At 40.5% G+C, this 72,089-nt stretch overlaps 2 protein-coding genes across 2 annotated transcripts; both read left to right on the top strand.

Moving 5' to 3' along the window:
- The first annotated feature begins 21,570 nt into the window (after positions 1-21,570).
- On the top strand, positions 21,571-56,056 carry LOC139469027 (UPF0764 protein C16orf89 homolog). The gene is made up of 7 exons (XM_071251162.1): positions 21,571-22,010; positions 37,449-37,601; positions 43,316-43,466; positions 48,269-48,386; positions 51,932-52,091; positions 53,149-53,274; positions 55,813-56,056. The coding sequence occupies exons 1-7, from the start codon at positions 21,809-21,811 to the stop codon at positions 55,980-55,982; spliced, it is 1,080 nt and encodes a 359-aa protein (XP_071107263.1). The 5' UTR covers positions 21,571-21,808; the 3' UTR covers positions 55,983-56,056.
- A 14,033-nt stretch (positions 56,057-70,089) lies between these two features.
- On the top strand, positions 70,090-71,889 carry LOC139469154 (neuronal acetylcholine receptor subunit alpha-7-like). Its single transcript, XM_071251288.1, has 2 exons — positions 70,090-70,172; positions 70,572-71,889. The coding sequence occupies exon 2, from the start codon at positions 70,591-70,593 to the stop codon at positions 71,887-71,889; it is 1,299 nt and encodes a 432-aa protein (XP_071107389.1). The 5' UTR covers positions 70,090-70,172; positions 70,572-70,590.
- The last annotated feature ends 200 nt before the right edge of the window (positions 71,890-72,089 follow it).

Below are 72,089 nucleotides of genomic sequence, written 5' to 3'. Positions count from 1 at the left end.
TCGCGAAACACTGTAAAGTAACAGACTGAGTGATGACACCAAGTCTTCGCGAAACACTGTAAAGTAACAGTGATAACACAAAGTCTTCGCGAAACACTGTAAAGTAACAGACTGAGTGATGACACCAAGTCTTCGCGAAACACTGTAAAGTAACAGTGATGACACCAAGTCTTCCCGAAACACTGTAAAGTAACAGACTGAGTGATGACACCAAGTCTTTGCGAAACACTGTAAAGTAACAGTGATGACACTAAGTCTTCGCGAAACACTGTAAAGTAACAGTGATGACACCAAGTCTTCGCGAAACACTGTAAAGTAACAGTGATGACACCAAGTCTTCCCGAAACACTGTAAAGTAACAGTGATGACACCAAGTCTTCGCGAAACACTGTAAAGTAACAGTGATAACACCAAGTCTTCCCGAAACACTGTAAAGTAACAGTGATGACACCAAGTCTTCGGGAAACACTGTAAAGTAACAGACTGAGTGATGACACCAAGTCTTCGCGAAACACTGTAAAGTAACAGACTGAGTGATGACACCAAGTCTTCGCGAAACACTGTAAAGTAACAGTGATGACACCAAGTCTTCCCGAAACACTGTAAAGTAACAGACTTAGTGATGACACCAAGTCTTTGCGAAACACTATAAAGTAACAGTGATGACACTAAGTCTTCGCGAAACACTGTAAAGTAACAGTGATGACACCAAGTCTTCGCGAAACACTGTAAAGTAACAGTGATGACACCAAGTCTTCGCGAAACACTGTAAAGTAACGTTGATGACACCAAGTCTTCGCGAAACACTGTAAAGTAACAGTGATAACACCAAGTCTTCCCGAAACACTGTAAAGTAACAGTGATGACACCAAGTCTTCGCGAAACACTGTAAAGTAACAGACTGAGTGATGACACCAAGTCTTCGCGAAACACTGTAAAGTAACAGACTGAGTGATGACACCAAGTCTTCGCGAAACACTGTAAAGTAACAGTGATAACACCAAGTCTTCCCGAAACACTGTAAAGTAACACCATGTGTTTGCTGAAAACTAAATTACCTGCGTCCATTGTACAATGCCGACTATATCATGAGCATGTCTTTATGAATCACTTCCAAACAGACCTAGAGTGTGAGTGAGTGAGTTGGGTTTAACACCGCTTTTAACAGTATTAAAGTTATATCACGGCGTGTCAGCTTTAATGTGGGAGGAAACCCCGAAGCGATGCAGGTCTCAGACGTTTACCACTAAGTTGAAACCCACGGGTATGGTGCTGACAAACCTTAATCGAGGCGAACAGGGATTCGAACCCACAATCATAGGTTTCTGGCGTGCCCAAGGGACACAACTCTGCACAGCGAATCGCGGCGCCTTAGACGACTGGGCCACCCGTGCCCCCAAAAGATCTAGAGATGATACCATATCGACAAAATGAACATATCCTGCCCCACGTGTGCAACGCGTCAGAAAGTATTTTTTCTTGCCACATTTGTGAGGTGTATATTTGTTAGCTGCTTTGAGTGCGTCAAGAGTGGCATACTTGATTTACATACCATGCAACTTAGTACATATACTTTCCTAATTCTTTTAGATGTTACACGATCAACGAATGATAAAAATATTCTTCACGTTATGTTTGGTATTTGCACAAGTCGCGACGAAATCCTTATTTTGATCACGCACAAACAATCCGACCTTCAATCACGATAATCCAAACACTGAGATATAACCGTATCCTCCCCGTCACGTCCTCCTGTAAATAGCCAACGGATGACGTCGCTTCCTGACAGTGATGAGGAATCTTGCAACACATAATGTCCTTACAGGTGCTATAGACAATGAATAAATAATATTCACGCGACGGCCGGCGAGGGGAGACGTTATTCTTTTTGTCATGGGGCTAGCCAGACATGTCTGCGTGCTGAAAAATTGGTCGCAGATCATCCCAGCACCTAGCGCGTCTCATTACGTTCTGTGCCATATATGACCGTGCACTCGGGACAGGAAAGTCTACAGTAAAACCAAAGGTCACTAACTTTGTCTAACAATGACACAACGTTCAGTGGTTCATATGGACCCACGTACATGTATTTTAAGACTATCACAATGTCTATCACATTGGCCGTGGCGTGTTTACAAAATAGCTATATGTATCTTCATCAACCCCATGCTCCACATTCACACACGCCACGTTGAGTAAACGTCTAGCCATATTGTGAGTGAGTGAGTGAGTATGGTTTTACGCCGCTTTTAGCAATATTCCAGCAATATCACGGCGGGGGACATCAGAAATGGGCTTCACACATTGTACCCATGTCGGCAATCGAACCCGGATCTTCCGCGTGACGAGCGAACGCTTTAACCACTAGGCTACCCGACCGCCCAAGCCATATTGTGAAGGATTGTACCAAGGATAACGATATTAAACAAGTTTCCGTATTCAATCTTGTGAAATACCTTGTCATTTAACCCGTTTCCTTTTACGTCTGTGATTTAGAAAAAAATAAAAATCTAGACATGGAAAGTCCGTCTGGTATTATCACATGGAAGAGAAATTCCTATTGTTAAATTTCGTAGATATCAACTGCCCTTTTCCGATGCTCTTGGACCAGAAAGGATCAATTTTATGACATGGTGTCGTTGTCGATTATGATATTGATATGAAACATGGGTGTAGACTTTCCTTTGCCCGGCAGTGTAGATACTATAACACGTGATAAAGGCATAAATACTAAATACTTCTAACACATGGTTATATGGTGTCAATAACGCCGACTTGATTAAACGTTATAACTCCCTCGCGTCTGTCATATACAGAGAAATGAGGGAGTGAATCTGAAGAATCACTCTAAATTATTGTATTTGGTATGAAATTCTACGAAAATCAAAGAAATGCATTTTCTCAACGTCAATTAAGGATATATTACTAATTTCTAAAGTGTAGCATCAATTAATAGGTGTTACATGGATTATAGGGAGAGTATATTTTTAGAAAGATATGCATGTGACACATTCCAAACAGAAACGGTTACGGGGGTTGAGGTGAGGGGGTAGACTGTGCGTCGATTCCAAATTTTAAGCTGTTCAGTCTTCAGGTTACCTAGCCCTGCACTGAACGTACAGTATGCTGATCTCCTAATTAATAGTATCCACCTACTTGAACACATGAACCACATTTGTATTGAGCGTTCATATTTAATAAACATAATGACCTATATATCTGGGTTTGCTTACTTGCATTTTTAGCATATTGATATAAACATGCACATCTACGTATTTCTATCAATTTCAACATGACGTCATACACTACCATAGATACCATGTAAATAATATTGAGGCGCTGACGCCGTTCACTTTTGCCTTAAACTTGGCGTATAATGGAAAAAAATACATTCACTTCATGTTTGGTGTTAAACGTGGTGCTTTTATATTTTACTTTTAGCGTATGACTCTCAACAGCACGTTTCAAACTTGCGATACAAAGGCTTCCAATACACAGAAGTTCGAGTTGTGAAGTTGACACATCACCATCATGAGACATTCTGAAATTGGGGGTGGGAGGGTGTTAGCCTTGTGGTTAAAACAATCGCGCGTCTCACTGATGGCACGAGTTCGATTCCCCTCATGGGTTCTGCGTGATGCGCATATCTGGTGTCTACCGCTGTCAAATTGCTGGACTAGTGCTTAACGCGGCGTAAAACCATACTCACTCACTTTTCCCTGGTTTGAAAGGGAAAGATCCTGCCGAGAAAACACCAACAGAACAAATGGATTCGAACACGAACATGACCGCCATGTTAGTAATAGAAATCGTTGGGATGCTTAAGAATAATTACCATGCTTCATTGTCATTTGCGTTAACACGAACATACTTATTACGCTTAGTGTCCAATGACATAAGAGTGAGTGAGTGAGAATAGTTTTACGCCGCTTATAGCAATATTCCAGAAATGGGCTTCACACATTGTACCCATGTCGGGAATCGAACCCGGGTCTTTAACCACTAGGCTACCCGACCGCCCCCAATGACATTAGAACAGAAGAATTGTTATTAATTATGTTGGAACCGGCACAGACCAACCACTGTGGCCATAATCTACCTGTGGCCATAATCTGATGAACAAGCTTGTGGGATAAATTACCTAATTTCGTTAACACAGACAACCGACATTAGGGCAGATCATAGGACCAAGCAAACATAATTTACGACTCAGTATCATCCATCATATACAACACGATGCACTTACCTACAGTCTGCAGTTAGTCTGGAATCATCTAAAGGTCCTACCCTATTCCCGATGAAACATCATAATAAATTTTCGTATATAACTAGCTGAAAGAAATGTACACCTGCCGGTTGTTGTCACGGCGCATTAAATATACGAAATATACAAGATTTATTACATTGTTATGGTTGTGTATATTTCATTTCATAATATATGATATCTCTATTAAGGAAGATTATTGAGATTGATGATGATAACTATTTGATTTCGGTGATTGAGTATTCATCATAATATATTTATGAATTGACTGTAAGACAAAAGGGATGACTTAAACTTTCCAATAGTCAACTTGCGCTTTACGTCAAGCAATATTCCTGCAGCTCCAGCCCTCAGTGTCTACATTTCGCAACTCTACAAAGATTTCAAAGAGAGTCGATCGACTCTAGTGCAAAAGCTGTTTGATCAAGGTTACACCATTCAAGGCCACAGTAAAACGTACAAAAAGTTTTATGGTAGACATGTGGAGGACATTTGACGCATTAGTGACGAATATTTTGCCAGATACAATTCCCTATGTTGGCTTGTACCATATTTACCATTGTTTAATTATTTCTCGTGAACAATTGACTTTCCTTTGCACGTGCTTGCGACGGATGCCACCGATTGGGCAGGATACGCTCGACTTTTCGCAAACACCAGGTGTTATCACTATGTCATGGTGATATGGAAAGGGTTTTGTCGCTTGTATTAATAGCTTAAACAGACAATCACACAACCTCATTCCCATACATGTACATACACGTATTCCTTGATCAGGCAATTACACAACCTTACTCCCATGCATGTACATACAAGTATTCCTTGATCAGGCAATCACACAACCTTACTCCCATGCATGTACATACAAGTATTCCTTGATCAGGCAATCGCACAAACTTATTCCCATACATGTACATACAAGTATTCCTTGACCAGGCAAGCACACAACCTTACTCCCATACATGTACATACAAGTATTCCTTGATCAGGCAAGCACACAACCTTACTCCCACACATGTACATACACGTATTCCTTGATCAGGCAATTACACAACCTTACTCCCATGCATGTACATACAAGTATTCCTTGATCAATCAATCGCACAAACTTATTCCCATACATGTACATACAAGTATTCCTTGATCAGGCAAGCACACAACCTTACTCCCATACATGTACATACACGTATTCCTTGATCAGGCAAGCACACAACCTTACTCCCACACATGTACATACACGTATTCCTTGATGAGGCAAGCACACAACCTTACTCCCATGCATGTACATACAAGTATTCCTTGATCAGACAATCACACAACCACATTCCCATACTTGCACACATTAATACTCTCTCATACATGTATACAGCAGAACCACTGTTTTTTACGGGTATCACAGTTGTTGCAGAGTTGAATGTTGACTTTTGATTTGTAACGTTTAGATAACATTTGCAATTTTGTGGGTACATCCAGTTTTCAAGTGTATACTTTCTTTTGCCCGGCAGTATACTTACAGGAGAAGAGGCAAGAATCGAAGCAACAGTAATCACGCTATCCCATTTTGCTATTATTCATCCCTTGACCTTTAATTGCCAAACAGCAAGACAATAATGTAACATGTTCCCCTCCCAGAAAGCATTAAATAATGCATGATCAGGCACTCGCACCGAGTCACACGCAAGCCCTCTGATTTCGGTCCTGTCGGCAGTTGACCTCGCCTCATGTCTACGGCCAACATGTTGTACCAGATATGTTGGAAATGAAGATGTTTCTCGTTGTTACAACAGTGAATCAATCTTAACGGATCTGGTAATATGTCCTCTTAAATATGTTTCTCATATGATGCGTGTGAACACGTGTATATTGGCTAGGATTTTTTCCTTTCGACTTAATGTGATGACATAAATCTGATCACGCGAGGAAATAGATCCGATGCATACCAAGTCGACAACATTCCACTTGTCCTCTTCATCAAGTTATTCGTAACGTATACAGTCATGCTAGTGTACAAAACGTTACATTGAACGTCATTTAGTTCATAGAAAGATTATGATATTTTTTTGAATTGCCATCTATGATTAAAGTTCGCTCAAGTATGGATCACGTTATCATTTCATCATTGTTTATTTGTCTCCAAGTATTCACTGTTTGCACTTTTTTACTTTTTTTCTTCTTGAAAGTTGAGCAATGAAATATCATCTAAAACCACTCGTAAATCGCTGGATATGTCAGACAGTATCAATACTTTTTAATAGTGAAGCCATATATTTGGCTTATCTCTACGGACCAAATCACAAATAACACAAAAGTAAACGAGAGTGTGATGTGACTTTAACGCCTCAGTTATATTAGGCTATATTAGGATTTGTCCAAAGGGAAGCAGATCGAAGATGCTTCTACTTTTGTAAATCCAAGGTGCACATGCAGGATATTAAAAAGACAGGGGCCACTATTATTATTGCCATTCTTCTTCCAATGCTGCTTCATTATGTAGAAGAAGGATCACCTGCCAAACGATTCGCAAGGAACATATTTATAGTTACAACGACCTTCGCTCAGCCTGTATCCCTTGTAACATCTAAGCATTATTGTATGATCTGGACAATTTTATATTTTACAAGTCAAACAATTCTTTTTCTTTTCCAAAGTGTTTTCTATGGATGTATGAGAAAATAGACATGCCAGTTTCTTTCTTAAGAATGTACCAGTAAAAGCAAACCGTAAATATAAATATAACTTCATCGCCAGAGAAGAAACAGTTTCGATTACCCTACGAAACAGATTCCATTGTGCGCAAAAGGCAAAATAGCAAAAATATGCTTTGGAGGTATTCATATTCATATACGTAATTTAGTCAAACAAAATACTAGTATTCCAAATGGGAATATAAGCGAGCCTACACGTATGAAACAGTGTAATATTGAAGTAGAAAAGATGACCCATTTGTTTGCGAAACATTATAAAGGAATAGTGATGACACATGTTCGCTAAAAGGTTTAGCAGTTCAAACTGCACATGGGTAAGTAATTTCTCCTTTCTGACTTTTAGGATATCAAGCTATCCCATTGTCGACCAACGAATGAAAAGAAGCTTTAATTTGGTAATTCACAGAACTCTCATGTTGGTCAAGCCCAAGCAATCCATCCCTCTGTCACACGTCAAACATAAGACAATGTGTCGCCCCCGTCACGTCCTTCTGTAACTATCGCAACACGGACGACGTTGTTTCCTGACAGTGATGAGTATTCTTGCAAAACATAACGTCCTTACAGGTGCCATGGACAATGAATAAATAATACCAGCGAGTACGTTGTTCTGTTTGTCATGGAGCAAGTCGATGTCAGACATGACGGCGTGCTGAAATATGGGTCGCAGGTCATCCCAACACCTAGCGCGTCTCATTACGATCTGGTCCCTATATGCATGTGCGCTCAAGACAGGAAAGTCTACAGAAATGCCGATCGCGAAGGTCACTAACATTTCCATCAATAACTCTACTTGTAGATTCAGCGTTTGATAAGGACACACGTATTTTCACATTGTCAGCATTCTTCACACATTGACTTGTTTACAATATACCTTTATTTGAATTCATACGGTTCAAATATGTCATTAGATCATTTGATAATTGCTTGGACCTGCTTCATTTGGCTTAGTCCGTCTATACACCCACCTTCGGAATGAGCGAGAATAGTTTTACCCCGACTTTTAGCAATAGTCCGGCAATAACACGAAGGGGGACACTAGAAATAGGATTCACACATTTTACCCATTTGGGGAATCGAATCAGGGTCTCAGCGTGATGAGCGAATGTTTCAACCACTGGGCTACCCCGCCGCCATCCTCCTTCAAAACAGCTGGCGAGAACAATAAAGGGAAAATAAGATGTGCCTCTACGATTACCTTCTTTCATTGAAATTACTGGGCACTGAAGCGTATTGACATTGATGTGCTTGTACGCCGAGAGACGCAAACGCCGGACCGGTTATTGAAATTGTTGTAACACTGCTCATCCCACAGCAGTCGTTTTAGGCGACACCTTTGTTTACAGGATATTTCAGTGTTTTGACAAATTTGGATTGCAGTTAAAATCGGGTAGGCAAACATCAATCATTTCATTATCATCATATTAATATTGCTTTAACGTGCGTTGTGGGGAGGTATGCCTTGCATGTTATTCGTGTTGTGCTTCTGATTTTATCATCATTATTATCGTACATCATATGTCTGTCTATCAAACAATGGAAGTATGTCGAATCCCCTAAAGACCCTACATGATACAGAATCTGTTTCTCTGTCCGTCAGCAACGAAAAACAACGCACGTTTATTGCTCTATAATCCACGATTTAAAATCTATAATCCACGATCAATAATACCTGATCTACAATGCACGGCCTAAAAATCAACAATCCACGATCTACAATAAACGATCTACTATCTACAAACCACAACCTACCATCTACAATCAACGATCCACACTCCACGATCTGATATCTGCAAATCCCAATCTACGATCCAAATTCCACGATCTACAATACACGATCTACTATCTACAAACCACAACCTACGATCTACAATCAACTATCCACACTCCTCGATCTAATATCTACAAATCACAATTTACGACCCGGACTCCACGATTTACAATACACGATCTAATATCTACAAATCACAATCTACGATAGATACTCCACGTTCTTCCATACACGATCAATTTTCTTCATTCCACCATCTTTGATCTACAATCCACTATCCACACTCTAAGATCAACAATATACACGATCTATTTTCTTAAAACTACAACCACCGATGTACAATCTACGATTTACACTCCACGATCTACGTACACAATTCACAGTCCACTGTAAATCTTTTCTGTTCGTTCGGTAGCGGCAGTAGATTAAATTGTAGTTGAGCGAGTGAGTGAGTATAGTTTTACACCGCTTTTAGCAATATTCCAGCAATATCACGCCGGGGGACACCAGAAATGGGCTTCACACATTGTACCCATGTCGGGAATCGAGGCCAGGTCTTCGGCGTGACGAGCTAACGCTTTCACCACTAGGCTACCCAACCGCCAGATGAATGAGGATCGCATTTTCCGGAGATTTGTCAAGATCTAAAATGACAACGTGGCTGGGGATCCATTGCCAAACTATACAAAAACTCAAATTGACAAGAGCCTTTACGAATCTAGAATTATGCAATGCCTTAATCTCCCTCTTTGAGGCGCCTGAGGTAAGTAAGTTTGGCGTTACGTCAACTCATCATAATTCAAGTCATACTGCAGAGAGCTTCACCACTCCAACTACACCTTGAACTTCCCATCACTGAACACCTAGTGTCATCACTGATATTTCTTGATCCATTCACATAACTTTCGTCACTTTTTTCACCCAATGGAATCGGCAGATAATCGAGACTGATTATTCTCTGTCTTTGAATGCACACATTGTCCTCATACTAAATCTTCGACCTTGGCCCTCAGTGTCATGAGACAACATTTCACCACGAGACAACCACGCTGCTCCTATATCAGCACAATCAAAACACTTCCCACACCCGTTCTTGTAACAGCTTGACAACATGACATTAATTTGGCATAATTACATTATATCACAATTGTTTTTTATACTTTCAATCGTTTGAAATCACTACTAACATTTTACCGTTTCATTCAGGGAATACAATTACTCACCATCTCTGGACTTAACTATTTTTTAAATATTTGTGGCTCAGAAAGAAATCGAAATCCAGACAAGAAAAGTCCATCTCGTATTCCCTTATGAAGCTGAATTTCCTACGGTAATAAAATATACTGCCATGTCGCATTGCTCTATGACCATAAAGAATCAATAAAATTATTATTCTGTGTCGCCGGTTTCGATTATAGTATTAATTTGCTGGGTATGATGTTGAATTCGCTTTCAATTGGAAAAAAACCCATCAAATACTGAAGAGAGCCTAATTCAAATACCTGTTAATTAATTAATGGAAGCAACAAAGGGACATCAGCGGTTTCATCATATGTTTGGTTAGTGGTTGTAGTTTTATCATATTCTTCTTAACAATAACGGTCATTTATTCCCATTAAAGGACGATCGTTGAGATTGATGATAATAACTATTCAATTTCGGCGACTGTGTATTCATCACAAAATGTTTAGGAACATACAAGTACAAGATTAATGTTTAGAATTATTTGACGTCTTCGGAGATTTAGTGACCATCATAAAAAATGCTAATACTGATCTGTAAATACAATTACAGAACGCGCTCTTCAGGCGGTGGTTATCATCATTTCAGTTCCTGTGGAACGTCTAAGACCTGCATCAGTCTAGGATTTCGTCAATATTTAGCTGATTTATTCGAAATACCATTCGGAACGTTAAAGTCAACTCACTCACCTTAGACCTAGACTGGGTATAAGCATCAATCCCTGGGATCCTATTAGAACGGAAATGACATTACTATGGGGTTCAATTCCTTATCACGTTGCCACTGTTTCTTTCTATGCGATTAAGTCTCCACACAACTCATGGGTATTGCGAGTAAGGATATGTCCTCAGCAACCTTCATATGCCATCCTATCCCAATTGCGTGAATCGTTGCTTATGATGTTAATCGCTGGATTGTCTGCTCCAGATTCGATTATTTACCGCCGACATATATATGAAATATTGCTGAGTGCGGCGTTAACCAACAAACAAAGATGTGGCCTTGACCAGGACCTAACGCACTGACATTAAAATACGTTAAGTTTTGGATGGTAAAGGATATGGATATGAATCACAAACCTAGCTTTTGTAGCCATCTTTCGTGCTCACAAACATCTGCAATATAACCCAGCCGACTTGAATGTAAACAAACAAACCAAGATGGCTTCGCTGGTTTTCATCTGAAGTTTAAAAAAAAAAACGTGACAAATTTACGATGATTTCACAAACTGATTCAACACATCGAGTTCCTGTTCGGCAAATCAATATGGAGCTTATAATAAGGCCAGATAGTGTCATGTAGTGGGAGTATTAGTACGTGATTGTTCACAAGTCGCAGAAGAAAAGAAATAAAGTTACTAGTAATTAATTAGTTTGAACCAGGTAGAAATTTCACTGCTACTTCACATGACCCGTTAAAATGAAAACACGAATATCATACAATACAGAGAATGTTCGTCAATATGAAATATTCTGCAGTTTGCCCCCAATCCGACACCATATAAAAAAATCCCATTATTGCAACCTATGATGATAGTGGAACAGATTCTTTTATATAACTATAGTTACATGACTGTAATCTTTCATGGATGACCGATTAACTATTGTAAACTGAAAGAATTGAGTGTTATTCACTTCTTTGTAGAAGTATAATAGTCAACATGATGGCGTTACTTGCCAATAGCCCTACATGTATGACACTGGCCTCAGCTGTCACTGATCAGGTGCAAGTTTGTCTAAATCATGTTTCCCACACGTCACTCTCATGCGGAGTGTAAAAGCGAGCTTATTCTAAGTACAAAATTTCCGTTCACCCAATTTTAATCTTGGAGACACAACATGATTGTTTTTATTGGCATTACTTTTTAGTGTTTCCTCAAACATCAGAATCGTCAGATTTAATAAGATGTGCGATGCAAGCAATTCAACCTGACCAAATTCCAAGTCAAACAGCTTTTGTTTTAGCAGAGGTCGACGGTTCGGGTCTGTTTCAACTCCAATTTCAGCTCAATTTGTTATATTATTCACACTCAGGCATTTGTTGGGCCATCGCACAGGTCAAATAATCGAAACTGAATGTCTTCTCTTCATGTTCGCCTTTCCCTAACTTGAGGAATACCCCCATTAATCAAAATCAATTACACATCAACATGTGTATCTAATAAGTCACATTTTATTCATTAAGACTATTTATGATGCTTACAAAGATTGAGGTTTGGGGTTTATCTCTTACAGTTTTATTTGCAATCTTAAAAGACGAGTCCGGAGTAAGGAAACAGATAAGGTTTCTCGGCCATCATTTTCAGGCGGTCGTATCGATTCCAGTATGCAACAGTTCATTCATCCACAAGTATACATATTTCATCTTTAGAATGGCGACAAAATGTGAATTCATGCAAACTGTGATCATCGTTTGATGAATGAAATCCTCAATCAGGTATAAATTTATTGAAAATCGTTCTTTCTCAACTCTCAGTTTCAGGACTGGTCTGCTGCGTGTATTCAATCCTGGAATGTCAGGAAATCTGACCCAAAGTCAGGGTCATTTTATCTGCAAATTCATAATCTTTTCAGAGTGCCGTAATACGTTAGTGCCGTAATACTCACGATAGTTCTAATCGCAATTCTCTTCTAATCCAAGACAAAATCAATTCAGTTATCCACAAGCCGGAAACATCAAATTGAAAAAAGTTTGGTATTCAGATCAAAACAAATTAAACGATTTTTTTAAATGCTTACGAGCCACTAGTAAGAAACAGTGATTGCCCCGTGTATTCGAGGACAAAAACACTTTAAAAAGTAAGTCTGGACACACTGTAAAGCAAGTGATGACACCAGCTGCTCGCAAAACACTGTAAAGTAAGTGATGACACCAGCTGTTCGCGAAATTCTGTAAGTAAGTGATATCACCAGCTGTTCACTAAACACTGTAAAGAAAGTGATATCACCAGCTGTTCACTAAACACTGTAAGTAAGTGATATCACCAGCTGTTCACTAAACACTGTAAGTAAGTGATATCACCAGCTGTTCACTAAACACTGTAAGTAAGTGATATCACCAGCTGTTCACTAAACACTGTAAAGTAAGTGATATCACCAGCTGTTCGCGAAACACTGTAAGTAAATGATATCACCAGCTGTTCACTAAACACTGTAAAGAAAGTGATATCACCAGCTGTTCGCGAAACACAAAAAAGAGTGATGACACCAGCTGTTCGCGAAACACTGTAAAGTAAGTGATATCACCAGCTGTTCACTAAACACTGTAAAGAAAGTGATATCACCAGCTGTTCGCGAAACACTGTAAAGAAAGTGATATCACCAGCTGTTCGCGAAACACAATAAAAGGAGTGATGACACCAGCTGTTCGCGAAACACTGTAAAAGGAGTGATGACACCAGCTGTTCGCGAAACATTGTAAAAGGGGTGATGACACCAGCTGTTCGCGAAGCACTGTAAAAGCAGTGATGGCACCAGCTGTCCGCGAAACACTGTACAGTAAGTGATGACAACAGCTGTTTGCGAAAATCTGTAAAAGGAGTGATGACACGAGCTGTCCGCGAAACACTGTAAAGTAAGTGGTGACACCAGCTGTCCGCAAACACACTGTAGAGTAAGTGAAGACACCAATTGTTCGCAAAACCCTTAAAGTAACAATTGTAACACAAGCTGCGAAACACTGATAGCAGTGATGGTACTAGACGTTCACCGAGCACTGTATGGTAACAGTGATGGCACCTCGAAAAGGGTCATTTCATGCATGTGCTTCCAAATCCAAGTGAGTTCAATGTCACAAAATATACCATAACCTTAAAAACTAGAAATAGTTCAATGCGTATGTCCTGACAGCATCTCTCGAGGGAAATGTTCCTTAGAAGTACGATGATTGAAACATTATATAAAAGAAAGCGTGAAATGTTGTTCTCGTTAAATGTGTTTTAATGTTTTTTACAGTATACCGAACCAAGTTAGCTTCAATGAAATGCATGGCGAAACATTTCTGTCAGAAGAGAAACGTAATATATACGCACGGGGGTTCCTGTTTCTTGTCGGAAGGTTTTGGGCCCACATTCCACACAGATGGTGCCAAGCAGGATTTCCAGTACATGAATTTCCCACAAATCACATTCCACGGAAGAATCATCGTCAATGAAGTGTATCAAGTTCAAATTAGGAACTATATTTTACTATATTCAAAAGTTTGGGATTTAACAGTCCAAGTGGATGTGAGCCATTAATCCAGTGGATGACAGCATGACAAAATATTCTCAACGATGGACAACGTGTTTGGATGAAAAAGCATTGATGACGTTATTATGGAGAACATTGTTTATTCATGTCTAAAGGGCACATGGCCCAGAATGTACATATATACTTGAAGCCCATGATATACATATGCATTAACTCATATGTTTACATTAGTTATTTTCAAATATATGGACATATTATGCTTATAAAAAATTGCGGAATACAGACTATTGATAACCGTTTGGAAAGATGGCTCTTAATAATACCTGGTGATACGTTGTTACATGTAAAATTGACATATTTATGGGAAAATGTTATGATACACATTTTCTTTTACGGAAAGGTTACACTTCGTACATACCCAGAGTTATGGGTCTAAATTTTTATTAAACCGTATATGTTGTACAGGTCATTCAGTTTACCTATTCGTGACTAACTCGTGTCATTCCGGGACAAGCCGAATAGCAACACGCCCCACGAAAGCGGTCATTTTTGCGACTGGGTTCCGTCTTTGCGCAAACGGGCATATTTCAAAGAATTGTCAACTCGGAGCGTAATGATTCACATTTATTTCTATATAAGTCATATATATTCCAGATGCTATAGGGACATACGGAGTTTATACAGTATGATTAAACAGATAAAACTGTATCTGGGGTATATTGTTAGATGCAAGACATATGTAAACACAAATAAATGATTCCTGAGGGATTCTGTGACCAAAGTACTTGAGTGAGTGAATTAGTGAGTATGGTTTTACGCCGCTTTTAGCAATATTCCAGCAATATCACGGCCGGGGACACCAGAAATGGGCTTCACACATTGTACCCATGTCGGGAATCGAACCTGGGTCTTCTGCGTGACCCGACCGCCCCCCGAAGTACTTGAAGTCACACGCGCATTCTGACTGGTTTGTCGTATTTTCGCACATAACATTAATCAATAAGAAGACCATTCTTCATGCAGGTTACGGAAAGGGGCGAGTGGTGAATGTCAGTTTAGTTGAGATAGGCAGTGGAATTAATATAAAGTCTTTCTCTTTCACGTGCAAAACATAGACATATATTTCTCTGATACCAACAAGTAGTTATTCATAATAAGAATATACTTGCAAGAAAGGTGAATTTGCTATTTTACAATGCCAAACCTTGCAGCATTGCTTAAAGGCATAAAACTGTTCCGATCGCCACAATCTTGAGATATCCATTCACGTCAAAACCAAGTTTATAATAATAGTAATCTTATATGACAGACTAAATTTTGCCATTTTTGTCAAAAGTCGTCAGTATATGGTAACAAGCATTTTGCCGAATCACTCTACACAAATAGCTAATACAACGACTGTAATAATGTACACATACATCCTTCGTAGCCTTTAGATGTTCCAATACAAACATAACCTCGTCAAATATAATTCAATATAAGATGAAACCATTAATTATTACGCTTCTAGCATTATTGTCATCAATTGTTGTAGTGGTGTACATGACCTTTTGCTGATTTTCTTTTAGTTTAAACATTTGCTATTTGCCTTCATTTTGTGGCAAGAAAAACTGTTTATGCTCAGGGAGATTCTATTGACAGCAGCTACAGACAATTACGCCGTAATCACATTAGCAGATATAACCAACTGACACCGTAGTAGACACACTATCTTCAGTTTAGAAAAACAACTTGTAAAGAATCGATTGGAACACTCTCTTTTTTTAAAATAAAGCTGACGATTTGAAATAGGCTTACTCATAGTTCATGTAAACGAGTAATGGTGTTTCTCAATGTTTATGGTGATTATATTTTACTGAAATACACGCGCAATTCGTTTATATCAGTTTTTCTTTTTGTACAAAGAGACATATGAATTTCTCCTTCTCTTTTCAACGAACATCCAGATTTTCTAATCCTCAAGGATGTTTTTTAAGTATTTAAAAGTCCATGCTCAAATGTCATTGGCGGTTTCGAAACAACCATTAATCTCGATGTAATACATCTAAAGCTATCAAAAAATATTTGAACGATTTCCAATACAACTTCAGCTGCAGTTACAATTTACGAGGTCAAATGTCATGCAATTTAATTATATTCTCTTTCAAATCATAGAATATCGTCACCTTAATATTTTCGGTGTCCTCGTTTTCATAAATAAATTCGAAAGATAGCAGAAGTACCAGAATACAGATAGCTAACCTCGACGAAGATGGCGTAACAGGATCTGTGATGTTTCAGAAAATGAATTAGCCGTCTCTGGTAGTGCGGCCTGATGGTCCTCAATTACTGCAAGTGCTGCCTTCTGCAATGATTCGCTTTGTTTTATTTGGTGTTTTAAAGGACGGCCATTTAGCAATGTCATTCCAGATGTACACCCGTTTAAGATATATACGTCGTTCATATTAATGTATCAGTTGGGATACCAGGTTGGATAAGTCTCCCCAAATAACACCTGATTGTTGTGAAAAACCACATAAATGGGTTGGGTGGTCAATCCAAGTTTCTTTTGTTGACTGTATGTCATCGTTCTCCGACGGCAAGTAAAGATGCTCATAATATTAATCACAGGTTTGTCTAAACCTGTCTCGATTTTTTACTGGCCTCTCGATATTGCTTGAAAATTGATGAGTTGGCAGTCTTCCGACACATAGGTCTATGCGGTCTTAAGCAAGTACATGTAGCATTCAAACAAAAACGTTCCAAATGTTGAGACCTCACATCGGAGGGTTCAATGAAGTTCATCAGAAACTGCTGGGATGAACTGTATAACATTATCGGTAAATCAATGCGATACAATTTCAAAGGCATGTGAACCGCCGGCACTAATCAACGTCATTATAATACCGGAAACACATGAAAGAAATAATTTCACGCAACAAAGAATTAAACATTTCAAGCAAAATGATTTTCATAATGACAGATGGAAGCTGTATCCGTTAATGGCCTATGCTGTTAATTGTATAACCGTTTTTTTATCCTACTGAAATGCATATGTTGTTTATTATTTCTCTATAAAGGTTTTTTTTATGACATATATTTCCGGGAAAGATCGACTGGTGTCATTGTACGGTTCAACCATATTTCACACCACATAGATTGTGGGAGTACGGACTCCATATACCTAGGTAATGGGAGAGTGACAATTTAAGGGAGAAATATGTAATACAGCACCCCCTGTACAACAGATGTGACTTAGTGTTTCCTGTGTTCTAGCATTGATCCGTATTCTAGTCGACAGAGAAACACGAGTGATAGGTTTGGTTCATAGTGATTCAGAAAAAAAACCCATGCTAATGGTAAGCCGGATCGTACAATGGACTCTGCTTATACCAAATATTTCTCATGATTATGGAAAGGGATTTTATCACTTATTTTAACAATGCTTTTAGCTTATATTCCATAGAATCTAATGAGTGACTGAGCCTGCGTGAGACGGTACTTGTGTATGTGGTTAGTGGTTGTTTGTGTGTGGTGAGTCCGTGAGTGAGAAAAAGTCTTGACATATCACGCCGGAACACCCAGAATCGGCTTCACACACTGAACCTAAGTTGGGACCCGAACCGTGATTATGGCTTGATGAGCAAGTTGGCTCCGCGCTGTCTCTATAGATGTAGGAATAAATGACAACGAATAAATCTCAGAGCTCACTGCTCCATATGCTCAGACAGGCAAATGATGAGTTGATGAGCTGATGAGTATGTGTGAAAAGTGTCGTGTGTTGTCAAATGAATATATACTGATTGAAATGAACAAGGAAACACTTAGTTTTAGACACAGTAAAATTATATGTTATCATGGGTTCCCAGGCTTGTCTCCCAAATACGAGTTGGAAATTATGCACACAAACCCATCTCAACATTTGATTCAGACATGTGTTGAATGTGTATCGAGCTGTTTCAAATGCACTGACGGTTAAGCTTATTTCCATTATACTTTTCATTGTCCCCTTATTCGTTTTAGTATAGTATTTACTAAATAAGTTCATTTTGATTTTAACCATTAGGGTAAGTACAGTTAACGTTGAAATCTCCTGTGATAAAACATGTACAAACGCAGTAATATTGACAGTAATGGTAACTATTGCTGACTCGGAAATAATTAATTTGGATATTTAATATATATTAAGATGGCATCTTTGAACCTTTTTACGCTTCTCACTGGACACATAGTCCAGATGGATCATATGAGACAGTAATAAGGGAAATTAAATATAAATAACTTAAACATTAAGTAACTGAGAAAGGTTACATATGCCCACGGGAATGTCCATGTTTCCAATATGGCTTCCCTAGCTGATGAGCGTCAGACGGCGAGAGGCGTTAATTTCAGACACGTTACTCACGGAAGTCAAACTCCCGCTCCGACTCACAATATAAGAGGGGCGAAAGACGAAACAGTCACCAGGAAATGAAGAATAGAACCAGAGGATCCAATTTATCCAAACGAAATCAAGACGTACGTAAAGATCATTCATCGTCTGTAAATTCTTTTCACCCTCCGTCGTCACTGAGCCAATTTTCTTATATTGTATAGTATACTGTGATGCGGCAATAGATCATGACAAAGATGTATGATCAACAAGAACCATGACAGTATATCGCTAAAGTGTCCCCTTCTTTCTGACTAACAGAACGAACACTGTTAAACACAAAATCACATAAATACCTCCACTGACATTGGCATTCCATGCAGTGCATCCTATCAATGTCACTGACAAGTTCCAATCACGAAGAACCTTCTTACTCTTTGACCAGATAAAGATTTACAATCTCATCCGGTCTTATTGCTTTTCCTGAAGTGACACTATACCGCTTGATCATGTCTGTATCCTGCCCACAATGGCAGAGGTAGATTGTGGTAGAGAATTATCACACTGCGTTACGTGATGGTGTTGACCGACGGTCCAAACAACTCCCTGCAGTTGCCAATTATAACCTGGTCAGATCCCCTGTTGCGTGGGGATCGTATGGTGGTTAATAACTGGTCACTGAGGACCAGTGTTGACTGATATCCCGACCGCAAATTAAACTTAGTCTATTCCTGGTCATGCAAGGTGTGTGGGAACCCATTCATATGAGGGATGTTCTTCAAAGTAATGTAATATACATCTACCGAAGTTAAATGTCTTGAGTTGCGCGTTAATAGGAAGGATGTGAGCAGATGCTCATTTTACGGATGCACATTCGCTGTGCCGTATGATGCCTGTTCTGTGCTCCTGATGAACTCTTGTATAGTCTGGCAACGTGAAATTTGTTTTCTAAAAATAAGAAGAGTATTTTGCGACCATGCTTAAGAACGGGAGCCTTTTTGTAAAAGGAACACAAGGACGCATCACTCACTGTTCGCCACGAAAGAAAGAAGAATTTCCATTTATATTTCAAAGTAATTCAAATAATCCATTGTTATTAAATGATATGAGCCTTTTCATAATTATGTGTGTGTGAGTGTTGTCAAGTCTTTGAACGACAAGAACAATAGACAAATGCCACGTAAAATATAATAGGCATGTAATGCATGTCATTACGCGGTGAGGGGAAATGATTATGACCATAGTGTCCGCTGTGGACATGATAAAGCTACACGGACAAAGAGGCAGTAGTACCACCAGTTCTCGGTGTTTGAAGGCCAAAGAGAATGTGAATTGTAGTTTATCAAAGAAGCATCTTGTTCAATTAACAAGTAGATGCCATTACACTCTGGCCCGTGGGGATTTTCGGTTATAATAAGTCCCAGAAACCAAATTGAATGCTTCTCGTGGGATTAAAGTGATCGGACGGTTAGACTCGCTGGTTAAGTGTCATGGCTTCCCAGCGGCGATGGACCCTACTCATAATATGAATCAGTTATTAAGTCTCCGACCATTTTTAAGCGCACCTGTATATGGTTTGAATAATATGCATACAATCCATATATATAAAATTATTATTATACCAGTATATATGCCTTCGAAATGATAAGGTTGACAAACTGTTAATGGGTCGGTTGTATTGGTCTGTTGGCCTCGAGAATTTGGTTGAACGCTGCGTTTAACAGTATTCCAGTTTTATCACGGCGTGTCAGCGTAATGTGGGAGGACAGCCCCAAGTGATGCAGGTCTCAGACGGTTACCACTTCGGTGAAACCCACGAGCACGGGTATGGTGCTGACAAACCTAGAACAATAATCGGGGTGAACCGGGATTCGAACCCACAATCATATGTTTCTGGCGTGCCCAAGGGACGCATCTCTGCACAGCGAATCGGGCGCCTTAGACGACTGGGCCACCCGTGTCCCCCATTGCATGATGAGACTGGATGTCTTTATCAGATTTGGCGGATGATAAAGGTCATGAATCTTGAACTCGTTTCAAATGCTATCCTCACTGCATCTGCAGAACATCTAGACGAGGAGCTTATTTTGTTATTAAACCGCGCATTGAAGGATGTTTGAACGGGTTTTCCATTATTAAAGTGTCAAGGAGCTACCATGGTTCAACGGTTCAATGTTTTGCAGATGTTTGGCTTGATTCTTTTTTTCGCTTTGAATGATACCTTCATAACATCCGAGATATAAAAACTATTTTTTAATTTAAAAAAAACGCATTGAAGGATGTTTAAAAAGAGCTGTTCCGTCTATTTATGAGTGACAAAGAGCTATAGAGTTCAATGTTTTAAAGGAGTTTGTCAGTTCTGAGATCTCTGCGCACAAATGAGCAAGTATGGCATCTGCTTATCTTTTGACACAATTCTTCAGTTATAATACTGCCGTCTATGGCAATATAAGTGTTGGAAACATTCCATGAATAATACATCCAATGCTATTTTATTTGTTGAAGAAAATGCAATGTGTATATCTTGTGAACATGTATGCATATGTCTGAGCTTGTCATACAACCATTGTCGTCATCGAAGGAATTAGTGCGTGTCGTGATGAATTTAGATGAAAATGTTTAAAAGATCGACACTACCACTGAGACTAAACACAGTCTATATGTAGAACCTCTAGTTTGGTTTCATGAAACATTTCTGAGATCCTGTTCATGTACAATTTCATAGACTGCGGACATAACTTATCGTCACTCGAATAACAGCAAATTAATTTCCATGTCGATTTTGCTCTTTTTCACGGGTGTACATTTTCAGCTCACAACCTATCATTACGCACACAGAAATTAGTGTCGGAATTGAGACTCATATCGCAAGTTCCATGAATAGCGTAATATGACCAAGGAACGGCCTTGATTCTGATAATATGAGCATCTCTGTCCACAGGCTATTTTACCGCCATACAATATGGAACAATTAGTATAATCCAGGTAATGCGGTACGCACCACAGGAACATGAGCTCGATGTCTGACTAGTAAAGCGCAGTAGCAGCGTTCGTTCGCCGTGGATCGATGATGGCAACTGATGCAGGCAGCGACAGCCTCGTGAGAACATAGGACAGTGACTACGAGGAAGACTGCCCCTCTGCATTTGTGTACTCCCTGCAACCAATAGGAACAGCCCGGTCACCCACGCAGGGTGTAGGGGGTATATCTTCACAACAGTAGAAGATGACGATCAGGAACCAACGGCTGTCTCAAAGATTACGTGTTGAAAGAATATTGTAGGAATGGTAGTATTTGCTCAGGCGGTTTGCTGCTTGCTACTCTTCGGGGTACCGGCTTCTATACAAGCTAAGGCCGTGATCAGCAACAACACTGATGTCCTCCTTGACCGTACCCTTAGTGCCTTGGGTGCCACTCTGGCCTTCTTCAGCAAGGAGTACCGTAGTGTCAACCTGGATGCCATTATTGGTACAAGGATAGTTGAAGGTATAGTTTTTGAACTTGTTTCTTTGATTTGTCAGAAGTTTCAACAAAACGAAACTACCAAGTGAAAGTAGCATCATATTTGATAAATACAACTTATTGGACTTTCATTGTTTGAAGTACTTCAGTATGCTTCAGGTTTCAATAACTGTCAACAGTTAACAGAAAAGTTCTCAAAAGTGACAGTTGGTAATCATTTGGTAATGATTCGAATGTTCAAATGTTCCAATGTTCTATATACCCCCTGTCAACTGTTCAAATGCCTGCATGTGAAGAAATAATGTTTAACTGCGCTCTCCGCTTGACATGGCCAATACGATGTGTCAGAAATACGTTCCACAATTTGTCTTATAGAAAATACTAGGATCCAATTTTACGTCAAGGGATATATGCAGCGCTATGCACACAAACGATGTTCATCATTATTCGGTATTCACAATGATCACGACAGTGTATTACCAAATGATTAATGCTATCAGTTCTGTTATTGTAATTCTGCTGCCCAATATTAAAATAAATGACAGTAACCTGATCAACACTTCCGATTCCACGACACGAATCCATGAACAATACATTGTTTTTACGACGCAAATGGCTCCATTTATTTTTCCAGGCTGATTGATCATGAGTTTATACTTTCAATTCATATGTTAATCTTAGATTGCATATGTGGATAGTAAAACGTGTTGGTTCTCAATTTATCCTTCGTCTGCTTTGAAATATAACTAGAAAAAATATTGTATCTATAACGTTTGTATCAGCCAACACAGAAGATAGGCTTGATCGATATTCGCAATTGAATGAAGAATTCAATGTTACCTTCCACCCGAAGTTCCAATTGACACACGTCAAGAACTGTTTGAAAATGTATGTCGTACAGATACTAATATGTTTAAATATCACAAAGAAACAATGTCCTGTCTGATAAAGCAAATATCCTTATTGACAACGGAGTCCCAGTGAGCAATTGGTGCTCTGTCTGCAAGGCTTTGACATCGTTGACCATGGATCTTTTTACAACTGATGTTACCCTTTCATTCGACAACAAACACAACTCACTCTTTGGCATGTCTTGAGCTGGACACGCTTACTCTTTTCGTGAACACCTGGTGTTGTCACTGATTTTTATTTATATATGATTCATCACTAGTAGATAATCGTGCCTGATTATTCCCTAACGTTGACGTTTTGACTTTACATTGCCGCATTTATTTTTTAATAGGTTTTGCAATGATTGTTCTAGAAAAAAAACTATTTCCCGTAGTACTGATAAGACAGCCATTCTTGGTTCATGGCTGCTATAAAGTAACGGAGAGCAATAACTGTAACATGTCAAACTGCCATCCTTTCCAATGCGATATATCATTAAGTCCATAAAGACCCCATTGACAGGTCCTTCTGTTTTGTAGGGATTAAATATTTCATGTGAAAACAACCTAAACGTATCCACACGTTAATTCTTTTGAATTTAAAGATGAACCTTATGGGATGAAGCAGCAAACACGGTGCTAAATTAAAGTGATAACATTCGTGAATGACATGAAAACATGTTTTGTTCCTATTCAATGAGGTTTCATTTTCGAGATGGTGATTTTACATGTTTCAAGAGACAATACAAATTCTCATTAAGGAATCACGTTTGTGATGTTTCCGATTTAAGCTATCCTTTTGAAATCGTGTATCTTCTATTAAAGAGAGCTCATACGTTTTGCTATTGTCGCTAATGAATTTTCGAAAAAAATCTCAATGTTTCAGTTTAAAACGGTTGTCATTAGATAACCATTAATGGATGACTGCATCAGTTATGCATCACGACAATCTACCACGGAACCTGAACCACTATAATGCTAATAACCTCAGTCCATTTATTTCTATTCAATAAGCATATAACGAAGAATGTTATTTGTGTCTGCGATAAACGACATACATGGAAAATAACATTCAATCATTGGCCACCCACGTTACAAGCAACAATCTCTTCTATTTTATATGTTTATAAGACAAAATAACCGAAACTCATTCTTTAAACTTTATAATACGTAATTAGGAATGAAAAAAACATAAGTGAACCTAAAAATATAACGCCATCACACGCATCACAGCTTTTGTATGAGCACCGATACTTGGGGGTGGGTTAAGTAATCAGTCCCGAGATACATATCTCGTGCGAACGAAATAGTAAGTCTCAGAAACGAGATAATTTAGTCTTTCTAAGAATATACGAGCCTTGCGAGAGTTAAATATAGTTTATACTAATGTTTGTTTGATGGTTTTGTAATTACCTTTTCAATATAATTATGTATAATACAGTTTTTTTATACATATTACATTAGAAAATACACCATTAAACTCTCTCAGCACTTTCCTGCTCATGTGTTCAAATGATGTGTTCAAAACCTTTATCTTCTTCTTCCTCTTCTTCCTCTTTTTCTACCTCTTCTTCCTCCTCTTTTTCTTCCTCTTCTTCCTCCTCTTCTTCTTCCTCTCCTTCCTATTCTTCCTCCTCTTCTTCTTTTTCTTCCTCTTCCTTTTCTACCTCTTCTTCCTCTTTTTCTTGTTCTTCTTCTACATAACCATCATTGTATACATTGTATTATGAATCATGAAAGGTACGCATTTATCTAATTAATAAACATACCTAACAAAACTCTTTCCATAATCATAAGATATCCTTGCTACAAGCAGCGTCCATTGTACGATGACGACTATGTCATGGGCGTGAGTGAATGTACACGAGCATACCAGGTGTTCGTGAACGGTGAGCGTATCCTGTCCCACCAGTGGCATATCCGTCACAAACACATGCACATACAAGTCAGTTGTTCACTTGAACAACCTTGGGAACATATTTGTATTATGGAACACGTTAGAAGTCTGATTTGCATCCACCATTATGCCCTCCATATATCTACCATGTAACGTAGGCTTCGGGTGCTTTGAGGAAAAGTCGTATGACGTTCCTTGAAGTATGGCAAACGTCATTCCGTTTGCGCTAGGAGATACGGCATTCCGATTGCGCTAGGAGATACGGCATTCCGATTGCGATAGGAATTTACCTGAAAAGCCAACTCATGTTAAATAAAACATGTATCCCGAATCAAGCGAACCATGGCCTTATAGGTGGTAACTTTATCCTTCAAGAAAAGACGGTAGACGATATGACTTTGGAGACTAACTCAGTGAGGTACAAGTGAATATTCACTGTGTAAAAAGTTAATCACCGTATTTTTATATCTCAAACGCCGATGTATCTTTTTTTTTAAATGTGTACGTGTGACATTGATAGTTTTCACAAAATGTCCAAGATATAACCAATATCTCCTGGAAATGACATACAAGGACGTATGCCTCCAGACCGTCGAAAGAACGGTTTTTATGTTTTTTATTTTATGCAGAGGAAGCAAAAGGGAGAGAGATTTGGCGATAGAGAGAGAGGGGGGGGGGCGGGGGGGGGGGGGGGCATCAAATACCATCCTAATGGGATGGCTAGTATATTTGCCATCCACACGAGGACTATATATATCAGAAAAAGAGATGGAATGAGTGAGTGATGTACGTCGCTTTTAGCAATTTTTTCAAACAATATCACGGCGGGGGACACCAGAAATACGTTTCACAAATTCTGAGCGAACGCTTCAATAATACACAGCTCGCACAATACTGTACACAAGGAAACGTCAAGCATCGGTAGACCAATAACAGGTTTTGTTTCTGTAAGGGTGTCCAAAAAAGACGATTTTCACAGCTTCTGTGTCGGTTAAAACGCAGGCCAAGCACTGATGCCAAAGGTTTACGAAACACAGGTATTGATTTCTACTACAAATTCAATACAGGAACAATATTGTTGTAACACATATTTTGATAGCTTTCGTGACATCAACCATCGAATTGCACAATCATGTTTTTGTTCATAAAGATTATAAAGATATTCTTCCGTCAGGGGTGTTAGCCATTAAGGTTATGGTGATTCGAACGTGTTCTCCTAGGCATCTTTAGGCGATAAATAATGTGGTCATTATAAACGGGGAGCATGGGTGGCCCACTCGTCTTTTCGCTGTGCAGAGTTGCGTCTCTTAGGCGTATCAAAAACCTAATAATGAGATCGAATGGCGTATTCGACGTGTTTATGTTTCCAGATTCATCAGATCGAGCTCTTACCATTATTATTAGAAATATTCCGACTGTATCATCTGTTTATGAATCATTATGAACCTTTGAAAATATTGATGCTACAATATCTATGGTCACAACGTTTTTTGACAAATTCCCCATGGATCAACGAATTATGTTTGTCATGTGAGCTAATGGTTTGCAAAGTTGAAAAATCAAATGTTTTAACAAAATTAAACTTGGTTATGTTCTGAGATTGCAAACACATTGCAACAAATCCTTTGAGGTTTTTAGGTTCACTTGCATGACATCTTAGTTAAAAGCTCTGCGACAAGTGTTCACGATGGATTTGCTCATTCAATCCAGACGTCATGTAGAACTTCAGTTTGTGATTATCGTAATCAGGTGAGCCATATGATAATAAAAGTATCTAAAGTGCCTATTCAATAACGTGCCTTGATAACTACTGTTCATTCTCAAAGCAACTTACAAATCGATAATGTACAAAATCAATACTTTTGTGCATATATTCTTTATTTCACAACTAAGCATTATTTGAATGTGACAAGCAATGAAACTGAATTTGAAGCTCTGGTTTCAATAGCAATATACACCAATTCGATATAAAGACATTCGATACATAAAAACTACTTGTTTATGAAACGTCACATTACATTGAACTGAAATCGACTAATAGTGGAACCAGTACAATATTAAAACCTAAGTCATGAACAGGAACAAAAGGTTGAAATATATTTTATCTGTTACTGAAAATTTTAGATAATTGCAAACGCTTGTAAAAAAGCTGCAAACTCCTTCTCTGTCCAATATTGTTCACTGGAACAGGAACCTGAGACAAGCATATTGTCCCCAATGATTTGTGTATCGGTTGGCCACTTCTAACAGATCCGTACACCGTATTATAAGTGCATATTTCACGAACACACTGAAACTGCAGAGTATCACCAGGGACTTAAGTCTACTATGACTTACACAAACTATCGGTATATGTATATTTGATCACATAGATGTGTGCACGTTTCCCAAAAGGCAGTGAGATATGTGACGTGAATCTTTGCAAGTCGAAAAATAATCATCTAGAGGCTCCGGGAAACAATATGCCATAAATAAGTTACGAGTGCAACTGTTACATTATCGGCTGAATAAACAGAGTGTGTTGAATACATAGCTATAGCATGCGTTGCTGGTCTTGTCGCCTTCGAGACGTGCCACCTCGGTAATTTCAGTGGCAGCAGAAAACTAAATAGCATCGACAACTTTTTTGTGTTCCAGACATTTTAAGACGTCTTGTAACAAGTAATTTGAAGGATCGTGTTCGGAATAACAGTGACACACATGTATAACAGCCCTGTCGTGTATGACACCTGGTGTTCACGTAACGGCATGGCGATGACTTGCTTCAACCGAGACACCAAGCCTGACCACCCAGGCACCTCTTACGACGGGCATGGTTTGCTGAAGAGCAGTTCTAACCCTGATCTCCAAGGGTTGTTATAATTCATAAAAGAATTTGTTATAATGTTATAACCGATATTAAAAAAGTCGATCAAACGGGTGTAAGAAAGACCATTAAAGTTCATTATACCTACATATGTATAAACCCTGGACAGTTTCACAGCTGCGTATGTCAAGCACTAGTTACGAGGTTGTAGAGATCAGAAGCCCACATTCTCAATACGTGAATTCCGAAGAGAGCCTCATTGCGTTGGGAGGCAGGCGCCTCAAGTATCAATAGTATTTCTAGGCCAACATGCACTCGTACGAAATGCATCACTTGCAGTCCTCTATATTATATCCCTTCATTCATAATCCATGATTTTCAAACGGTATAGCTATACATATCCATAGAAAGATATATCTAATTATAAAACGATCTTTGTCTTCTTGAAGACCCTGTAACATTGAATCCTCAATAGACACGCGGACAAGGTAAATATGGTTGACGTGACTGTTTTTGAAGTTAGATGTACAACACCAATAGATGTCTAGACTTATTATTAAGTTCCCCGAAACGAAACAGTCTGTTTTCAGAACTAGTTACTGTCATATCAATGTTGGTAGCGTCTGTCTCGTCAAAATAGTGCTTGTTAACCCATATGTGATAGTTGTGTCCCACCCCTGATCACGTATAATATATCATAGTATAATTCATGTACTATGGGACATATATCCGTATATCCTCACCCAGGATAGTCACTTTGTGATACATTCTGTATTCTGACCCTGATCTAAAATTAGTGATATATAGAAACTGCCGGGCAAAAGAAAGTATACATTCATATTTGATGTTGGATAAAAGGGAAACAAAGAGGAAATGGTTATTCGGTGGTGATGGATTTGAAATGGATATCATATTTGCGATTTTTGACCATAAGTTTAAAGTGTCTCGGCAACTGTGTAAGCCTAATAACGTTTTTTAATAGTGTTGTGATGTTTTGGTCAAATACACTTGTCAAGTGTATATATAGACTTTCTTTTGACACGTTTCGTGTATTGTATGGACGGATGGATGGATGGATGGATAGATGGATGGATGGATAGATTGATGGAAAGATTGATGGATGGATGGAACGATTGGTGGATGGATGGATGGATTGATGGAACGATGGGTGGATAGATGGGTGGATGGATGGATGGATAGATACATCGATAATGGTCATTCTAACCATCAGTAACCTATTCGATTCGGAAATGATATAAATCTGATGGATACGTAAAAATATTCAAAATCCTAAAGTATATAAAAATCATAAATTGATACCTTATATTTTTCTATATGAAATAGTTATACAGTAAACTACGGTTATAACGAACACGCTTATAACGAACTTACGGATATGACGAACTTACTTTTTTGGTCCCCACTATTTGCTGTAGTTATGCTGTATATATGCTTATAACGAACTACGGTTATAACGAACTAAAATTAGAAGTCCCTTTGAGTTCGTTATAACCGTACTTTACTGTACTTCATAATTGCGGTTTAAATAATTTAGCATCCAGTTTAATGAGTGCTACAGTCATATAAATATTAGGATCAGTAATATTAAGTTCAGTTCACATCCCTTTATACCATACACGTGTGAAAAGCTACATCCAATCCACTCAATATGCACACATTTGAACAATGGTGACAATGACATCTGTCTGCCGAAAACACATCGATTTTCAGCTGATGAGTTTCTATAGCCAGACACCATTTCATAAAGGAACTCCCCAAGGTGAGATAACGCTATATAGATGACGCGATTAGCGATTACTGATCATCTAATTGCTCATCCTGGAAAGTCGAAACTAATATGCGATGCGCGTGCGTGTACAATCCCCAGTAGGCGGCCATGTTTTCCGGCTCTTACAACAAGCACTGGCGACGGCTGTACTTCCTACTCGCTCCTACACGACATCCGGTTTGTCACATGACGCAGCTAGGTGGTCTGTTTGGCTGAGTGAATTGAGACAATTGAGTCATCAGGGAAGCCGTTGACAGCTGGACTCATAGCATTATTGGACGTTTTCCCTGTAGAGCGGCTGATAATTGTGGCAAATCTCCCCGGGATATCCCCAACCATAGTCAGGATGCGTAGTTCGACTTTTAATATTGAGGTAATAACGTACATGCTTACGCATCAGAACATGTCTCATGCACATTAGAACATGTCTCATACTAGCACGTAAATGTGTACCGGCCAGTAAAGCTAATGCTACAGCTAGATGTCATTTCTTTTAGATTTTAAAAGTATCCTTGGCAAGTGCGGATGTACCATGCCAGATGCCCTTGATCTGTGAGTTGGTGAGCTTGGTTCAACGCCACCTCGAAGAGTATAATTTCAGTTATAGCATGGCGTCCCGATGAGAGACTGTCGTGCAAGTAGATTTTTTTAAATTGTAGTTGTCTATGGAACCAAAAGAAACATTATGACTCTATAATTTTGTTCGACAGATTTCATCCTAATCATTCTTGTTGAGTGTATGTGTTTTAACTGGTAATCATTGATTTTAATGATGTGGCGTTTGTTGCAAGAATTCAGATTCGCTGAAGAAAAACATATGTAGTTCCATCAATTCATAAGCCTACAGGTATGCCGATTAAATGCCTTTAGGTAGCCTCTTACTTCGGACAAGTACATTTCAATAGTTAATGCACATGGTGAGGTCAACGTGTCTCAAACACCGGGTGTTATCATTGATTTTCTATGATCAGTTCATGTGATTTTTACCGCTATTCCGCCTTTTACGCCCACTGGAAACCGGATAATCGATACTGGCTATTCTCTCGCGCTAACTTTAATATTTATTTTCATTTCAACATCCCAGGTCATAGGAGATGACTTCAAACTAACGTTTTCTTTAAGTTCAGCTATTAGTATATGCTACAAGTCGCCTCTCCCTTTATGAGCAGGTATAACAAGAATAAGAGTAATATGTAACCCAGCCCATGTTCTTCGTCGCATATCTACCGCATGTGGAATCATTTGACATGTTTACAAGCGGTAATTGATTTTTAGAAGTACTGGAGTATTCCAGATAACGTATTGATACGACAAGGTGTCATGCGTAACGTTTTGTTCATCACCTTAGAACCGCGTGTAATATTCAAACGTACAGTGTTAGTTCCGGAGGTTAATAATAATAATAATAATAATAATAATAATAATAATAGGAGTACCGCGATAGTTTTGCGCAAATGTACAACGAAAAGAACATTAATTAAATTGTAGTAAAAGGAGTTTACATGGAAAAAGATAATCTTCAGAGTAAAATATGTTAACGATAGCACAGAGAATCTCCCTCTAATTTAATTACTTATTCCATCGCATAGTACCAGCCTCTAAAACCAAGATAAAAGCTGCGTGTACCTACCAAAGCCTTTGGTAACTTAAAATAAGCATCGACGTAGCATAAACTCTCAGGTATATGTATTTATAACTACACCGTCCAATGGATTTTATATTGTTTCTGTATGAGCCTTTTAGATCGGTCACCGGCTTAATACGACAGCAGTACTGGAAGGGTATCATCCGCTGTGGCTATTTCAAGGTTTCATAGAACCCAATCTGCGAATCAATGACGTTGTCTGGCCTTCACCAAACAATGCAGTTGGTTAGAGGAGAAGCATGATTGTTCAACAAATATTAAATTGCTTTTGTTCCTGATAGTGTAACGGACGGAATAAGATCATAAGCGCGAATGGTATCGCATGGTTACTACTGCTTGTCTACTGGTGGAACTACGCGTTATGTTCCTCTGTTGTTATAAGCGACAAAACATTTTCCATATACAGAAATCTCTTTGTACTATTCCGACTATAGCATGAGCACGAATAACTATCAAATAGTGATACCATGTGTTCGCGAAAAAGTGGGTGTAACCTGCCCAAACGGTGAGATCCGTCACTAAATACATGCAAAGACAAGTCAATTGTTCACCTAAAAAATACCACGTGAATATATTGTACAAGTCCAAATAGGTATGAAAGCTTTACTGAGACCTTTAACACTGTAACCTTTATCAACAACTATTGAGCAAGAGTCGTATGTCGCTCTTTTAAATCTTCGTGAAAAAGCTAGCTCGATTGTTCTACAAAAGTTGTGAAATGTGGACACCAGAGGCTGGGGCTGAATATTGCTAAATATTTAATATTTAATATTGCATAAAAGGATTTTTACTATTACTCTTGTCATACAGTTTCGTGGAGAGTTTTTTCTCTGCGAATCTTTCTACATAGATTTAAATATGAAACAGACGAGCTGGGCCCCGTTCCTCAAAGCGATCTTAGCGCGACGATGATCGTAAGCCTATGCTAAAGTATGGGACTTACGATCACCTTAGTGTAAAGATCGCTTTGAGGAACGGGGCCCAGGTCTCTCTAATCTCCTTTATTTCTAGTTCAGGTAGGTAAATCAGCGGAAAGGAATTGGCTATTTAATGATAATTGAACGATATCAGATCATCGATATTCCTGAGGCTTAAGTTAAACGTTCTGGCCAGTAAAAGCAACAAAACCCTTTCCATACTCATACCAAGTATCTGCAGAGTCCACTGTACTATCCAATCACTATCCAATCACTATCCAATATAGGTGGTACCACGTGATCGGAAAAAGGTGAGCGTATCCAATCTGTACAAACAAGGGAACATATTTATGGTACAAATCAAAATGAGGACCTGCATCAGACATCATTTTGGTACCTGGTTCGTCAAATTTGGAAATGTCCTCCACATGTCTACCATAAAACCTTTTGAAAGCTTACTAAGGCCTTGCCTTTGCATGTGTTTGTGACGGGTGCCACCGATGGGGCAGGATACGCTCACGTATTCGAGAACACCTGCACATCGGTACTTGACAGTTAATCATAAACATGTTCATGATATAGTCTGCTTTTGACAGGGCTTTCTTGTGAATATGGAAAGTGTTTTGTCGGTTCGAGTATCGCATTGCGTCCCTTATATTAACGTCGAAGGTGTCGTTGTACAAAACAACCTTTGTGCTACGACTATCGTAAGTCTATGTTGAGGTATGGGAGTTAAGATCACCTTTGTGCTAAGATCGCTTTGTACAATGACACCCAGTAATATAGCTGCCATGACACAAGCATGGTCATAACCAATTGTAAGAATAGAAAGAATGAAACCTATGTCTTCTGCGTGACGACCTGAATGCTTTTTTCAACAGGCTACGGTAGTCCGACTCGGACATCGTATCAACTAACGCCTCTGCTCAGTCCAACATATAAGGGTTAACGTATGATAATTTCCCACTTGAGATACACAAACCAGACGCAAGGCAGTTATCATTCACTGTAATATATAATATTCACTCGGTCAATTCCAATCTAAATTCTGAACTGAAACGCTCTTTGATTGCACCTCTAGGGTATAAATGATTGTGTGTATTCAACATAGGATCCGCCGTACCCAGGAGACCGGTATTACTCTATCATGTCTATCTGAGACCTACTCTACTGCATTAATATGTACTCCTACTATGACATGTCTGTTGTATTCAGCTGGATTGCATCAAGAACGAGAAGCTTATAGGAACAATGTCCTTACATGCATGTCTTACACGAATCTGAATGCAGACACTTTCTAACCTACGGGTTGTGTGATCCGAATACATATAGCATCATTAGAGCCGGCTTGAAACGAACACGGAAATAAAATGAATAAAGTCTCTTGAGGAAGGAATAAAATGCATATTGCAGGTTTTGCGGTTTGGGCGTATTTTATTTGTACAAATTGAAAGGTGTTTAATTTAATTTTGTTGTTCGTTTGTTAGTTTGTTTGGTTTTTGCTTAACGCCGCACTCTGCAATATTCCAGCTATATGGTGGTCTGTAAATAATCAAATCTGGACCAGACAATCCAGTGATTGATATCATGAGCATCGATCTATACAATTGATGTGCTCATCTTTGATTGGCTAATCTAGTAGTTTATGTTAAGCATTCTGTTACCATAAACCGAAAAAATAAGTCACGATATGTTTTCTGAGTGGTTGGTAATAGAATGGACTGTGCCTGTGTTGCATTTTTGTGCTGCACAATGTCCCAGATTTCGTATTTCTGGCAGTTTTTTGTGTTAATGATTCACTAAGCAGTCTTGGAAGCTAGTATTGTTTTTGTAATCATAAGAATTGACTTCTTTCTTGTTTATACCTCCATAAGCGTAACAAATACTGAAGTCAGTTGTTAATCATACTAATGATATGTCCTTGCTGTACATAGGTCATGCCGGCGGCCCAGTTATATATCCATACTGGGTCCGTTTTCCGGATCTACCTCGAGAACAATTCTTTCTTTGTGAGCAACACAACCGTCTTAAAAGGGTATTACAGGTTGGGACTAGACAATCCAGTGCTTATTTTGAGCAGCGATCCAGGCCATCGGGGTACGATGACACGTAACCAATTCGACCACGAACCCCTTTATTAATCGTCCCTTTACGACCAGCATGGTTGCCAGGGACCCGTGATAACCGGAATCCCCACTGGGTCTTCCATTATTAAGCTCACACACCATGATAGAACTAGCAACTCATTCGCTGGTGATAAAACCTTTGATGTTTTGTGTCATAGGGGATGCTGTTTCAACGACTAATACTTCAGAATGCCAGTATGGATATATTCATGACAACGTGCAAGCGTTGGATATTGCGTGGGTACACCCTGAATTCTATATTGTTCTCGTATTTGGGCTAGGGAGTGCATTCATGTCTACAATAATAATCCTATTGTCATAGATCTATGTTTGCCATGCTATTTTAAACATCAAATAACTAAAATGTATTGTGTGTTCATGCCAAGACTGGGATACTATAACGGTACTCGGTGAGGTCACAGTGACTAAATTATCAACTAAACTACAATGTATTCAGAAAACTACAGATATTATGAGAATGACATTATCGGTTGTGTCTCTCATTTGCTGAGCCTAATTGTTTTTGCCAATCAAAAGAAAATCTAAATCTAAATACATAAATATATGTGCTGGTCAGTTAATAATAAGGATTGTGTGTGTTTTCTCCGTTGACACAACACAGTGATGTACACCCCTTGTCCATGTCAACAAAATATTCGAGTTCGCAAAGATTTCTTGTCAACAATCATTTATTTTTCCGAGCAGCACACATTGGTTATTATAATCAATCTTTTATGATTATGTTTCCTTTCAACACACGTGGGTCATTGTACACAAAGTTTTATACCTCCTGCCAACACAGATAAGTAATAATATACAACTATATATTTCACCCGTTGGTCATTTATAAACAACTATGTATAATTATTTCCTGCCAACACACATTGGTCATTGTAAACAACCACCTATTCTATTCTCTAAGCGACACATCTGGATCAGTGTAAACAACCATGTATTAGTATTTCTCCTATCAACACACGTGGGTCATTGTACATGGTCATTTCATTCGCCTACCAGTACAAATGGGTCATTGTGCAACAATATTTCTTTCCACAACAAATACATGTAAGTCATGGTTCAGTATTTCTTTCTCCAACCAATACAAGTGGGTCATTGCACACATCGTACAAGATCACTTTTTCTATACTACCAACAAACTAGATTCATTGAACGCAATCATTTCTTTCTCTTACAACTTCACGTGAGTCATCGTACAAGATCACTTTTTCTATACTTCCAACACACAGGAGTCATTGAACGCAATCATTTCTTTCTCTTACAAATTCACGTGAGTCATCGTACAAGATCACTTTTTCTATACTACCAACACACCGGAGTCACTTCATTCTTTGTCTTGCCTGTGTGAATCATAACTGATTCTTTACGGTCATTCTTTCTATTGCGAAATGCACTTGCGCCATTATGTACAAGCATCGCCCTCTCTTATTTATACATACATGTATTCATTGTACGCCATCCTATTCTGTCTCGAAGAATCTCAAGCGATAAAGGGGAAAGAATGTTACCGTTGACCTCACATACTGCCGCTGCAGTGAATTCAAACGCCAGAGAATATTAGTCTGTATCAAAAAGGTTCCATAGGACGTAAAGTTTAAATAGTGATAAAGCTTACATGAATGGATCACTGAGCGTGTTCTGCACAAGACATGTCAGTGACAGGAGACAGCACCCAATTAAATGAAACCTTGGGAATTACGATAACCATGATAGGACACCAGGAGATTGAGAGAGAAAGTGAGAGAGAGAGAGAGGGAGAGACAAAGAGAGATGTTACTTTTTGTCAATCAGTGTATATCATTCGGAGCATGAACTCAGAAATTTTATCACCGATGACTCCATACATTAAAATTAACAATCCATTACGATAAAACCATCGTTTGCCACACTTAGGGCTAATTGAGTGAACTGGTTATCGCATTGGTGACTCTGTACAACACACCTGTTCACCTCGGATCCATCACATCTCCCCAGGCGCATCAGACTCATTCATGTTAGTCTGCCTACGTAACCTAAACACTTTATATATAATTAGCAACCTGATACCTTGTCGCTCGAACTGTCATTGCGTAGTGGAAGTATGGGAAGAGTTTCCGCTCCGTGCCCATAGCGTGTCTATTGTACATCATGATGACACAACCAGAAACAGCTGCGCCTTCTCATCAATGTCCACAGATCAGCCAGCGTTATGACACGGCAGTCCCAAGGGTCCTCTTTACCGAAGGCCTTCGAAATACGAGGGTGGTTGTACCTTAAAACCATCACGATCGTCATGTTACAAGTGTCAAATATGAAAGGTTTAATTTTATTTGGATCAAAGAATTTCGTTTCTGATATCAAGCGACGGTTAATTCGCAGTGTCAACTGTGTACTGGTGTTACATTGACTGAGGCAAAAGGTGATAGGGTACAGCATGTTGACAATGGAACCATTGTTCGTATCACACTGAGGCTGTTATTCTATCCCGGATAACAATAGGACACGAACTATGACATATAGATAAGATATGAAAATCATTGACGACGTTATATTGATAAGCTATCGAACGTGACTTAATTTCGAATGTAAATTAATGAAATCAGTTGGTTCAGAGGTTGTTTCATCATCTATTTTAAGCATGAAAAAATCGTTTGATCTTCCTGAACTTGCACGAAAAACGGATACGTTGTAATCGGTGAATTGCTTTTTTTCCATTTCTGTTTATTCGCATGCACTATCTGATTTGTTATCTCACCGTGATGAGGTTAATATGAGTTTCTAGCATCAGGATTTGTCCGTTGTACATCCGTTACATCTGAACAAATTACATCTTCTCTTAAACTACTGAACATATCAGTATGACAGCCCTGTTCCTCATACAATTGCCATCAACAAAGTAAAGTTTAGTGACGTGATCTTACGTTTAATGGAAAATGTAAGTGAAATGGATTATTCAACAGGAATGAATAAAAGTGTTGTAACTAAAGACAAACGCTTGAAACTGAGAAGAGTCAAATATAAAATATATTTTAAAGTAAAGCGTAAAAAATCACTCTGTTTCCTTCTGACAGTGATTGTTTTTCCTTAAGGAAACAACACTCCGGTTATTCGTTCACAATGAGAATAAACGCACCCTTCGAGTTAGAATAACCGAAATAAGATCCCTTCCATTTGTTAGTTCCTTGTTATTTATTTATATGACTACCCCTTTGGCAGTGTCAGTTTACTGTGGATTTGGATGAATCCTGAACCCTCACAATGGCTTTAATGACACACGCATTGTGCCTAATAGTTCCTGGTAGCAATGTGCCTGGAAGGTTGGGCACTCTCTGACGTTTAAGGAGGATAACTGATTATTCTATACTATTGTCAAAATCATTATTTTTATCACACAGGTACTCTAAACGTTTTGCTTCGGAAGTTAGACAGCGACACCTCATCGCCTAATGTTCCTGTCAGACAGATCCAGCAGCTGAGAGACTTGGCCAGGAAGGTCAGTGGTGATGCCACGCCCTATGTTGCCGAGGGCACGCCCAATTACTACAGACGTGAGTAGGAACGTTGCTTCTGTAACTATAAATTGATTCTTCCTTGTTCCTTGTCCAGGTTAACATTACAAGAAGCCATCGAGCGATACCTAAAGGCAAGAAGACCTAATGCAAGGGGTCGAGTTATTCAAAAACTAGATTATATACACTGTTAAAGGCTTCGCCTACATTAGAACCATTCTTGTTAAGTATGCTATCAAAAAGAAAATAGACTTATATACACCTCGTCATTAATATCGAACCACACATTTTAAAGTAAAAGTAGAAAATATAATTTTCGTTTTTTTAAACTACAAGTACATATTTCATATACTACACCATCTGTGAACATAATATCACAAACACATGTACACCCTGTTCTGAGCTGCACGTGCATGCTTGCGTTGAGCATGCTTGTACCGGGGGTCGGTTTGCTAAAAATGCAGTATGCACATAGGCTCTTTTGGCGTATGTTATGTTGGCAGACACAGCTAAAATTTGGTTTTAGGCATAAATTAAGCTCTATTTTGACTAACCAGTGAAATGCCCAAGCGTCCAGTGCCTCTGAACCAAAGATGGCAAATTATTGGTATGCACCAAACTGGTATGTCATGCCGTGCTATTGGAGCACAACTGAACATTAATCACACTGTCATCAGCAGGCTAATACGTAAGCATACTGCTTCCGGTGAAGTGAAGGTTGCACCGAGGTCTGGACGTCCCAGAAAAACCAATGACAGGGAAGATCGTGCTCTCGTATGCCAAGCCAGTCGAAGCCCAAAGTCTACTTATACAAAGCTGCGACATGGATGGCATCCATACAACAGAGTGTCCATCAACACCATCAGACGACGCTTAAATTCTGCAGGATTGAGAGCAAGACGGCCAATCTGACGTCCACTCCTCACAAATCAGCACCGCCATGCCCGTTTAGCCTGGTGCCAAGCACGTGCTCGCTGGAACCTGAGGACATGGAGAAGGATCCACTGGTCCGATGAAAGCAGATTTTTGCTGCTTCATACAGACGGGAGGGCGCGAGTTTGGAGGCAGAGAGGCACAGTATATGATCAGAGGAACATTCACGCTGATGTTCCATTTGGGGGTGGATCCGTCATGGTGTGGGGGTGTTGTTCCTACGAGCTGTTCTTCAGCATCTCCAACACAACGCCATTGAGACACTACCCTGGCCTGTCAGAAGTCCAGACATTAATCCTATTGAGCATTTGTGGGACATTTTGGGACGTAGGGTGAGAGCAAGGGATCCTCCACTTCAGAACCTTCAGGAATTGACCCATGCAGTGCATGATGAATGGCAGCAGATCCCCCAACAGAGATTCAGACGTCGGGTGACCAGCATGAGGAGTCGTGTAGAACATGTTATCCAAGTGCGAGGCAGTTACACCAGATACTGAGTTAGCCAGTCATTGTGGACCTTACTAGTGTGTTCGACATTAATGAAATGTGAACTGTGTTGTGTGTCTGTTGTAACGACTCCGGCAGCCATACTTATTTCACCTTATTTCACGGTGATTTTAGTGAACTTTAGTTTGCTACAATTAAACCCTCACTTAGTGCTCAAATTCGGTCTTGTGTTGTCAATGTTCTGAATGAACGCTCACATGAGGCCATATAAACAGTTTTATGTGCTTTTCTAAGCACCATTTTTATGAGGTTGACGATCCAGTTTTACTTAGTGAAAAAAGTGGGTGTTGCGATATTTATGACGAGGTGTATAGTTACTATAATAAGAATTGCTGAACTGGAAATTTTGCATAAAAAAAGGAGAGTGGGCATCGATAAGACACTTCGGTTTTGTCCATTATGTGACTTATTCCACTAGCGCTCTGAGGGAACGCCATAGGTCTCCTCATTTGTCGACTATCTCGGGGCACTTTCGATCTGATTACGATCAGATAGTTCTCCCGTTGCGATCCAATAGCGATCTATAAAACCCCTTAGCGTTCTGAGTCTACGCTTGGTAGCAGAAGGGTAGGTCCAAGTCTGTCGTGGCGATCGGCGGTGCTCTAAGGTGTTACGATAGCGCTCTGACGGCATTCTGGGCAGAGCGCCACGGATCTTTGTGCAGGGAAGTCGACCTTGACGATCATGGAGTGAGTGAGTATGGTTTTACACCGCTTTTAGCAATATTCCACCAATATCACGGCGGGGGACACCAGAAATTGGCTTCACACATTGTACCCATGAGGGGAATCGAACCCGTGTGTTCGGCGTGACGAGCGAACGCTTTAACCACTAGGCTACCCGACCGCCCTGACGATCATGGAGATCAGTTAGAGATCAGGTAGCGATTTTGGAGATCTTAGCGCTCTATATGGCGATCTATGGCAATTTGTAAGAGCGCCACAGAGAGACGCTGAGTTGAATGGGGTATAACATGTAATTGAAAAATTTTGATATGCCCCGCACATGTTAATATTCGTTCATAATATTTACCATTATTCAATGTACATACTTATGCTAAATCAAGGGATAGTTTGATCACAATGCTGCAGTCCTCCGATGTAAGCTTTCTAAAACATTTAGCAAATTACATGAAAGATGCCGTCAATCTCCGATCTTCACAATTATACGTATTTGCTATTGCACGCCCGCACGAACTACTTTCATTGTATTAATTTACGTGGGCCCGAGGCCTTAATACTGAAATGAATGATTGATTTATTGAAGACCTATAGTAAAACATGATGTAAATGCGTCACAATGGAGTACCCATTCAACTCGCGACACCCGTGTTGTCATGAGCAGTTAGGACGAACATGTGAAGAAACAAAAAAGTGACGCTAAGAAATAGGTTAATCGCTAAACGAGCAGCGCGTGGAATGTTCACTCGGTGGTTAGCTTTTACTTCCAGTACATGTATAGAATATTGTCTCCAAAGTTGGGATAACCAGCTGTTATGAGGTGAGGTGAGGTGAAATGGGGTTTAACGTCGCGTCCAAGATTATTGCACTTATATAGCGACGTGCATGTACGTGTGTGTGTTTGTGTGGCTGCTTGTACTTGTCCGGACTGATGCCGATTTATAGTGCTAGCCCACTGAGATACCATACCGCAGTTTAACATGAATACCCCACTCAGACACAGTATACTGACTCCGAGCCGACCAGTCCTTGTTTTAGCCCCTTAATGCCGAGCGCCAGACAGGGTAACAACAAGTACCATGTTTTAACGTCTTTTGGTATGACGCGGTCGGGGATCGAACCCCGGACCTTCCGCTCTCCGGGCGGACGCTCTACCACTGGACCACGGAGGCGGTCCACCAGCTGTTATGATCGAATCTAGCACTACACCAATATAAGCAGTGTTGGACTAATGGCACGGCGGGCGCGTGAAGACACAGCTTAAACATTGAACTAGGTTAACAAACAATCCAAGATCTTCACTGTGGATCTTAACGTTGGTCCGTTGACTCAGGTCTTTTGAATAGTCTCAAGAACCTGTGAAAATAATTCCACGTAAATGATTGTCCATTTTGCATTATTTGGCAGGATTTATTATTAAAAGGAAGAAATAATGATTAACAATATTCACGCATTTCGATCAGGACCATGAGATTCAAAATGACCCGTAGCTTCATTTATTCACTTGTCTTTGGAACTACTGACAAATTCTGTCAGTATCTTCAGCGTCGAGCGGACAGGGTGGAATGGGTGGCCCAGTCGTCTAAGGTGCCGCGATTCGCTGTGCAGAGTTGCGGCCCTTGGGCACGCCAGGAACCTATGATTGTGGGTTCGAATCCCGGTTCGCCCCGATTATGTTTCTAGGTTTATCAGCATCATACCCATGCTCGTGGGTTTCACCGAAGTAGTAAACGTCTGAGACCTGCATCACTTCGGGCTTTCCTCCCACATTAAGCTGACACGCCGTGATATAACTGGAATAGTGTTAAACGCGGCGTTAAACCAAACTCACTCACTCGAGCGGACACGTCACCCCTAAAGCTATCTTTGTATTTTGCTTGAGGTTGCCAAATAACATATATTTAATGTCCAAGTCAATACGAGCGTGGCATGGTATCTCAGTGCAGTCTCAGTTTGCATACGGTTGTTTGTTCATAGTGGAGTGTGAAAACGGAGGCAACCAAATTGACTTGACGTTTCACGCCTCAAATACGCAAAACATCCGCCGCGGACATAACCTAGTTTTATAACTATTTATTTCACATCAATTCTACGACTTCGAAGAAATCTATTATGCTTTTATTGTCCCCGCGGTTTAATGGTATTGAAGACGTATTTCAATCATTCATTACATCTTCCACGTAAGCCTCAACACTTGTACAACTAGATTTCAAGTCACAAAGCGGTCTTGTTATGGATTAGGCGCTATTGTTGGAAGCACTAAAATATGGATGTCGCCATCCGCTGAACTTACTCATTTAGAATACATGCACTATAAAATACCCACCCTGAGAAACACCGTACGACTTCAGACAATAAACAACAGCAGAACAGCGTGTATGGAACTTTGTAAATAATTCACAATCAAGAATTGATGTTACATCAATTTGTTCTGAAACAACGAGCAACCGAGGAGATGGGCTGCCGCAATGGTTGTCAATAATGGATCTCCATACAAACATGTGCATTTGTTCCACGGAGAGGAGATACGCCACGTTGGCATATAGGTTCTTCACATCGCATCTGCAGTGGTAGTTCCCCTGATTTCCCCCCGGATGCCGCTGGTCGGGTCTGCCATTTTCATGGAACCTAATTGAATGAAAGGTGCTGATTTTGCCATGCTGGTAAACCGTTGTAATTCAAGCCCTTCATTGGCCTTTTTATCCAACACGAGTTAATTCCCTTAACTTATACTCTTCTCGGGGCATATGGTAGAGGCAAATTAATGCTCCGTAAACAAAATCTGGTTTGACGTTTGAGTGACGTCAAGGTAATATGGCTTTCGCCTGGCTAATTCAAATATGGCGTGCACTGTCTGCAACATTCGTAACCAGACTTGTAAGTTCAAAATTAGTTGTTATGTTGAAAGTAAATATCTTTTAGTGTTAGTTTGTGAAAACTGATTGAAAACTCTTGAATGTAGGATTTGACCAAAATATTACAAACATTATCAAAAACTTAGTATCATGAAGCCAGTCGCCGACACACTGCAGCGTTCATAACTATGATACTCGTTTGAAAAACATCACCATCGAATAACCATTTCTTCTTTTGTTTCATTTCTTCCGCCATCAAACATGCTTTTGGGTAAACACTCACACTTTGGCTCGGCAGTTTATTTGACCTCAAAGCGAGTTTGATATGCTCCATAACCCCCAAATTAATCACCAAACCAACGTCCCCGCACTCCCAAATCCCACAACAACCCCAACCCCACCCAACCACCAATCCCTCCCCAACCCATTCAGTAATTTAATGATGGATCTCTAACTTGTGCTACCGATACCGCAGGAAATCCACACCCGTTTCTGGTGCGATGGGGTAGCTTAGTGGTTAAAGCGTTCGCTCGTCACGCCGACGACCCGGGTTCGATTCCCGACATGGGTATAATGTTTGAAGCCAATTTCTGGTGTCCCCCGCCGTGATATTGCTGGAATATTGCCATTAAAAAGCGGCGTAAAACTATACTCACTCACCATACACGCGAACACCTGGCGTCATCGTTGCTAGTTGGCTGTTCCAATTCACGTGACAAAGTTACATATACGACTATGAAGAAAAGTAAGGATTTGATGGTTTTTGTCACTGTTGTAGGTATTGGCGACATTTTGGCTGATGGATTCTGGGAGCTCGATTACCCAAGTCGGGACATTGATGCCAGCATCCCAATATGGGAGTACAAACTGGAGGAGACGATGCATGAACAAGATTCCGACGACTGTCTCACCGAGTTCTTCGGCACAGGGTACATGATTTTGCGTAATTATATATGTCACACAACTTTAATTCTGACAGTTGTATTCCTCTTTCTCCATATAAACAAACTTACATAAAACTTATAATATTTAGTATTTATAAGTTTACCCAGTAGTTTATTGATGCAAAATGAAAAATAACCAACCAACCATTACACATTTCCAAAATGAGGTTAAATATTATTACCAAATAGAAAAATATAGACACTTTAATAAAGCCAAACAGACTGAATTCTATACGAAATGGGCTCCTTATGAAAACCTTTTGAAAATATAAACATTTGCTATTCCAAAACTTTACTAAATATATATCCTGCATTCTGTCTTCATAAGTACTAAAGCTTCTAGTGAGTGTGAATGTGTGTATGGATGTGTGTGAATGATATGTACTTTCTTAAAAAACCATGGTCATGGTCAAGTTTACCCATTAGTCCCACAAGTTTGGATTTTTGAATATTAATCCAAGTAACTAAATGAAACAAGAAGTGGATAAATGTGCATTTTATTGCCAACATTTTATTGTTAACAACTGAAGAAAATTCACACACGTAGTAATTTTATGATATAATCGGAATCGCATAATGGAATATGTTTTTTTATGATATAACGTATGATTATGGAAATAATGTTGTAGCTCTTACTTACATAATGTGGTTAGAACACTCCCGTACACAACCGTTCGAGTTGTGAAGTTATACAATTTACGTCACAGCAGCCATATCAGTAAAAAATATATATGGCCATTACTCAGTCAATTTGTATAAAACGTAATGGGTTTTGGACATGTAAAGTTATTTGTGGGTTGTAGTAGTGGGCATTTGCGCAATATCTAACATATTTACCTCGATTTGACCTTTGCACTTCCACCATGTTCTTTTTTCCTCAAAATCTCCTCAGAAATCACTGGACTAATGAAACTTCACATCGTTCTTTCCATGAATTATGGCACCTAAAGCTGTCAATACTACAGCAGCTATTTTCAAAAGCCTATATCTAGTATATCTTTTGCCACTTCATGGCCATTTGTATTCAGAATGTAATGCCGTTTGGTGTATGTGGAGTTGGTAGTGGGGCTCAACAGATATATAATGTCATTTTGAAGTTTTACCTTGATTTCACTTTTGCTCTTTAACCAATGCGCATGCTCTTACAGTAAATGACAAAGTGTTCAAAGTAACGTTAAAACCAAACTCACTCACTCGCTCGCTCAGTCACCCACTCACCCACTCACTCACCCACTCACTCACTCACTCACTCACTCACTCACTCACTCACTCACTCACTACTGTGTCACGATGTTTGCTACTGTGCTTATACATTGTGATATAACAAGCTGAAAGTTGTTGCACTATTGACTATGGCTGGTCTGGGTACAACAGACCACACCAAGAATGCATGGATATTGAATATTTATGCATCTCTATACCTTGTTTCATGGGAAACAGTTTTTCAACCATTTTTGTCTTCGATACAGATCTTGTGGGGTCGATTACGTATCAAAACAATTGTCTTGGGATATGTTTGTGTATGTGTGCTTTTATGAGACCGAAAAACATTCGAGAAGTGTATATTTTAATTTCACATCAAAGGAAACCATACACTCTCTATCCTACAGCGGCTTCGAAATGCTATTGTTTATTCGTTACGGAAAAGGAAAGTGTTTGTATACAAAACACACACACACACACACACACACACACACACACACACACACACACACGTCGTACGAAGTCATACGATCATACACTGTCATAAATACACATAGAGAACAGAGAATACATCACTGTCGTAGGAAAACACACCCACGGGACATATAGATAGAGGACACACTCACAGAAAGACACTACCACAGAAAACCCCTCACAGAACATATCCACATTGAACACCCAAACAGAACATGTGAATCAGATCAAAGAACACTCACACTGAACATATAGCTGTAGATCCCACTGTCACTGAATGCACTGACACAGAACATATAGATGTAGAACACACTGCCATTGAATGCACTCACAGAACATATAGATATAGTACACACTGCCATTGAATGCACTCACAGAACATATAGATGTAGAACACACTGCCATTGAATGCACTCACAGAACATATGGAAAAAGAACACAATGTCACTGAATGGACACACAGAACATATAGATGTAGAAAACACTGCCATTGAATGCACTCACAGAACATATAGATATAGTACACACTGCCATTGAATGCACTCACAGAACATATAGATGTAGAACACACTGCCATTGAATGTACTCACAGAATATATGGAAAAAGAACACAATTTCACTGAATGCACTTACAGAACACATGGGAAAAGAACACAATGTCATTGAATGCACTCATAGAAAATATGAAAAAAGAACACACTGCCATTGAATGCACTCACAGAACACATATGGATATATAGTAAACTACGGTTATAACGAACACGCTTATAACAAACTGACGGATATAACGAACTTACTTTTTTGGTCCCGACTGTTTGCTGTAGTTATGATGTGTATATGCTTATAACGAACTATGGTTATAACGAACTAAAATTAGTAGTCCCTTTGAGTTCGTTATAACCGTAGTTTACTGTAGAACTCAATGTCACTGAATGCACTCACATAACATATACATAGTAGATGTAGAACACACTGTCATTGAATGCACTCACAGAACTTATAGATATAGAACACACTCACACAGAACGCCATAGAACATATATGTCTGCCATATGGCGCCCTGTTATAGAACACCGAAGAGAACACTGTTATAAATCACAATGTTATATTTTATACATCGTTCTGTCACGTAACGCATGGTCATTGGACACTATTAGAACAAACTGATATAGAAGAAGATATATCAATCAATACACAAATACAAGTCATTGTAATATTTACAAACGTGATTTTGTGTAGTGGTGAATCTGGAGTTCCATTTAGCAAGGGTTCCTTTGCTGCAAGAAACCATGCAGGTATATCGCGGCGTCTTCAGCCTATTCCAACAATTACAGACAACTGTTATAGAATAGAGATCTCCGCCTCAAACTTGTCCCAGGAGACAAACAGGAAGAGCTATGTCATAATGCAGCCCGACTTGAGAGCCTCTGACTCACTGCCATTCATTCAGGGGGATTAGTGGGATCAGGGAGATTACCGCTCTCGACAGATTAAAGCTTTGGGTCATTTGCTGTAGCACCGTCCTTGTCACTCGCATTTACGTGAGACAGAACGAGGGCAAGTTAGCATGATAATAAAAACATTGGTACCATTACATATCTGTTTGTGTGGATAGATGAGTGTAAGTGAAGGTCATTTGGTAGTGCTTTTTTGTTTGCTGACAATGGAAATTTAAAAAATATATATCTCAGAATGTTATAGTTGTTAATAGTAGTCAGTGTTCATTATGGAGTTGTAAGGTGTAAGTAAATAGAATACTCAAGCCAACATTTAACCATTCATATGTGTAAACTACTCAGAAGGTTATGGGGTTGTATTTGTTCTATGGTCTTCATCATTATTCTTTAATGGCCATACTGGCATCACAATATCACCAACACAAACACCCACACCCACACCCACACCCACACCCAAACCCAAACCCACACCCACACCCACACCCACACCCGCACCCACATCCACATCCAAACCCAAACCCACACCAAAACTCACATCCACATCCACATCCACATCCAAACCCACACCAAAACTCACATCCACATCCGCATCCACATACACATCCACATCCACATCCGCATCCACATCCACATCCACATCCACAACAACATCCACAGCAAAACTCATACCAAAACTCACATCCACATCCACACCTCCATCCACACCCACATCCACATCCACATCCAAACCCACACCAAAACTCACTTCCACATCCACATCTACATCCAAACCTAAACCCACACCAAAACTCACATCCACATCCGCATCCATATCCACACATCCACACACACACATCCACATCCGCATCCGCATCCACATCCATACTCACAGCAAAACTCACATCCACATCCACACCTACATCCACACCTCCATCCACATCCACATCCACATCCACATCCAAACCCATACCAAAACTCACATCCACATCCACATCTACATCCAAACCTAAACCCACACCAAAACTCACATCCACATCCGCATCCACATCCACACACACATCCACATCCACATCCGCATCCACATCCACATCCACATTCGCATCCACATCCATACTCACAGCAAAACTCACATCCACATCCACATCCACACCCACATCCACATCCGCATCCACATCCACATCCACACCCACATCCACATCCACACCCACATCCACATCCACATCTGCATTCACATCCACACCCACTTCCACATCCACATCCACATCCACATCCGCATACACATCCACCCCCACCTCCACATCCACATCCAATTCCAATTCCACACCCACACCCACATCCACATCCATATCCATATCCACATCCACCTCCACATCCATCCCCACCCCCACCTCCACATCCACATCCACATCCACATCCACATCCATATCCACCTCCACATCCACATCCACATCCACATCCACCCCCACCTCCACCTCCACCTCCATATCCATATTCACATCCACATCCACATCCACATCCACACCTACATCCACATCCACATCCACATCCTCTCATACAAGCCCACGACATTTCTTTCCGGCATATTCATCATTTTTCACGATAGCAGACATTGAAGCCAGCCCAGTCTCGTGAACAATCATGTATGCAACTGAAGGTATATGCCTGTTTCTGCAGTAAGACCAGTAAGGAGGAGTGTCACATATCTGACAAGTGCTGGCGGATGATGACGGCTGATGGATACAGCGGCTACTCACTGTCACACGAGATATTCTACCTCGAAATAGGAGAACGGGTAAGTAAATAGAATACTCAAGCCAACATTTAACCATTCATATGTGTAAACTACTCAGAAGGTTAGCGTGGCAAAATGCATTGTGTATAACTTCATACAAATATATTGACACCTACAGTAAACTACGGTTATAACGAACGCGCTTATAACGAACTGACCGATATAACGAACTTACGTTTTAATCCCGGTCATTTGTTGTATATGTTGTTTATGTGCTTATAACGAACTACGGTTATAACGAACTAAAATTTGTGGTCCCTTTGAGTTCGTTATAACCGTTGTTTACTATAAAACTGTTGATGATATAGACCACTTACATAATGGTCAATCTCCTCACTGCGTACACTGCAAGCATCTTCGTCAAGCCATCAAATATTGATGTCGTGTATTGAGTACTGAGGTCCAAATGAAACGCACATCCCACATATGAGGAAAGCCCGAAGGGATGCAGGTCTCAGACGTTTACCACTTCGGTGAAACCCACGAGCACGGGTAAGGTTCTGACAAACCTAGAAACATTATCGGGGTGAACAGGGATTCGAACCCACAATCATAGGTTTATGGTGTGCCCAAGGGACGCAACTCTGCACAGCGAATTGCGGCGCCTTCGACGACTGGGCCACCCATAGATTCTTACACTGTTATCAAGCTGGAGTGACAACAACCACGTGATGAGAGGCATGTACAGTTATTGTGCTTCGTGACTATTAAGTGTAGCTATTATGGAGACAACGTCCTCTTACTACGTAAGCCTTTCAGGGCCATTGTTTCTTGAAATGTCAAGATACTATGTTGAAAATTTAAGATACAAGTTTGAAATTTCAAGATACCAAATTGAAATTTCAAGATGTTATGATGCAATTTCAAGATACTAAGTTGAAATTTCAAAATTTTTATTTATATTGATATTTTAATTCATTATCTTGGAATTTCAAATAAATTGAAATTTCAAGATATTTATTTTCTAGAAATTTTAATTTATCATCATGAAATTTCAAGTTTATTATCTTGAAATTTTAACTTACAACGTAGTATTTTGAAATTTCAACTAAGTATCTTGAAATTGCAACATAACATCTTAAAAATTTCAAGTTAGTGTCTTGTAGTTTCAAGAAAAATAAACAAAAAAAAAACAAATAGCCCTAAAAGGCTTCCGTACCTTACGCTTATAATAGACAAAGCTGGGCATGAGAACGGTAGCACTGTAAACATGGCTTAGATTTAAAAAGACTCAGATGTTTTAGTAAATGGTATGGTAACATATTACCAGCAGTTGAAACTATTGAATATGAAACAATCATTTGTGAAAGCTATTATTCATCATTCAAACATTCTACCAAATATAATACCATATGGTATAATCCTTTAAGGAAAACAGAAACATGGATTTCGAAGTATTAACTTGCAACTTCATCTTTAGTTCGCCATGACAGAGAAATGGTAGTAAAGAGACAGGAATTCTGACACTATCTTTCTAGTAGTGAGGTGAAATGGGGTTTAAGAACGGGTTCAAGATTATTCAGTTACAAAGCGACGTGCATTAACGTGTGTGTGTATGTGCGTGTATATTTGCACTAGTCCGGACTAATGCCGGTTTCATAGGGCCAGCCCATGAGATACCATTGCATTTTTACCATGGGTGCCCATCTCCGAGCCAACCAGTCCTTGCTTCATCTCCTTAATGCCGAGAACCAGGCCAGGTAGCAACAAGTACCATCCTTACAGTATTGCCTATATGACACGACCGGGGATCGTACCACCGACCACCGACGCTCTATCTACCAGAAGGGGCGGTCGGGTAGCCTTATGGTTAAGGCGATCGCTCGTCACGTCGAAGATCGGGGTTCGATTCCCGACATGGGTACAATGTGTGAAGTCCATTTCTGGTGCCACCCGCCGTGATATTGCTGGAATAGTGCTAAAAGCGGCGTTAAACCATACTCACTCACTCACTATCCGCCAGACCACGGAGGCGGTCGGTAATCCTTCTAGAACACATGGTAGTGACTTTATACCCTCGGAAGACACCGACCATTTAATATAATTTGGGTTTTGATCAAAACATGTTTGCTTTTAATTGTAAAACCGATCGGTCCGGTCAACAATGTAGAACACGCTGTGGAATATGCGTCTACACATGACTGCCATTCCGTTACTGGTAGCCTCCGGTCAGTGTCCTCAAACAGAAGACAATGGCATGATCTCGCACCTTTGATCTCTTCGCTGGTAAAGGTCACAGGGGATACTTCTCACTAAAACTGATCCAGATTATTAACTTGTAGTTATTATTTACGAGACCAGTCTACGGCAGCAGTGCCTGCAATGCAGGTAGCCATTAACCCATCCCTCCGCCTTGGGGCAGTCTAGATCCCGGGGGTGCCTGGTTGAGCTGTTAGGGAGTCATTAGTAATCAGTAAACACTACATTTGTCTGTACACGTATGTAGGGGCGGTTGATCCTTCTATACATAGCACTATGCGGCTTCCTGTGGCTCGTGCTGTTTGTGCGATTAGGGGCTCAGCGGTTTGGCGAAGCAGCATTATGTATTGACAACGTGGAGGTAGTCTTTTTGTGAGGTTCCAGAACTGTGTATGTGAAAGCACTGTAAGGTAATAAATGAAATATGCCAACAAAGGAATGTGATTAATAGTTGAAGACAGTGTTGTTTATGTCCTATGTCACACTGACTGGATGCTTTTAGGAAACTTGAAAAATGGACGACTTTTGAAACACAAATAATGAAAAGGGTAAGATTGAAGGTGATGAAAAAACTACCCAAAACACGCACCTTGTTAACGTTTGCGGATCAAGGTTGGTTACTATTAAAGTCAAGTAATGCAGTTTTGTTATGCAGTGAGTGGCCCTACCGAGAAATCCCTGGTTACAATTCGTCTTCGGCAATCAATGCTTGTTATAAGACCCGACAAGTTTGTCGACTACCGAGATCTGTTGGTCAGGCTCATGGTCGGGTAGCCTGGTGGTAAAAGCGGTCGCTCGTCACGTCGAAGACCCGGGCTCGATTCCCCACATGGGTACAATGTGTGATACCCAATGCCGGCGTCCCCCGACGTGATATTGCTGCAAATTTGATAAAACCATACTCACTCACTCACTCTGATCATCTACCTCGATTTGACTATTTCAAAAAGAAACTCATTGTATGTCCCAACGAATGAGGAAATGAACAAATAACCATAACCTAGAAAATGTCCCCTACTTTTTCTGTCTACAATAGCATGTATTGCAAGGAAGGGTGTTCGGGAGTCTGATGATAGGGCACGGTCAAAAGTAGATATTTTCAGTTAAACAAATCGTTCACTTTTACAGGGATTACATTATTGTCATGAGCCAGATCCAAACTGCAGTGTCAAAATAGCTGTATATTGTCTTTCAATCTGTCACCAGCATGTGAGACAAGGTTGTGCGAATAACTCGTGCATTAACTGGAACACAGAAAATGAAAACAATAATCGCATTCATGCTTTTTATTCCCATGTCACAGCATGCAAACGGTTACATCAGAGTGTATGTGTTCACTGTTGTAGTTCGGTTGCCTCCCCCAAATGCTGTGGAAAGTTCTAACCCACCACCAGGCGTCGCTGGAGAGCCAAAGAGAGAAATTCTGTGCTAACATGTTGTCTGAAGCGCGCCTCCTAGCGGCAAACGATTACCCTCCCCCTAAACAAGACCTCTTTATGGAACAAGGTTAGTCATTGGTTAACTCTTACGGAACAAGGTTTGTCCTTAGTTACTATTCATGCCAAATGATGCAGTTTTGTTATACAGTCAGTGGACTCCTCAAGATCCGGGTTAGAATTGGTCTTCACCAACCCATGCTTCTTTTAAGACACGACTTTGTTTGTCGTAAGAGGCGCCTACCGGGATTGGGTGGTCAGGCTCGCTGACTCGGTTGATGCATTTGGGTCGATCGATGCTCATGATATCAATCACTGGATTGTCTGGTCCAGCAGCGATTATGTACAGACCTCCGCTATTAACGGTACTAGTGTTCCAATCAGCTCAATGTGGACGGAAACGGCCCTTAAATGATGCAGGAATCATACGTTTACCATTTTGGTGAAACCCAAGATCACGGGTATGTTCGAACCGGGATTCGAACTCACAATCATAGGTTTGTGGCGTGTCCAAGGGACGCAATTCAACACAGGGAATTGGATCAAATGTTACCACTAATTATTGTTCATGCCCAGTTATTATAAAAGAAATGTTTGATGCTTGATGAGGGAGGAAAGTCGAAGTGATACAGGTCTTCACGGTGACACGGGTACATATATGGTACTGACAAATCTATTGTAAAACAGAAGAGGAAGGTTTACTTTATCATTCCATATCATATCATTGAGGATATTCATGATGTTTTAGGGTTTAATGTGACACATTGAAATCTCACGTAATGGTAAATTGTGAATGGGTGCAATGACGTGTTGCCTCCATTTCCGAACTTTCGTAGCGAGTTGAGTTTAACTCCTCTTTGAACATTGTTTAAGTTACATCAGGAGCATCAGCATAATGTAGGGAGCAAGTACAGGTGACGCAGGTCGTTCCTCACCTTGGTGAAACCCACGAGCACGTATAAGACGCTGACCATAGAAGCGAATTTGTGATCAGAATCTACGACCCGAAAAGCCTTGGGTCGGAAGTGCTTTCTTCCACAGCGACGTAGAGGCGTAAATGTTATAAATAGTAGTAAATCTGTTGTCTGATATAACATTATGACCATTCACTGGCATACATTCTGTAGGTGCTCTGTGTGGAATGTTGGGATACCGGCAGTTCGTGAACTCTGACTGGCTTGAGAAGATCCTTGGCTGGCAAGACCTGAACGTTGGATGTTTCCGAGGGTCTACTTCAGATGGCCTTGGCATAGGTTTGTTTGTTTGTTTGTTTGTTTGTTTGTTTGTTTGTTTGTTTGTTTGACACCACATTTGGCAATAGTTCGACTATCTGACGGCGGTCTGTAAATTATCGAGTCTGGACCGCACGTTCCAGTGACTGATAGTATGAGCAGTAATCCAGCCCGTCGGGTCATCGAATGACTTGAATTGGTTACTCTGTTGTTATTCGCTCAACATATTACGGTGGCTATAGGCGAGCTGGTACGGTGGAATGTTGGTGTGGAATGTTTAGGTTTAAATGCAAATTTTAATGGCCCAAACGAACTGAGTAAACGATATACACTCAACGTATGTAAAGGATTTTGCACATTCATGAGAACAGATTCATTTATCTAAAGACAGAAATGTTTGAAAAAGAAATCGTTCAAAGTGCAGACTTTCTCTGGACATGGGTAGGCCAGTGGGGTAGCCCAGTGGTTAAAGCGTCAGCTAATTCAATTCACCAGAATACAATGTTTGAATCCCATTCCTGGTGTCTCCCGACGAGGTAAGATGGGATATAGTTGACGGTGGTGTCAACTCACTGTCAGACTGTACTGACCGCTTCCATTGTCCAGTGGTAGAGCGTCCGCCCAGGGAGCGAAATTTCCGGGCTTCGATCCCCGGCCGCGTCATACCAAAACGACGTTAAAAGTTGGTACCTGTCTGGTACTTCGCATTAAGGGCCTAAACCAAGGACTGGTCGACTCGGAGTCAGTATACTGTGTCTGAGTGGGGTATTCATGTGAAAATGCGGCATGGTATCTCAGTGGACTAGCACTATAATCAGTATCAGTCAGGACTAGTACAATCAGCTACACACACACACACACACATACACACACACACACACACACACACACACATACACATGCATGCAGATCTCTAGTGCAGTAATCTTTGACGCGACGTTAAACCCCATTTCACGTAACCTCACCTCAGTCTGTACTGGGTTAAGCTATTAAACCTGAACGTGATCCTGACAACATTCCGCCTCAGTGCCGGCAAATCGTTGATGAAACCATATGACCAGAGTGGAACTCAAATTAACATTGGATGCTTCAAACAAAATACGTTGAAATCTGCTCGCGCTTTAAAAAATGTCACCATTATCCGAGAGAACATAATCTCATAAATTGGCAAAGAATGACTGACTTTTTAAACCCAAATCGCTGACTATTGTCTGATAATCTCCTCACACAATTCTCCAATCGATTCTTTGCGCGTAAGAGCACTTTCAACAGCACGCAATCAAGTTCTTTTCTTTAGAAATAACTGCATTAATGATATTGTATGCCAACGTAACATGGAAACGTGTTCGTAAATATGTTTACACGTCCTTGCTCTGGAGGGAGTGTTTGCCCCCTGGTATACTTTTAGTATACGTTTGTTATCCTGAGGCGTTAACGTCGATGGTAACGTCCCTAGGCAACGTTGGGACATGGGGGATTTTGTCCTCAGAAATAAACATATGTATATTTTATCGGTAGTGTGACTAAACGTCTCAGTTGTGCACTAAATGTGTATGTGCTGGTGCATAACAAATGTGGAATTAATTGTAAATACACTTGTATCTGTTCAATGAGTAGCCCTTTAAACCTTTAAATACACGTGTTAGTCATTTGTGGAAATGTTTGCATTGAGCCAATTGCGTTGGGCAGGGCGTGCGAGTTTGATGTCATAAAGTATATGTCTTCATGCCTATGAGAAACAAACTTCATTATAATAACACTAAATCAAATTTTATACAATATATGCTATACAGTGAGTACCCGTTATACCATAGAACATAGCCCATAGCATACCACCCGTGACGATCCGGATTACGATAGGTCTTCAGCAACCCATGCATGTCGTAAAAGGAGACTATGCTTGTCGTAAGAGGCGACTAACGGGATCGGGTGGTCAGGGTCGCTGACTTGGTTGATGCATGTCATCGTATCCCAATTGCGTGGATCGATGCTCATGATGTCAATCACTCGATTATTGACAGACCGCCGTCATATAGCTGGAATGTTGCTGAGTGCGGCGTTAAACAACAAGCAAACAAACAAATCATTGCATACAATTCTTTTAGTGAGTCGCAATGCTGGTTAGTCGTTTGAAGAGAGATCACCTCCACCCGAAGAGCGGAAGGTCCGAGGTTCGATCCCCGGCCGCGTCATACTAAAATACGTTAAAAGATGGTACTTGTTGTTACCCTGTCTGGCGCTCGCCATTAAGAGGCTAAAACAAGGACTGTTCGGCTGGGAGTCAGAATACTGTGTTTGAGTGGGGTATTCATGTTAAACTGTGGCATGGTATCTCAGTGAGCTAGCACTATAAATCGGCATCAGTCCGGACTACTACAAGCAGCCATGGGCGTGCATGCACGTCGCTATAAAAGTGCAATAACCTTGGACGCGACGTTAAAACCCATTTCACCTCATTTGAAGAGACGACGTCATATTGCTTCATTGTTAACAATAGCACGTATTACGTCATCGATATGACTTATAATAATGATAATAATAATTTTGTGTATATTTCAGATGACATTCATTTCAAGAGGAACCCTTTGCGAGTGAAGAGGGAGGAGAAACGTTTGAGTGACGGGTGTTTATGTCACAGGACCACAGTGGCAGCAGCTGCGCTTGCGCAGTACGTCAGGTTTATTCTTGAGGCGAAGTTGGAGGCAGAAGGGAACCCTATTACATCATAAACACTCAGTACAAATGACGTCATGCTGGTTGTGTGAGCTGTGATGCGAAATAAAAAGTGTTTATTTTTTTGCAATAGCTTTCAAAATTATTTGTGTTCGCAACAAATGAACATTTACAGCGTATCTTAGTAATCCTGACTTCGTCATACAAAAAGGACCGCCACCGTGGTCTAGTGGTAGAGCGTCCGCCCGCAGAGCGGAAGGTCCGTCATGCCAAAATATGGTACTTGTTACCTGCCTGGCGCTCGGCATTAAAGGCCTAGGGCAAGGACTGGTCGGCTCTGAGTCAGTATGCTATGTTTGAGTGGGGTATTCATGTTAAACTGCGGGATAGTATCTTTGTGGGCCAGCACTATAAAATCTGCCTCAGTCAGGACTAGTACAAGCAGCCAAACAGACACACGTCCCTATGTAAGTGCAATAATATTGAACGCAACGTTAAACACCATTTCACCTCACCTCATTCAATAAGAATGAGTGTCATGAACTGAATTAAGTCGACCGCCTCTGTGGTGTCGCGTTTACCCAGAGAGTGAAAGGTCGGTGGTTCGACGTTAAGAGGTGGTAGTTGTTTTACACTGCCTAGGCCTGTGGCTCGGAGACAAGATGATAAAACAAGGACTGGTGGGCTCGGTATCGGCAACTTCTTTATTTCACTATAATATAATGGCGACTTTTCGGTATAGATTCTTTTATCGTTGACAGCCTAGCTTGACAGTGGAATAAGGGTCTATACCGAGACGTCACCATTAAAGTAAAACAAAGATGTCGTTATCCATAAATTGTGTCTCCTTTGTCATCCGTCAACTTCTTAGAAATTTATCTATGTGAAATTGCGGCATAGTATATCAGTGAGCTAGCACTATAAAACCGGCATCAGTCCGTACTAGTTTAAGCTGACACACACACGTGCAGGCACGTCGCTAAATAAGTGCAATAATCTTGAACGCGATGTTAAACTCCATTTCACCTCCCTTTACTTGAATTAGGCGCGAGGTGGTGTCACAGCTTGTATCCCCGGATTTATTCTTTACAGCCCGAGTGGACCTACAAATACCTGTTACACAATAAAAACTGAAACATGGAGGAATATATCTTTAAAACAGCCTTTTAATATTCATGTATGTGTGTACATGTATATTGTGCACTTGCATAGTGTGGGCACGGCTGTCCCAGTCGTCTCAAGGCGTCGCAATCCGTCGTGCAGAGTTGCGTCCTGAAGACGCGCAAGAAACCTAAGCTCACGGTTCTAAGCCCGGTTCGACCTGATTATGTTTCTAAGTTTGTCAGCACCATATCTTTTATCGTGGGTTTCTATAAAGTAGTAAACGAGACGTACATATTTTCAGGCTTTCTCCCACCTCAAATCATACGACGTGATATAACTGAAATACTACAGCGATTTACCCAACTCACTTACCCACTCACTGATGTTTAACGTGAGCAGCTGTCGTTATCTCTTTATGTTCAAAATTACCAACACGAAACCTGCAACCACATGTCAACACTCTGAAGCCGAAGGTTCAGATTGATTTCAGCTGAATGCATTGTTATCAGATGACACATTTCGGGACGATAAGTAAGTTGAAATTCAAACAATCAAACATCGTCATGTCAGAATTAACTTCAATATTATTTGCGTTCATGGTGTATAGAAGTAAACACCGGTGTTCATACTGTGTAAATCTGCCTACACCTTTTTTACGTGTAATTACCAATCGTTACATGCAAACAGATATTGAAGTCAATTTTTATCATGTAAATACCTCAACAATAACAACTTCACATATTTTAGATCAGTGAGACAAAAAACAATCTAAATAATGGTACGGAATCAGTGGCATCGTTCACAGCAATAATGCAACAGTCATGTACAAGCAGGCAGCATACTTCTGCAGGCATCAATTAGGTAATCTCTGGGGATGAAAATGGACAAAATCGTCTACCGAGCTGCCAGCAATGAGGAATGAACTGGGCATGATAAAGGTTTCAGTACGATGGATTCCAAGGCTACAGAAACGTTCTGGATTGAACATCTCTCGTGAGAATTGACGTAGTTTTTAAGCAGTTGATTTTGTTTAGCGATTTGGAACCCTGAATGAGTCTTGGGTTTTACCACTATCAGCCAAAGACAACAGTCAACGCAGTGGGAACATCTTACATGAAAGTCTGTTTCATGATGGTTTCAAATTTCTGTGATTCCAAGGGATTCCTCTGGTGGACTTCCTCCAGAAAGGTCAGACCATTAACGGTCAATATTATACTAATTACTCTGCTTAGGTGACGATTTGCACTCACTAAAGACGTGGTGTTCAACCTGGACAATGCTTATGTGTTCATGTCTGTTGGCTGTAATGCATGCCTGGCTTTGAACTCATTGAATATCCCCCATATTCAACAGATTGGCACTGTAAAATGTCCACCTATTTCCAAACTTGAAGAAAGGGATGTCTGGGCACCATAACACAAATGACGATGACGTCATGACGACATTGGAGGCGTTTTAACACCACCAGGAGAAAGCCTTCTTCGCCAATACGATCCGCTGGTTGAAGGAAGTCACAGGGCCACAGAGAGGATTCTGAAATATATTTTGCAACCAACTCCGCCTAAGGCTCATAACTATCCAACCATCCAATGGACAGCACAACGGGTCACCTTGATGTGAAAGAGAAGCCAAAAGAAACGTCCTGTATCACTTTGGCCATCACAATCTGGCCATTGTTATGACATAAAGTAAGCAGGTAATCCAAACACAAAAGTTGATAGTGTTACCTTCGAAATACAAATTAAATTCAAAGAAAAATACGCTTATAACGAACACGCTTATAACGAACTGAAGGATATAATGAACTGTCTTTTGGTCCCGGTTATTTACGGTATATATGCTTATAACGAACTACGGTTATGACGAACCAAACCTAGAGGTCACTTTAAGTTCGTGATAACCGTAGTTTACTGTAATACTTAACATATATGCACGGGTGGCCCAGTCGCCGCGTTTTGCTGTGCGAGTTGCGTCCTTGGGCACGCCAGAAACCTATGATTGTGGCTTCGATTGTGGCTGATATGACTGGAATAGTTTTAAAACCGCCGTCAAACCCAACTCACTCACTCACTCTTATTCTAGGGGAATTGTTTTTCTATACTTGCATCATCATAATTGACATAAACAATGAACTATTTGCAATAGTGTTTATATTGAATCTCCACTTCAAAAACGTATATATTTGCAGCATGAGAGAAAGGAACGAAAAGACGTAAGCAAAAACTCGAAAAATTCACATGTTGAGTATCATTAACTTCTCGAAACGAAACAGTATAATTTAAAATGATGACCGAGACCGATCCTATATTATCCAACGTATTAGTATATCTCCATTCCATTAAGATACTATCATATAACAGACAATAGAGGGCCACAACGTTTGTCAAAATGATTGTTCCGTTATAGGGTATTTGGACACGCATCTAGCTGCAGCTTCTTTGCCGTTAAGCCGGTTCAGGAACCTCTTTATCGGCATTTGGAACATGTGCATATATGTAGTTACACATCACAATGTCTGAAGAAACACATCACTGGATAAACACATGGTTATGATATTGTCGGATCGAACAAAAGTATTTTAGCAGAGATTTCGTTTGTGGCTATAATTTATTCCATAATTAATATGATAGATCCGTGTAAAGACTTTAAAAATATATAATTTCATATATACACTGCAAAGAATGCATCTCACAAATATTTATGCTACTTTGTCTGTCCATTTGTTTGTTTGTTTGCTTGTTGTTTTACGCCGCACTCAGCGATATTCCAGCTGTATGACGGAGGTCTGTAAATAATCGAGTCTGGACAAGACAATCCAGTGATTGACATCATGAGTATCGATCCACGCCATTGGGATACGATGACATGCATCAACCAAGTGAGCAAGACCTGACCACCCGATCCCGTTAGTCGCCTCTTACGACAAGCATAGTCGCCTTTTACGGCAAGCATGGGTTGCTGAAGACCTATTCTACCCCGGATTTTCACGGGTCACAAATATTTATGTACAATATGTGTTTGTGTGTGTTGGATTATTCAAAAGGTATCATAAGGTATATGTTCGTGCCTAATACAGTAACAAAGCATTCACGTTACGGTACGCGTCAATTGTGACGTCACGATACGTCAGCACTGACTTTACTCAAACGCGTCATTAGCATTCATTTCGTGACGTGACATCCGATGAAACTATTAACTTTTTTTGCAGGTCACTCGATGACGTGTGTCGGAACTAAAAAAAAACACCCTCTATATATTTTGCTTGGGCACCATATACATGTATATACGATTATGACCACGCTCCTTGTTCAAATAATTACCGAAATGGATTCGACAAATGATGTCTCTTGTCGGCGTATCACTGCAGTTTCCTGTCTGATACCGCTTTTTCTCACTCATAGTGTTTGTTTGCTGTAGGGCGGTCGGGTAGCCGAGTGGTTAAAGCGTTCGCTCGTCATGCCGGAGACCCGGGTTCGATTCCCTACATGGGTACAATATGTGAAGCCCATTTCTGGTGTCCCCCGCCGTGATATTGCTGGAGTATTGCTAAAAGCGGCGTAAAACCATACTCACTCAATTACTTGTTTGCCTAAATTCCAGCTGTATGACGGCGGTCTGGAAACAAACGAGAACCAGAAAATCCTGTGATGGACATCAGGAGCATCGCTCCACGCAATTGGAATACGATACCATACAATCGACAGCGACAGTCTGACAACTCACGACATTCACACAAATACAAAGCTCTGTCGTTCCCTGGAATACCCGTGGGTCCTCGCTCATAGCGAAACAAGAATAGGATGTAATTGTGTCCGTCGCAATTACCTTTTATCAATAATCATCAAAGACTTTCATTTATTTACATCACATAAATATTGGTATTTTAACCATCAATATTTATGTAATCACACATATTGTAAACGTCCACTCATGTTTCGTGATTAGATGATCATAAGAGAGAACAAACGGATTCAGATCCCTTCATTGAAGGTTTATGATCCATCTGACCATTAGGCGTACCACGTGGTGTTTACTCTGTCATTAGTAAACAACCAAGAGGAAAAGTAACAACGTAATTAATGTTACGTGTGATGCATTTATCGTGTAGAGTGTAACGCTTAGCTTACTGAAGTGTGTTCAAATCTTGCAGCCCGTGTTTTTGAACTGTCACTTTTTTACCCTTTTGTTTCGACCAGAAACGACAAACACACCTCTTTTTTCAAATTAATTTCCAGAGTCGGAGCCTTCAATGGGAGTTGGGGGCGTGCACGTTTCAGCTCAAGCTGGAAATAGATAGACAGATATTGAGGCTGATTCTAGATAAACCGTCTGTAAAACCTTACAAGATAGGGGCTCTCGCCACCGCCTTGGTATTCTAATCATGTCTTTTCACAGCCGAGGGTGATAGCCGACTTACGGCGGACGTGAGTGCTTTTGTAATTTAATTGAGGGAATAGCATCTCAACAGGAGCGGGCGTCGGAGTCCGTTCATCGGGACAGCGTGTGTCTTTGTCCAAGGGAGACAACCAGTGGTGAAACGGTTATTACAGAGGGGCTGTTTCAACGCAATTTATTCACGTGTAAGAGGCCCTGTTAGTCGAAATTCGGAAGCCTTTTATCTCCGCGAACAAGGAAAATAGGTAATGTTTTAGTCATGCTGGAATGTTGTTATAAACCGATGAGGATTATTTCATTAACGCTGCTCCGAAAAGTGTATTTCAAGAATCAAAATACACACATACTCGCAAGGTCAGCTTTCATTTTCGACACCCCAGCTAAGTGCCATAAAGGTCATCGAGGGTATGTGGATATGTTTATATTTAGGTATGGTGCTTTACCAATGACATTACTTCGATGCGATACCTCACTCTTCCAAGGGACCACCTCCGTGGTCTAGTAGATAGAGCGTCTGGCCGGAAAACTGAAGATCGGGAATTCGACTCCCGACCGTGCCATGCCAAAGGACATTAAACGATGGTACTTGCTGTTACTCTGCCTGGTGCTCGGCGTTACGGGATACAATAAGGGCTGGTCGGCTTGGATCATAATACTGTTTCTGGGTCGGTTATTCGTGTTAAACTGACGCATGGTATCTCAGTGGGCTGGTACTATCAAACCGGCATTAGTCCAAGCACACACACACACACACACACACACACACACACACACACACACACACGCACGCACACACACACACACACACACACACACACACACACACACACACACACACACACACACACACAACACACACACACACACACACACACACACACACACACACACACACACACACACACACACACACACGCACGCACGCACGCACGCACACACACACACACACACACACACACACACACACACACACACACACACACACACACACTACCGAGCCCTGGGACACGCATTCATAACTGTGCCCATGACGTATGGATAATCTGATATAATTCAGTAACGGACACATAGCATATCCCCTTCCACTGATTTACCAACCTGAACTAGAATTAAAAGAGAACAGGCGAACGCATCAACAGTTTCATATTTACATTACATTTACAAAAAAAAACAGCTCCAGCCTTTGGAGTTAACATGTCCCAATTTTTGAGTTACAATATCGATGCTCTTTCTATGAAGATTTCAGAGAGCGCAATACCAAACAATTCAATGCACATCGTTATATGAGTCCAATAATCTTGAACGACATTTAACCTCACCTCGCCTCTCTGTCTAGATCAGACAAAACCTCTATACAACAGCCCAATTTTAATTAAGGATGGGTGGACTCTTGTTGCTACACATAGACTTCTATAGCCTTGTTTTAAATAGCAAGGCATTCAACAACCATACCATGAACATGCGTGCACAGTCTGACTTTAAAGCTGCAATAAAATCACATAAGTTTGGCTTGCTCACCCAGCTTCCAGAGTGTAGGAAGATGAACAGGCCAGCCCCAGTTCCGCACCAAATGTCACCTGCTTGAAAAATGTCTGTGGTCACATCAACATAAGTCATCATGTTTAAACAGAAATAAATAACCGAAACACATGGCCAGTCAGTACTGCATAGACGAACATTATAAAACATATTATACAATGATCACAGCTGCCAGGTTTCTCACTGCTCGCGATCGCTTTGTTCAGATGTGGTATGGTAGAGCCTTGAGCCATATACTACCCAAAGTGTGCTAAGGATAAAGTTTAATTATAAATAAAAACATGTATATACTACTCACAGTTTTCTAAGGATCAGGTTTGCTTATACATAAAAAAACATCCAATCAATACAGATTGAAATATACCGGTACACAATGATTGGATAACCCCGAAAGGACCTCCGTTTCATGATGAACGGACAGAGGCATGCAGTCATGGGCACGATCTGTACAAGTTGCTTGAAAACCTATATTTGGATGTATCGTGACAGAGTTTTGCTAACCATTATCAAAGAGCACAACACTACTTACTGAATGTACTTTTATTCCCTTAACGTCAAAGACGTCGTTTGACGACTGAAGAATTGGGCAGGTGCATACTTTTAGTCATGCTTGAAACTGGGTCAAAACAACGTCACATTGCAAACGTCTTTGTTGTCAGCCACAGTGTGATCAGCAGGGTATGGAATCGATACAAGACTTTTGGATCAGCTACCCAGCGACATGCAGGTGGTCGACAGCGGCCCGCAACACAGCGGGAAGACAGGTTTCGCCTGCTTGGAGCAAGATGTCATCACTTGGTGACTACCACCACACTCAGAAATGACCCGCGGAACGCCATTGGCGTTAACATTTCTACTCAGTGTGTAGTGTGTACTCGTGTCCGTGAGGATGGTCTCCGGTCACGGAGGGCATGCATTCGCAACCCACAGGCAGGCACGTCTGTATTGGACTGAGGATCACTTTAATGGACAGACCAGGACTGTGCTCCAGTTCTTTTCAACGCCGCGAAATAACTGGAATACTGTTCAAAGCGACGTTAAACCCATCTCACTCACTCAGTACTTTTCAATGATGAATCGAGATACTGTCCAGACTTCACGGCTCGTCGTGCCCAAGTGTGGCGTAGACAAGGAGAAAGATTTCAGGATTCAATGATTCAACATGACCGCAAAGGAGGGGACTCAATCATTGTTCGGGACGGTATCAGTAGAGCTGGAAGAACTTATCTCTACGTCCTGCAGCGGGGTACGATGACAGGTTTGCGCTGCAAGGATGAAATTCTAGACCTGGACGTGAGACCGTACGCTGGTGCAATCGGACCGGACTTCATGCTCAAGACATGGACAATAACGCAAGTCCTCGTCATCTTCACGCAATATTGTCTTTGGCTATTTCAACAGATGCACACAGTTTGACGTATTACCTTTTAAAGTAGTGATCCTTAACAAAGATTGAGTAGTATATTAGATATATTTTACCAAATCGTGTCAATCTATTAAACGATTGTTAAGTTATATACCTTTTCATAGATTTGTGTTTGATGTTTAATTTAATATTTACAATATAATTTGCATATGTTTTGCACTTTTTTGTATAGAAAAAATAATTATTGTATTGCGGGTTATAAAATTGTCATTGACTATGACGTTCGTTGTTGAGCTTGATATTTGAGACCATTTGTCGAAGAATTGAGACATTTTATTATTACAAATGCCCTTTAATTTGGCGATAGTATATCTGAACCATCATGTCTTAAATACTCTTAAAAATAAACTAAAATATACTTGATAAAATCAGTTGTTTCTGGGAAGTTCAGAAAGCTCTATATTGTCGCTTGATATTCGCAAAGTTTGTCTTTAATGAACTTAAGACATCAAGATCGACTTGTTAATTTATATGTATTCATGTTCGTGGTGTACGTGCGTGCCTATGTGTGTGCGTGCGAGCGTGTGTAATGTTGGTTAGAAGCGTGTATACAAATGGGCGGGTAAATATCGCTGGATCAGCTTCTACGTTGGTTTTCTAGGCGTGTTTTGAAGAACTCAAGAAATGAGACTGATTTTATGAACGTTTCTGTGGCATTCAAAATTTTACTCAATCAATTGGTACACTCACAATCGACCCTCCTCGTTGCGACTCATGAACAGATACGATTCCCGGCATGATCATGTCAACAGAGAAAGAAAGTTTGGTTGAGTCGTGTGAGACCTCAAATCTCACTTGGCCATGACAAGATCATCAGGTCGTCTTTTCGAATACAAGATAGGAGTCAATGATCAGTCAGCACCAAATCCCAGTCAGTAAATCTTATCCTGAAGTGGTTAACGTTGATTACCTGGATTACGTGGTGTAACTAAACTACTGCTCAAAGTGACTTCACACCAATCTGCGACACGTTATTTCGTATAAGCCACTTGTCTGCCTTGTGATCTTGGAGCAAATTGTGTGTGTGTGTGTGTGTGTGTGTGTGTGTGTGTGTGTGTGTGTGTGTGTGTGTGTGTGTGTGTGTGTGTGTGTGTGTGTGTGTGTGTGTGTGTGTGGCTGTGTGTGTGTGTGGCTGTGTGTGTGTGTGGCTGTTTGTACTAGTCCTGACTGATACCGATTTAGCCCCTTAATGCGAAGCGCCAGACAGGGTAACAACAAGTACCGTCTCTTGGTATGACGCGGCCGGGGATCGAAGCCCCGATATTTCGTTCTCCGGGCGGATGCTCTACCACTAGACAATGGATGTTGTTAAACGCCGCAGTCAGCAATATTCCAGCTATATGACGGCGGTCTGTAAATAATCTGGGCCGGACAATCCAGTGGTTGACATCATGAGCAGCTAACCACGTTGTTGGAGTAAGAAGACACGAAATTAACCAAGTCACCGAGCCTGACCACCCGCCGGTTCACACAGTATCCTGTACGTTAGGGACCAACCATTTGGTGTTCGGGGGATATCTGATGTTGTAAGGGTACCTGAAAAGTATGTAATCGATACAAATACCCCCCCCCCCCCCCCCCCCCCCACCCAGCCCAGCCCCAACCCCACCCCCACCCCCCATCAGAATATCAACTGGTCAGTCCCTTATAAACAAGAAATATTATTAAAAAGCAGAAACAGACGGAATATACTGGTATACATCTTTGTGGTCGGCAGACACTTGACGGACATGGCTTCACCCTTGGCACCTGCAGCACACAGATGGGGTTTGGATTATCAATAATACATTTAGTTTACGTGCACAATACCAAGCGCTTTAATCCAACTGGTGCCGCTGCCCAAAAATGTGGTACAAATCTGCGCTGAATACTATATATATCTAAAAAAGTTGAATCGTGTCTGTTTTGAGCGGTAAATTGTACAACAAATTGTTCTCCTGACTTCGATTTGGCAAAGGTAATCGGGTTATTTGTTTTCATTCGATCCCGAGGACCAAATAGTGCTATAGTTTCAAATTACAAGACTGTACAAATATCTTGAGATTTATTAGCCTCAATGTATGATTTGTAAATGACCGTCAGTCAGTGAGACCACGGCTAACCCTTTACTGTCTTGATTACTGCATTACTCTGCTGGACTACCACTAACTGACGGTGAGTCTGACTGCCAGTGTTGACGTGAAAGAGTGTTATCGGCTCCCCGCCTCTCGGGTTTCGGCAGGCGTAGGGCCCCCCACAATCTCCTCACAATCAGATCTTTTACTCGGATACGATACCTCTCAGCGCGAAGATCTGAACAGGAGCGACAAAGCCTAACCATAATCATACTATTCCGACTATAACATAGGCGTGTGATTTTTAATCACTATCGAATAGTGATGATGCCAGGTGTTCGCCGAAAGGTGAGAGTATCCCGCTTCAACGTTGGCTCCCGTCACAAACACATGCAGAGGCAAGTCAATGATCGCCTGAAAATACACGGTAAAGTATAGTAGAAGTCAAAATGTTGAATTACAACAGACATCGTGTTGGTCACTGATGCGTCAACCGTTAACGTTTTGAAAGCTTTACTGAGGTCTTGAATGTTGTAACATTGATCAAACAACTTTTAAGCAAGAATCTATGATGCTCTTTGAAATCTTTTGATTGTATCTCAAAAGTTGTGAAATGTAGACACCAAAGGCTGGAGCTGCTGGAATATTGCTCTACATAAAGGTGAATTTGAAGTCACCCCTCTTGCCATACAGTGCTGTAGATACGTGTGTCTTACTCTGTATGCATCGATCTAAATATCACTGTGTCACTTGTCTCTATTGTTTCTGACCGCCTCCGTGGTCTAGTGGTCGAGCATCCACCCGGAGAGCGGAAGGTCCGGGGTTCCATCCCCGGTCGCGTCATTCCCAAAGACGTTAAAAGATGGTTCTTGTTGTTACCCTGTCTGGCGCTCGGCATTAAGGAGCTAAAACAAGGACTGGTCGGTTTAGAGTCAGCATACTGTATCTGAATGGGGTATTCCTCTTAAATACCCCCTTTCACAGGAAAAGACCTCAAGGATCCATTTAAGTTGGGTTGTCAAAGTTCGCAGGGTTCACTTGGCACCACCTTCTATTTAGTCCTGAGATAGACACTTAGAAGTTTGAAGAACATGATAAATACATGACACTTTATATAAGAACTTTTATTCTTGTAACGACGTTGCAGATCTACTTCCTGATCCTTCTTCAGGTGAATACTGTATGTATTCTATTGGGGGGTCCCCAGGTCTTAACACAGAAAGGTATTGCATCGGAGTAAAATATACGGGGTTCCCTGTCTGATTGCGCCCCGGGTTCAGGTTAAAGAGTTACATGGTTGCATACTGCGTTTTGAGCTCGGGTTGTGCTGAGATGACCGAATGTGAGAAAAAAGTACTTTGAAAGTCTTAAGCTCTGTTCATCTTTGAGAAGTGTACCGATCTTGGATTGTATTGTACAATAATACGTCACTTGAGAGAGATAGCTTTGAAAAGTCAGGCCCGAAGTCAAACCCTCCACTTATTGGCCAACATCTACATGCGTGCAGAGTATTTGCTGATAAAAGTATATATATACCTTACACGTGTCTGGATCTGCAGATCTATGATACAAATCCAGAATCGCCAAGATATGCTTTCAGTTTTCTCCTTTAATTTGTCTCTCGTGAAGAATCTGAATCTGTGTCATTGATGACAGTGACTCCTCCTCTTTGTAATGGAGGTGAATCTGGATTCGTATCACAGATCTGCGGATCCAAACACATGTAAGGTATCTTGTGTGTGTCACCAAGACAAGGAAAAAGTTGTTGAAAGTTTGTCTTCTGAAAATGTAATTACTTTAAACTTTGAAATTCACATTTACGTGTTTAAACTCTCGGGGGTCCATATGTATAAACATCGTTTGCTTGTTGCGCTTCAAATCTATGTTTTGTCCTAGCATGGGAATAATAATTTCTCCTTTTACGCCTCATGAAACTGTGTTTTATTAAATTTTGTAAAAGTTCGGGTATTTGGCAGACAGACCAAGTATCATAATCAGAAAAAAGATTCAAACCCACGACCAACGGAATGAGATATGGTTAACGGAACAATTCTGCACGCCTCAGACCACTGAGCCACCGATGTGATGACATTCATTCGTAAAATTAAATAACATTGAATATTTCTGTATTCGAGTAAACAATACAAAGTGGCAGACAGACTTTTTAAATGGGTACTAAGCACGGACTAAATGACGTTCAAACATCACCGTGTCTGCTGACCGCCTCCGTGGTGGTAGTGGAAAGAGCTTCTGCCCAAAGAGCGGAAGGTCGGTGGTTCGATTCCAAGGCCGCGTTATACCAAATGATGGTACTTGATGTTGCCTGACGCTCGGCATTAAGGGGATAACACAAGGGCTGATCGGGTCGGGTTAGCATACTGTGTCTTAGGAATATCCATGTTGAAATGCTGCATGCATCTCGGTGGACTAGTACTACAAAAACTGCGAGAAGTCCGTCTACTGCAGGTGTTTGCAGGTCGTATATATGAAATAATATTAAAAGGTACTTTTATTACTTTAACCTTACCTCACCTGAGTGAGCCACCGTCCGCTTTAGTGTTGATCCCAGTTAAAACACCGAGACAATTCATCAATATCACCCAGGGCACTTATTAGGTCAAGAAATAGACTCGAGTTGGCACTAATACTGTGGAGCATAGTCCAGTCTTGGAAGGTCAATTATATTTGTGCTATATTTATATCAAGGTTTCATCTGTGCTCGTAAAATTAAGTATTGTCTGTGTATTTCAATTTACTGATAAACAGATACGATAAGCTATAATAAGCAGTTATATCGAATGACTTGTGTTTTCTTCCGCCTTGTGGTCATTAATACTGTTTTGCAAAGTCCTGAACAAAAGCGCTTTGATTAATCAATCGTGTATTTGCGATACACACTTAAAGCGTCATTATGAAGACATTGGGCCAGTCCGCGCTTCTGTTCGAAACTAACACATTGTAATTTGCTGGCTATTAACTCAAATATATTTGTTTTTCTTAATTGTGCCTATATGGGGGGTCAAATGAGGCAGGTTGTTGATGTAAAGAACCTTTTAACTTTAACTGAAGTATTGTTTTGGGGCACAGGACTGATGGGAAGCTAATAGCAACTCGGCACCACTTTCCATCACAAACAAGTCGTATTGTCACACCTGAAAACTAAGTATCCATCTTGCAGGAATGTGATGTTTTGTGGCACCACTGTTCAGGCTAGAGTGGCCATGAGATCAATAGTCATCACCGCAGCATTTCTGTAATCTACATTTGTAACGCTCGAGATTGTGATCACACTGATTGCTGTGCCTCGATCATTACAAATAAACGATGGTGAATAGTTCTCAAGCTCATTGTATTCCTCTTTACCTGGAGGTTCTCCATTGTTTTGTAGGAAGGATCAGAATTCATATCATGATCATCTACACAACTCGGCATCAGGAACAAAGAGGCAATTTATTCATTGTGCAGTATCCGATTAACACGTTATGTACATTGATTGCAAACATGTTGTTGTGTCAAGTTTTTTTTCTGTTCTGGGGAATAATTCTCTGGGACGTTTTCCTCATTGATTTGTAGAAGAACCCAATAGCCGTCGTACAGTCGTTTTCCCATGCGACTCTCTGGATTGATATCGAGTGTAGTACCAGTCGAACATATCACACTTTGGAAACCGGAGACACGAGAGTGTTCTTTCCGTCCTACAGGGCATCACATTGTGAAGTTCCTGAAAGGTAAGCGAATATATCCTACACTGCACATGTGATGTAATTTTACTTCATACACAAAACATAAAAATGGGAAGTGAAATTTCGATGTAGGTGTTCATTATGTGCCGTCCATTTGCCATTCTTTCTGCATTTTTTTAATTTTAAAAAAGCTGTTATGCTGCTGTAAGAAACCCAAATATCGTTCAGTTTAACAAATTGTTTCACTAGTCATTATGGATGTTCTGGAAACAATGATCTGTCTCCTTTTAAAAACAGTTGTATATCCTGAAGTGCTGACTAAATAAACGGTGGGTCTCTTAAAAAATATTGACATGTTAATGTTGTTCTGAGAGGTAATTTCTAAGTTTGTCGAGTTTTGTGCTGCATTTTCCCGTTTCTCACTTCGTCTGTTTTCTCATCTAGGGATAACACGGATAACGTAATGGCTAAGAATGGGAAGGTTATCTGCTTCTGCATATGTCTTCTCCTCGCTGTCTGTTGTGTACCCATCGCTGACTGTGCAATGGCTTCTGATGTAATTCGGTTGTTCGAGGACAAAATCAACAAAAACAATTTGAACGTGAAGCCCCTTCTTGACCAGACAGAAACGATGCATGTCAACTTATCTTTCAACCTGGTCTCTATAACAGAGTTCAATGAAGTCGATCAGCGTTTCTCCTGCAACGCCTGGCTGGATGTGTATTGGAAGGATGAACTTCTTGTGTGGAATTCGTCGGAGTACGGTGATCTTCAAATGGTGTGGCCACCCAATGACAAAGTGTGGAGACCAAGCCTTGCGGTGGCTAACATACATAATAACTTCAAAACACTTGAGATAAAGTCGGGTATCGTCATGGTAAAGCATGACGGCAGTGCCAAATGGGCTCCAGGAGAGGCCTTCCAGACTTTTTGTAAGGTTGATATTTCAAGCTATCCTTTTGACAAGCAGCGTTGTGACATCGAATTCTTCATCTGGGGTATGGGACTAGAGGAGGTCGTTCTTCATTCCCTGCATGACGGCATTAACACTGACGCCTATAAGAAGAACGGCGAATGGGACATCCTTGCCACTAAAGCCCACCAAGAAGTGCGAGGTACCTCTACGACCATGTCCATGATTGTCATATCGTTCCTGCTAGAGCGACGCTCCTTCTTCTACATCCTGAACATCGTCATGCCCGTCCTCGTCCTCTCCATCCTCAACGTGTTCGTATTCCTCATCCCTGTGGAATCTGGAGAGAAGATATCTTACGGAATAACAGTTCTGTTGGCATTTGGCGTCTTCATGAGCTTCATCTCCGACATGCTCCCTCAGACCTCAGAGAGCATCTGTATGCTGGCCGTCTACATGGCCAGCCTCCTCATCCTCAGCGCCGTCTTCGTCTCACTCTCCATCATCATCACCCGCCTACACCACAAAGAGTCGTTTGGAGACCGAGTTCCAAAGTGGGTACAGAATGTCACCATTGCCCTTGAATGCCTGTCGTGCAAGAAAAGGAGAAGGATCAAGCCTAAAGATTACGAGACTCGGCGTGGGAAGGAAAAGGTGCTTAGCGATGCGGTCATCGTCCAGCAGGCTTGGGAGGACAATGATCCCGTGACTTGGACCAGAGTCAGCCGAGCTCTAGACAGCTTCTGTTTCCGTTTCTTCACACTGGCAATATTGATCGTCACAGGTCTTATCATGGTCAAAATGAAGTATGGAGGAAACGAAATGACCATTGACTCTAAGATACATTAAGAATGTACAGTAAACTTAGTTTTGCATGACCAAAACACGACCTGACAAATTTGAATTGCTCTTGACCATTCAGTAATATCCCTGCAACAGAAAGCGTCAAATTATCGGCAAACATTTTATCCAGTGGGAAATTCGATTGGAAAGCGAGTGCTTGGCGTAACGGAACACTTAATACAAAACCGCTCGAATACCCCTCCGTC

The sequence above is a fragment of the Haliotis cracherodii genome, unplaced genomic scaffold (assembly GCF_022045235.1).
Source record: "Haliotis cracherodii isolate W230 unplaced genomic scaffold, xgHalCrac1.p SCAF_2, whole genome shotgun sequence".
NCBI classification, from domain to species: Eukaryota; Metazoa; Mollusca; class Gastropoda; order Lepetellida; family Haliotidae; genus Haliotis; species Haliotis cracherodii.
Note: the sequence above shows the minus strand (reverse complement) of the source record. Positions and strands in the feature narration are given on the sequence as shown.

Coding starts and splice junctions, on each gene's coding strand:
- LOC139469027 (XM_071251162.1), top strand. CDS start 21,809: ATGGTAGTATTTGCTCAGGCGGTTTGCTGCTTGCTACTCTTCGGGGTA. Junction 37,602..43,315: donor CACGCCCAATTACTACAGAC/GTGAGTAGGAAC, acceptor TCACTGTTGTAG/GTATTGGCGACATTTTGGCT. Junction 53,275..55,812: donor TTCAGATGGCCTTGGCATAG/GTTTGTTTGTTT, acceptor TGTATATTTCAG/ATGACATTCATTTCAAGAGG.
- LOC139469154 (XM_071251288.1), top strand. CDS start 70,591: ATGGCTAAGAATGGGAAGGTTATCTGCTTCTGCATATGTCTTCTCCTC.